Source organism: Durio zibethinus, chromosome 3, assembly GCF_047325235.1.
Source record: "Durio zibethinus cultivar Kanyao isolate XHJ-2024 chromosome 3, ASM4732523v1, whole genome shotgun sequence".
NCBI classification, from domain to species: domain Eukaryota; kingdom Viridiplantae; phylum Streptophyta; class Magnoliopsida; order Malvales; family Malvaceae; genus Durio; species Durio zibethinus.
Window position 1 is genome coordinate 30,022,003 of NC_143164.1, and position 72,089 is coordinate 30,094,091.

Genomic DNA, 72,089 nt, shown 5'->3' on the forward strand with positions numbered 1-72,089 from the left:
TAAAAACATATATTTTATTATTAATTTTATTATATATTATATTTGGTATATAAGATTATGATAGGATATGATAAGATGACATTATAAATAAAATTAGGTTAAATAATGTCATCTATTTTATGTTTGACATGTGCAAGAATTAAGATAATATAATTTATTTATTGGTTAAAATTATATTTTCTTAAAATTTATATAATTTAAATTATTGATGTAATTTTTAAGGGTATAATAAAATATTTAAGTTTAATCACATGGATTAAAAATAATTCTCTCTACTTTGGGAGAATTTAATCATGCTATATCAAAAGAATAATAATCTTCTTTATAATTCTATTCTTTTGAATTAGATATAAACTAAACATAATATAAAATAATTATTATTCTATATTATCTATTATCTTAAATATCAAACTTGACTTATATTAATAATGTTATTATTAGATACCTTAATTTAAGAAATTAATATTTTAAGTTCAATGGATATTCATGAGGCACCCTTTATGAGTTTTTTTTTTTAATTTTTTTCTTTTTTTTGTTTTATCTTTTTTTTATTTTTTTAAATTTTAATTAGATAAATTTTACGAGGAAACAATATAAATTAAGATATTCATGTGTAACATTCATTTGATTTTTTACCTTCCGCTTAAAAAATGATAAATATAGATGAAAAAATTTTTAAGCCGTTGCAATATATGGGTATCATGCTAGTAAATTATAAATAAGTTAAAATAAAATAAAATTGATTCCATCTTAATTTAATAAATAAAATTTTGAAATGAAAATTTTGATAAAATAAAAAAAAATAAAATCACCAATTTAGTTTACTTAACAGAGTTAGTATTTAATAGTTATTGAAATACTTTTATGAAAAGGGGTACAACTCAAACCATGTATTTGAAGTCAACAACCAGTCCGGTTATCACTAACAAAAAGTTTACTCCTCTCTTTTTTTCTCTTATATTTTATATTTCATTTTTAAAAAAATTGAAGTCTTATCTGTTTATATTTTCACTTTCTTCGTTCTCTGGTAAGTAATCTAATCTTAATTCTATTCCTTTTAATTCATATTTGTTGAGATTTTCATTATTTATTTATTTATTTATTTTTTTGCTGCTTGGGCTTTGAATATGTCGCTTGATTTTCCTCAATTTGCTTCGCAAAGTCTTTTCATGTCTGGTTGCTGGAATAAAGTAGGAAATAAATAAAAAAAACTGAAATTTTCAAAATTCTTATGGGTTATTGCAAAATTGTTAGAACTCGATCAATTAATGATCAAAAGAAAAATTTTATTTATTTTTATCATAAATTGCATTTTCATGGCTGGAGTGAAGCTAAGTCTTTGATGTTTGAGCCCCATATTTTTATTGCTTCATTATGATTTTCTTTTTTTATGTGGACTTTAAATTTTATCGTTAATACTCAGAAAATAATTAGTCATTCTGATGAGGTTTAAGCCAAGTAATAAGATTTGGGAAAATCGTTTAATCTGGTAGACTGTAGTTATCAATGGTAAAGTTGAAATTAGGTACTTTAATATGAGTGGGATTATCAAGTTAGTTCTATATTGCTAGAGCTTAATTAACTCGTTCTTTTGGAACTATAAATATCTATATATTTCATATTTGTTAATATTTTATTGGTTGGAGTTAAGTAGCTTTCCATGTTTGGTGAAGTGGTTGGATGGCAATTTAGGTTCATTTATTATTGTAAATGTTCTGAAAAACAAAGGAACATTGTTGACTGATGAGATGCGGTCTTGAGTAAAAGTGTTTTCCAATGTAGGAGGTAGTCTTGTACAATGGGCGGAAGTGCGATAGATGATGATTGGGAGTTTACTTCACCTTCCAATGGAGTCAGGACTGTGGTTTTAGTTGGACGTACAGGTAATGGGAAAAGTGCGACTGGCAATAGCATTCTTGGAAAAAAGGCCTTCAAATCAAGGGCTAGCTCATCTGGGATTACTAGTACTTGTGAATTGCAGAGAAGAGTGCTCAAAGATGGGCAAATTGTTAATGTTATTGATACGCCTGGTATGGTGTCTTACTCGTATCATTTTTCCAATCCTATTATATTTGGTTGTATCAATAACTTGGTCATGGAAAGGCTATTCTTTCCAAGGACTAATTTAACATGTCATTGCAGGGCTGTTTGATTTTTCAGCTGGATCTGAATTCATTGGAAAAGAAATTGTCAAATGTATTGATCTTGCCAAGGATGGTATCCATGCAGTTCTTCTGGTTTTCTCAGTTAGGACCCGCTTTACACAAGAAGAGGAAGCTGCACTGCATAGTTTGCAGACTTTGTTTGGAAGCAAAATTATTAACTACATGATTGTAGTGTTTACTGGTGGGGATGAGCTTGAAGAAAACGAGGAAACATTGGAAGATTATTTGGGTCGTGATTGTCCACGGCCATTAAAGGTTGCTTCGTAAACTAAATGCAACTTGATTTTTCAATTATGACCGACTTTATTGTTTTCCGTTCACTTATTTGTTGGGGATTGAAGAATTCAATCCTGATGAAGTGATTAGGTACAAAAAGATTGGGCTCCTAAATCTCTTAATAGTTTCCTATCATGTTTTATATTTTCTAATTATGAAGGTATAGTGATTTGCTTAGATGTAAAGTTCAAATTTTTTATTTTTTAAAAAGTTTTAATACATTTTCTGTGTGGACATATGATCTTATTAGCTTGTCCGTACATATCAATGTTATAGTTCTTTATAGACATATTCAATTTGACGAACCGTAAAAGTTCATAATTTGGTTGGTTTTGGTGTGAATTTTAGTTGGAACTAACATTTTGGGGCTTTCATGATTTTGAATTGGATATGGTTGGGGGATGCATGTTAGGATTAGAGATCAAGTTATTGGTGCTTGAGTTGGATGGCATAAACTTTATGATCAGTCTTTTATCTTAGTTCAAGGGCTGCTAGATGCCCGAGTGTTTGATTTAAGATTTGACTGCTTAGGTGCCTCCAAGTGGCTGTCTTTGTATGCATCACAGACAAAGAGGTTCTCATGAATGACAGGCCCATGACAAGGGCTTTTTCTATCATATGTAAAAGAAATAATGAGGAATCAATTGATCTCCATATATCATGTTGAATATTTGATGGATTCTATGGTATTTTTTTTAATTGCTTCTACAATACTTTATTGCCAAAATCTATTCACTAGGTGTATCTTATTCAAATGATAAATTGGTTGATGAAAAAAGCTTGAAGTCTGGTGTAATCTCCCCATAAGTATTGTTTAATGTATTTGGTTGGACGGAGGCAGACTCTTATTTGTAATTTTCTGTCCAAAATTTATGAATTTTCTTCTCTGCCTTTGTTTAAGCTTGTTTGGATATCTCTTGAATGTACTCTTTTTCTTGGGCATCAAGAAAGTGCTTATAGTGTAGATGGATGTAACAATAAGCTGTATTTTTCAATGCTCTGAAATTCGTTGGATAATGGGGGAATGCTTGGGTAGCATAGAATGCTAGTCTATAGGTGAAGTATAGCTCTCTTCATGAATTGATCAACCAAAAGAATATTTATCAATTTACATAGTGATTCAGATAATTCTGGTTTTAGGTTAAAGTTGTCAGAACTTTGTCTGTGAGCATTTTGGAACTTCTGGATAATTGATGTGCAATAGCAATGGATGCTTACTTTTTTGTTACTTTAAATTGATCAGGACATTCTAGTTCTTTGTGAAAATCGATGTGTACTTTTTGACAACAAGACTAAGGATGAAACCAAGAGAGTAAAACAAGTTCAGGATCTTCTTTCGCTTGTGAACATGGTCATAGAACAGAATGGTGGGAAACCATATTCTGATGAGTTGTTTGTGGAACTGAAGGTTAGTGACTTTACATTCTTTTTCAGTTTGTGATGATTGTAATATAAGAAGTGATGTGAGTGACTGTATTTATTGGACAGAGAGGGGCGATTAAACTCCATGATCAACATGAAAAGGTTGCTTCTCTAAAAGGCTACTCCAAGCAAAAAATATCTGAGTTTAAGGAGCAGATTGAAAGATCATATGAACAACAGCTTAGGCGAATTACCGAGATGGTAATCTGAATATTTTTCTTATTATATTTGATAGTGATGTGCATCTGTGTTTACATCTCAATTTTTATAGAATTCTTTTTGACCTTTTTTTTTAATAGATCTTTGTTAGTGTATATAGTTCAGTCAAAATAAGAATAAGCAATCGCTGCAACATAAACTATGAATAAAAACCAAGTAACACTAGGATCACCCAAAATATGAGCCTAGAATTAGAAATCTTCAATTTTGAGCTGCTCGGTAAATTATATCACTGCCCCTAACATTTAAAATTGAAGAAGAGTGAAAATAAAAAAAGAACCTGCATTATTAGCTTAAAGATAAAAAAAATTTATGACTCTAAACAACTAATAAGGCCTACTCAAATATGCCAATAAGCTTCTCATCTTTGAACATGTGCCAAATCAAGGCTTTGGCTCTAGAACCAGTCTTAGCATGCCTTCTAAACAGCTTTGCAGGTTGCTGCCATTGTACTCTATCAGGCTGTCCCCACCACAGTCAGGTGTTATTTCTTGTGTATAGTTTTTTTTTGTTATTATTATTTATTTGAATTTTAGCTGTACAGTTTTCCTTATAGTCAAAAGGAGGGCAGTTGTGGTACATACCTGTTGCTTACTCATCTCAAGTTGTTTCTGTAGGTTTCTCATGGTGAAAATGCCTATATTGCATTGCATTTACTCAGATTTATTTTGTTAGAAGAAATTATGCTTTTTTCTCATTCTGACATCATCTCCCAGCTCAGCTCATCTCAACCAGTTGAGGTTGGCTAGATGAATGTTTATGTCTGTCTTCCTTGCGTTAGGTCCAAACATTGTGGAATGTGTGGAGATACCAAGTTCTTTACTAGTTTATCCCATTTGACTTTTCTTTTACAGCTAGTCCACTTCTTCCATTCTTTATGTATCAATCAACTCCTTTATAGCCCATCTTTAGTTCTTTGCTGTACGTGTGCAACTCCAACTATCTATGCTGTCCTCTAAACTTGTTTTCCATTGTTGCTACTTCCACTGTTTTACCGACAACTTGATTTCTTTCTCTACTAGATGTTTGGCTGCCCTAGAAGGGTGATAAACCTAGAAAAGAAATTGTAAAAGAAATATTTCTCGAGGAGATAATTTGAAGAAAGTGGAAAGATACATTTTCTTGACATACATAGTGAAGGGAGGGAGAGAATAAATAATTGTAGTGTAGTTTGAGTCAGATGAAAAAATGCCAACTCAGGTGCCTCACCCTCACCAACCTACTCAGCGTCTATAAATATCATCTACTTCTCTTTTTAAACCATTACCTTGCATTCATTTTTTTTATTCAGCTACAACTATCAGTTGTGTGTCATTTTTTTTTTTACTGCTGAATAATCTGTTCCTTGGAAGTAGGGTGAGTTTTAAATTAAAAAAGAGAAATCTTTTTATCTTGGCTGATATCCTACTATCACTGCTGGTATAACTTACCAAACGTCCCTTTCAGCTTGTCTGGTATTTTATCACTGCTTGTGTAAGATGAAAAGTTAGGACGAAACCTATTTGACAAGTAATCTATCCAGTTTTATTAATTTTACTCTGTTCCAAATTGAATTTTAATCTTTCATTTTTGGCCGTTCTAAAACTATGTCCTTTTTCCTTTTTCGAGCACTTGTAACTCTTACATTTTCTTTGTTCCATTTAAATTTTTAATATATATATTTACTTCATGGCATTAAAAACTGTTTATCAATATTACATTTTTTTAAAATAAAAAAAAAAAGTCAAAAGCAATTTTCTTAATCTTCGTGCTAAGTCAAAAGTGGACATGAAATTTGAAATAGAAGGAGTATTAAATTTAAGTCCTTTTGAAAGAATTATTAGTTGACACCAGGTATTGCATGCAATTGAAAACTTGAAATTTGTCTCTATCCTAATTTCTATCTCCAAAACCATAACTGTGTAACCTTTTGAATCCTATACCGTCTTTTCCCATATGCCCTTTCAAATTAACCATGATAATTATTCTTAGCTAGGAATCTCTAGTAGTCTATTCTTGTTTTCCGAATATGTTACATTTTGGCCTTGTCTAATCCAACTTGAGGAGCACAAGCATTGACATGCTGATATACCCAGAGCAATATAGTTTATACTAGCCATCTATGTAATTTAGGGGTGTAAATGATGCATTAGTACTCGTAAGTTACTTGAGTTCGACTTGAATAATACTTGAATTTGACTTGATTATTATCAAATCGAGTTCGAGCTCGAGTGGCTCGACTTATCGATCAAGTCAAGTTCGAGCATTCGAACACTCGGCTTGAGTAGCTCGTAAGCCTAATCGAGCTTTTATATTTTAATATATTTTAATTATTTTAATTAATAAAATATTTCGAATTTGAGCTTGAGTTCAAGCACAAATAATTGAATTTTTATCGAATATAAGAATCAAACTGATTTTTACATGTTAATCGAGCTTAATCGAGTGAGTTCAAATAGCTCGATTTCTATCTGAGTCAACTTGATAAAACTTGATCGAATTCAAGTCGAGTTTTGAATCTTGAATTTCGAATTGAGTTTGAGCTTAATACTGTATCAACTCGAATTCGATCGATTACACCTTTAATATAGTTCTTACTTTACATCTATACATTCCTTTCCATATACACTAAAGTTTACTATATCTATTACCAAGTTTCTTTGTTGCTTCACCTACTTTAAGTTTACATATGGCTGTTGATTGATGTGTGAGAGTCACTGCTTACTTCTTAGATCTAAGCATTGATCTGATGTGCTGCTATACCTGGGTCTAATGCATTATGTCATTAGAAGTAAATGTCTTAAATATTTCCTTTTTTACAATTCATGTTCATTGGGTGTCACTGATTTTATGCCAGCTATAACCCACCTCAAACCTTTCATCATTTTGGCTTAAGATCGACTATGTATGGTGATCACAATATAGTCTCAACCATTTTCACATCTCAGAAGGAACAATTTAAATCCATTAGTTTAGAAATAAGATGGCTATAGTTTAAATTATTACTAGATTTAAGCTTGTGTGATGTACAAGTGATAATTTTATTTTATAATAATTTTTTAAATAAAGTAAAATAAAAATTTTAAATACTAATAGTTAACTAACAATAACAATAGATTGGAAGTAATTACACAAAAAATATTTGAATTAGTAATAATGTTCATTTAATTTATAAACACCTTAAAATAAAAGGCAATAAAAATTTTTTTTGATTGAGAGATGATTATGTATAGAAATATTTGAATATATGGGTAGCAAATTTATTTTTTATTTGAATTTGTAATTGAATTTTGTTAATAATTAAAAATTTTTACCAAATTCAAGCTAAAATTTATAATATCATTTATAGTCAAATTTTATCAAGTAAATTAATTTGGATATGTGATAATCAAAAGACATGTGATATTAAATTAGATTATTACATGTAAAAAAGATAAATCAACCACAAAATTGTATAATTTTTTATTATATATATTACTATTTAAGAATTAGAGTATTATTTATCTAAAAAACATTAGCTTATCTTACTTTAAAAAACATTATATTTACACTTTCGACAAAAATGTTTTTTTAATGATAAAATATGTTATTAGTATTCTCATAAAAATTAAACCTATTAGCTTTAATATATATAATACTAATAATTTATTATGTACATTTCATCCTTTTTTTGTCAATTATATATTTCAATATATTAAAGGTAATAAAAGTTCATATTTAGATTTAACTCTTTTGAAATCTAAATGATATTATATGTATTTTTAAATTATAAGAAATTCAACTTATTTTAAATGTTTTAAAAAAATTTTCTAATCCTTAAAAATTTTGTAAAAAGAAAAAAAAAAAACGTAAAATGTTGAATAAAAAATTATCTTTTTGAATTATTTGGTGAAAATAATTATCATTTGCCGTAAACCTTATAATACTTATTATATGTATCAAAAAATTGAAACTAATAGCTACTTCTATCAATTTTCATTTAGTTGGATAATAGTTAACTCCATTTCAGGTTAAATCATGAAAGTAATAATATCAAAGCAACAAATATAATATCAAAATGATAAAAAAATTATATCACTAAAAAAAAAGGAAATAGATCAACTCACTTCATACAAAATGTAAAAAATAAAATGCATACTTGATACATATGATAAGATATATAAATTGATATTTATGCATTCTTGCTCTTTTATTTCATGATAAAGAATAATGAGAATTTGGTATATAAATCAATATCATAACAAAAAATATAAAAAATATATAAATATATATATATATATATATATATAATATGTATGTTTTAAACTATATAAAGAAGCTATTAACAATAGCCAAAACTTAAAAAGAAATTCAAAACATTAAATTCAAGAAATTTTGCTTAATTAAATTTTTTTTTCAAAATGATTTAAAAGAAAAATCATTATACAACTATGATGAAGCATTAATTTAAAGGATCTTAACACAAAAGAAAAAAGTAAAGCAGTACCAAAATAATGCAAAACCAAATATAAAATAATTTGAGCATCCAATCCATCTATATATAACATCACAAACAAAAAAAAAAGAAAACCTAAACTAAATTTATTGCATGGCAAAAGAATATTACGACAAAGGGAAAAAAAATATTGTAAGGATGTAATTTATTTCTTAAGCATCCCAAAACACTCTTATTTATAAAATGGATCTTGAAAATAATTATGAGATTATTTGTAACTTTTGAATGTCTAATTCATCAAAATAAATTTAAGAACTAAATCAAGGTCAGTAGTAGCATTTTAAATTAAGATTAATTTATGCTTGACAATTGAAAAAATCAAACATATTATTTATTTTACTTGTTTAGGAGAAATGGAAAAATAAGGGTTTTGAAAATAGTGTAATAATGGTAATGAAACTCATTTTATGTGATACATTTCAAAATTAATTTTAATTGATTTGATTATCTATTAATCATTTTAAAATTAATATATATATATATATATATACATATATATTAAACGTGCATATATAGTTTAAAAGGTGGAGTAAATAAATAGGTCATAGATTTCAAAATTAAAAAGTGATTTTTTTAAAAAAAATATAATTTAAGAGTTAAATATTATAATTGAAAAAAGAGAATGAAAAATTATCCTATGGCAATTAAAATTTTATTACTTTTAATATGAATTCAATTGAAAGTGATTTAAGGTAAATAATAATAAAAAATAAATGTAATTAATTTAATTTTTAAAAAATAATTCAATAAAATAAAATATAAAACACATGGCAATTTTTCAAAATCATCTATATATCAATAATATAGGTCATCTACATTGAAAATTTTTCTTTTTTGTCAAAAGTTTTAAATTTTATATATTTATATTAGATTACTTTTAGGAGAAAATCAATTGATTCCAAGGAAATAGCCAAAACTTGTGTAATTTTTATCTGTCCTTCGGCAGTTTGGGTGTGTGAACTGAAATGGATGACTGGTTTTATGCCAGCTATCAACCTACCTCAACCATTTTTGTTTGTGGCTCAAGATTGACCGTGTATGTTAATCACAAATATAGCCCAAGCCATTTTCATGTATCAGAAGGAACAATTTGAGGCATAAGTTTAGAAATAAATGCATACAATTGAAATTATTATTATATTTTTTGGGAGAAAACTAGTTGACTGCTAGTAAATGGCAAAACATTGTGTAGTTTTTTTCTCTAAAAATATGGGTTTTTGAATATAAATGTAGTCTGTTTTCCTCCCGCTTCACCCCCACTATAATCTCATAACGTTTAATTCCGTTTGAGTATCTAAGTCCTGGCTGGGACTTTTGGTCAACTGTACTATTGTATGCTTTGTTATTGGGAAGCTTCCTTGGAATTGGTTAATATGCATTCATATTGTGTGCTTAAATAGGAATATATATCAAATTGAAACATGATAACAGTTTGGTTAATTTGTGATGTTGAAAGAGTGAAAGGCGGTCCTTTCTTAACTTGAGCATAATTGCACTTAAATTGCTTGTCTATTCTGTTTCAAAAGATGCTTTTTGCTCTTTGGTTTATTGAGAAAATTTTTGTGCGATTCAGTGATCAAAGCTAAACATTTCGTAGACTTTCTGCTTAATGGATGATAGTGGTGTTCTATAGGTTGAGTCAAAGCTGAAGAAGGCAACCACCAGGCTGGAACAGCAGTTAGCGGAGGAGCAGGCAGCACGGCTGAAGGCTGAAGAGATGGCACAGTTTGCTCAAATGAAATCAAATGATGAAATTCGAGAGCTTAGAGAGAATTTAGAAAGAGCACAGAGAGAGACTGAGGAGCTCCGCAAGCAAGCTGCTCGGTGTGCCATCCTCTGACTTAGCTATGGATGCAACTGTGAAAATTGTCTCTTTTTCTTAACCTGCTAGCATGAAGTCTGTGACTGCAAATATTTTGAATCTTTTAAAAATGCTATAATATTTAAAGCCTGCGTAAATTGATCACAGTTCTCCTGATTGAGCTTGTCTTATTATCCAACCCAAGTTTATGTCTTTGTAAATGTTGAAGCGTTCAGAGATTTGAGCACTGTGGTTTTATGTATGTTTCTTATTAGATGAAGGAAAAGAAAATGAGCAGGAAAATAATTGGCAGTTATTTCACTTTATTGTGATTTTTTTAAAAATGTCTGGTTCAAAAAACTATTCTTTCTCGTTTTCTTTGTCTATATGTATATTTTTTAAGTTAAATTCTACATTAACTCTAGTACTACGTTACTTTTGTCTTATCTAAAGAATTAAAATTTGCAATTAAATATTTAAAATTTACATTCTCGTCGAGTATTTTATCTCGAAAGCTAAGTCTGTTATGACGTAGTTTCGTTGGTCAATCATAAAATATCAGTTATCAAGTAATTGCTCGATCATTGTTATGTTATCGACGAGTCTTTTGTTATTCAAGAGAAAATAGAAAACTTAAAAAATAATTTTTTTTAAAAAAAAATCTAAAACACGATGGAAAATGTTAAAAATCTTAATATATATATATATATATGAAAACTTTTTATGAAAAATTCCCGAAATATTCAAAATTAGACATAAAAAATCATTTTTCAAAAATTCAAAATTAAACATTATCCAAGTTTATAAATTTTTTGAAAAATTACAAAATATGAAAATTCTAAAAGATTTAAAATTTAGAAAAAAATTTAAAAAGGAGAAAAAAAAAAAAAAAAAAGAAAAAGATTAGGGAGATAACAGAATGGAAGAGAGAAGGGTGAGAGAGAGAAGGGAGAGCAAAAGAAAGACGAGGGGATGATTGGGTTAATGTTGATTGGTCAATTCAAGACGGATTGATGTCGATCTACCTCAGATTAAGTAGATCAACACCAATCAAGTTAGAGTTGATCTATCTGGAACTAGTTGATCGGTGACAATCAGCTGGTCACCCATCCCCATCCCTTCTCTTTTTCTCTTATTTTCCTCCCTTTCTTCAATTTCGTCTCCCTTGATTCTTATTTTTTGTTTTTCTTTTTTTTTAATAATTTTAAAATTGATTTTTTATTGTGCTTTTTAATTCAAATATATAAAATGATATGGTATTTTTATCGAATGTCATTATTTTATTGAACATTTTTGTCACATTTGTCAATTAATTTACATAGTTAGTAAAAAGATTATAGTATTTAACAAAAGTAAATTTCGAGTATTTAATTGTAAATTTTTATTCTTTAAATACCAATATGATAGAAGTGATATAGTTTTTAACCTTTTTTTTTTTTGAAAATTTTAAAATTATTTTTTATTTTTTAAAATACTTAAATCTTTACTTTTCTATATTCTAGAATTATTTTTCATAATTTTTTTTTATTTTTGAAGTTAAAAACTATAGACCATCAAATTTACAAAGAATTAAAAATTTGATATTAAATACAGAAAAGTCAGCATTTTTTTTAAATTCATGAAAATAAAAGGAACTAACAATTTGAGACGAAGGAATAATTAAAAATGAATATAAAATTTTGAAGTAAAATAACTAAATACCTTTTCTAACCAAATTTTTATTTTCTCTATTTCCTTTTCTTCCCATTTTACCCTTTATAGTATGAATATTTGAACAATGTTTTAAACTATAACGTGTAAAGGTCATATTTGGAGTGTAAGATAATGGATAAGATAGAGTGATAATTATTTTATATTATATTTATTTTGTATTTAAAGAAAGAGATAAAATTATAAGAATGATGGATTATTTTCTTAATATAAAATGGTTCAATCCTCTCAAAGTAAAAAAAAAAATATATTTTTAATCAATGTGATTAAATTTATATGTTCTATTATGCTCTTAAAAATTATATCAATAATTTAAATTGTATAACTTTAAAGAAAGATAATTTTAATTAATAAATAAATTATCATATTTTAATCTTTATACACATCAAACAAATGATATTATTCAATTTAATCTTATTCATAATATCATCTTATCCTATCTTATATACCAAATATATCTAAAATGTATAGTTATAGAGCTCTATACATTAACTACTAAATGTAACCAATAAATGAAAAAAAAAGTTTGAAAAATATCTATTTGTGGTAAATAAAGGTCAATGTACCTCTAAAATTATTTTACCCATTGTCAATGAAGTTTTCAAATCCCACGAGTAAGGTTAACAAGGTGTCATATATATTTAAAAAATAATTAAAAATAAAAATAAAAAGTACATTAATCTCTTAACTCCTCTTATGAAATTAGAAATTTACACTGTCAATGTATCAAACATTAACTTTATATAATACACAAAACAAATCAATCTATTGTCTTGCTACTTTTATGCTATAATTTTTTTTATTCAAAAAGTCAAATTTAAATTCAACCGGAATACATAGACTTACTATTATTTCTGTAAATCTTTTCAATACGGAATTACTTAACATATATAATAATGGTTTCTAGTCTAAGGCATGCATTCATAACATTAATTAATAAAACAGTTTCAGAGGCAAAATTAAACATGTCCATATATATCAGAATGATACTCCAAAAACAAGCACATAACAATTAACAGTTACATCTTCATAGTAGTTGTACAGTGCATATGGTTTAAATGCATGCTTATTTACTGTATTATCAAAACACCATTTTCAGATATCAGCTTCTCTTGGACTCTACCTGCATTGAATGTTGCAAAGACACGAGTTATTAATTAGTCCCATCCCCTAATTTTGTAATGTAAATTAAAGTTAAGTATAAGAATTATTAAAGTACAAAACAAAGAGTCACACATGCTGACATGCAAAAAAAAAGAGTCCATATATTGCTTTTTTTTTTTTGAGATTTTAAAATTTTATTTTGCAGCCGTCAGAGTTCAAATATTCTAGGAGAAATTGAAGATAGAAAATTATCTCACCGTGCCTAATGTAGAACAATATATAATTGACTCTTAGATGTACTAAGAATATCACTTCTTTCCGTAGAAGTCAAGAAAGGAACTCCAAAAAATAGTAAAATAGAGGATAAAATAATTCTAACAGTGCATGCATTGTATGCTTGATCATATGAATTTCACCCTATGGTTTTGAGTTGGCACTGGCAGTGTCTGAGATGGATTAGAATTTAAGATTTGATTGGTAGGAAGGATAAAAAAATTGTTAATCTAATAATTAGTTTCATAATCATTTTCCCACTTTGTAACATAATTATTTGACTAACAAATTTTTTATTTTTATATTTTTCCATTTTTCCTGCCACGCAAAGATATACGTATATATGGCCATCATTTCATTTGTAAAGAATTAACGTTACAAAAAACTACCTGGAAGCAAACAAATTAGTGGATAAAAATAAAATGCAATAGAGAATTACCCAAGATGGAGAATCTTCTTGTCAGGATGTGAGTAGGCAGTTCCAGGTCCCTCAATCACATTTGGACTGAAGAAATTGCGAGAAGCTAACGCTTGGATAACATTCAGCTCAGTTCCAGTAACGATGTTAGCTTGCTGAAGCCTCTCAATTTCTGCAATCTAACGTTTGAAATAAGTTGCACAAAATTAATTAGTGTCTGTTACAATATTACCTAAACTCCTCCTGATATTTAGGGTATACTGTGATCACTTCTTAAATTGTACACTTTTACATTAAAGATGAAATTCATTCCCCTCCCGTTTTAACATTTTCACTTCTTCATCATCACTCGCCAAGTTTTGTGATTGATAAATACGAGTGTGGGAGTGAAAAATGTATTCATCGATCAGAGAACTTGGCCAGTGATTCTTGCAAATGATGTGTTCATTCCCTTCCTCTATCCTCTAGGCCTCTCTTTTTACTTGAAAAAAAAATGTGAGTTTTGGAAGTGAAAAGTAGTATTAATTACCAATATTTAATTATACTAATACCTTCAGATAGTTCTATATACGTGTAATTAGTGTACTTCTGTTAGTAATTATATATCTACCTACATCAATATGATATGTAACCTCTATGCTTGGCTGCTGGTAGAGTGCAAAAGCTTTGTTGTTTTAATAACATTAGACTTTATGATCTAACGATATGAAATCAACTTACATGTGAAGAAAAGGAAAAAAAAAAGTATATTTTCTTGAAAGTAAGCAAAGCACATGCAATTGGTTAAGTCCTTCAAATGTCACATATGCAAATAAATATTTTTTATCCATTTTGTTTTTTGATTTGATGGAAGGAAAGATTCAAATTTAATTCTTTTATGAATTCATGTGCTTATCATTAAACAAAATTATGTTAGGATGTAGATTTTGTATTTTGTAAGTTTGTCATATATATAAAATGAGAGGCGCCCATGAGTCATGCTAGAATCAACATTTTTCAAATTGAAGTTTGAGCCACACCTAGTTCACCTATGTATATATTATTAAAATAACAAAAAATTTTATTATATTTAAATATTTTAAAATATATAATACACTTAAATTAAATATTTTATTTATAAATAAAACATAATATTTTGGGTCAGCTTCAACTATAATATTTATATCCAAATCCTATCCGAATTGAACTAGCTTAGCCTATGAGCCTAAATGAGTACCTTGACCTTTAGGTATCTCTAATTAATTTATATAAAACAAAGAAATATTTAAAAAAAATTAAAAAAGATTTGATTTGATAGCTTTTCAAGCCAAATATTAAAATACTTAAATTGTTACTCAAGTTACTCGAGTTTCGTTCAATAATAAACGAATAACACTTGAGTATTCACTTAGTTGAAACTCAAATAACTAGAAGATATTTTGAGACACTCATACCCATAGCTAGTCCATAGTAATAGTAAAACAATGCATTATAGACATACATCCTATCTATTCCAAAACAATTCGTTTATGTGTATATACATTTGTGAATGAGTGTATGTGTTGGGATATATAGCAGTGCACATATCCTTAGCAGAAAATTTCTCAAATATTAGGGAGGCTGTAACATTATGTGTTTACCTTGGTTCGGAGACAAACGCTCTCATTTTCCAACTCAATTTCCTATAAGATATAAAATCAAGGTAGACCGTAAGATATGCCAAATGTCATAATCAAGGTAGACCGTAAGATATACCAAATGTCATAAAATTTAGAATTAGCCGGGAAAGTCGTAAGAATGTTAGAATTAATTCACCCTTTTTTGCAAGTACTCTATTTCAGCTAGCAGCATCTCGTGCTGTTGCACCAAAACAAAAATAAACAAAACTTATATTAGAGATCTAAGAGAAGATATAGAAAAAGAAAAATGTATAGACATTAACTATAAGAGTAGTCCGTATAAAAGCATGCCATTAATTACATGTTAGATGAATCTACACTCAGAGATGAAAATTGGTTGGTCGAGTGAGATTTGAGTCGGATCACTCAAAGTTGGATCATTGGGTTGAAGAAAATTCAAGTGATTTCGAATTTGAATAATTTTAAGTTCGAATAATTTTGGCTTCAATTGTTTCCTATTTTATATTTAGATTATTTAGAATTAGATCACTCAAAGTCAAAATTATTAAGTTTTAAAGTTAAATTAATTTAATTTTATATTAGTTTTTTGAATTGTTTGAATTTGTGTGATTTTGAATTCAGGTTGGATGGGTTTAAGTTATTAATTTTTTTATCAAATTAAGTTGGGCTACTAAGGATACATTTGGTATACAACATTATAATATGATAAGATAAGATAATATTATGAATAAGATTATATTAGATAATATCATTCTATCTTATATTTCATGTGTGTAAAAATTAAGATAAGATTATTTATTTATTGATCAAAATTATTCTTTTTCAAAATTTATATAATTTAAATTATTGATGTAATTTTTAAAAGTATAATAAGATATATAAGCTAGATCCCATAGATTAAAAATAATTATCTCCATTTTGAGAGGATTAAATCATCTTATACCAAGCAGATAATTAATCCTCCATGTAATCTTATCCCTATCTTTAGACATAAATCAAATATAATATAAGATAATCATCATTCTATCCTATCTATCATCTTATACACTAAACATGATCTAAATGTATTGAATAAATTTTTTAGATTCGAGTAAATTTTGACAACTTTAATATACATGATTTATTGAAAAAATAAAGATATAATTTTAGTTAATGCAACTCTTTCCATTTTGAAAAGATTTGTTAGAATAAATTTCAGTTAGGGAGGTTGAATACTATAGATATAATTATAGTTTTATGTTTAGGGATGACAAAATAAGACATATTCAATGTAGTTCGACTTATCCTGATCTAATAAATGCGGTTTTTTTTAAAATTGGAGGTAGGGTAAGGTGGGGTAGGTTTTTTTTATTTTTTAAATTGAAGTTGGGTAGGAGGCGTGTGTTAGGATACTCCATCCTAACCCGTCTCGAGATATATATAAAAAATATATTTTATTATTTATTTAATTTTATATTAATATATATATATATATATATTAATAAAAGTATTACTCTCATTATCCCATTTTCTTTGTCTATCTTTCCTTTTTGGGATATTCTAAAATTATGTCTTATTTCATTTTTTGAAGATTTAAAACTTTTACATTTTTATATTTTAAAATTATATTTTATGAATTTTTTTTTTACTTTTTAACATTAAAAATAATGAAATTTTAATTTTGTAAAGAAATTAATTTTAATATTAAATACATTAAAGTCAAAATTTTTTTTTAATCTCGGTAAAAATCAATATAAGACAAATAAATTGGGATGGAGGAAGTGTTTAATATCTTAATTTAATGAAAATATTATATTTTTATATAATTAAAATGTAATTTATATTAAAAATAATATTTTTATAAATATTATACTAAATTAAAATTATTAAATTAGTTTCAGATCGAATGCGAATTGCATGTGAGTTATAAATATATATTGGGTTGGAGATAGATATAAAAAAATAGTAACCTGAAATCAATTAAATCGAAATTGAAATGAGCAAAAACTCACCCGACCTCAATTGTTGCGATGAATAATATTGATAATTGAGTGGATATCTTGAACATAAATTTCCGCAGCAATAATTTATGGGTTAGATGCATTTAAATGTCATATTTCCTTCTTGTTTTTGTTGGCAATGTATTTACCTTCTTTGACCTGATCCTAGTAATGCCTCGTTCGAGCCTATTCTCTATCTGCTTTAACTCCTTCACAGTTAAGGAATTCAAGGAATCTCCCATTAGGTGCCTTCAAACAAAGAAAAAACAAAATGGTATAAGCAAAATTGAATCAATGTAAACAAATACCAAACGTGTTTTTATCAAAATTTTATGTCCTTCAATTTATATATAGGAAAGTTGATTAATACATGATGTGCAATGCGCATATATATTAAATACATTTTTATCAGATCAAAACTTTTATTTTCTTTTTCCCTTTCTTTCTTTTTTTACCAACCAAAATGGATAAAGAGGAAATGGGGAAAAAGCCATTCTTGGAAAATAGAATTTAATTTCTAGAAGTTTTCTTTCTTGAAATTGGCACTGCTCCATTTTTTTTCTATGTTCATATGATCATCATTATTCAAGGATTTCAATTACCTGTTAGAATTCTGTAGCATTTGAATCTGCTGTCTCAACTTCGCTGATTCTTGTTGATAATACTGCATCCAATTGATAAATCAAAATATCAAGAAAAGATAAGATTCTTTCATTGAACAAGTTTGTGGAAATGCTTATACTTTTCATGCAAATTCATGCTATGATATGAGGGTCTACTACTCAGAAGAGGTTCCCTTGCATTGTGCCTATAGAGTTAGTCTACCATTTCAAGCAAAAATTTAGAAACATGCATGTTATAATTAACAACAAATAAGGCAATGAAAAACTTGAAATATATATATATATATATATATGCATATTATGTATCAAATATTATTGAACCCTTTAATTATAACCTCTGCCCTGACAAACTACAAATGTTCGGGATTGAGAAGGTAAATATTTTGCTTATTTTCTTGAAGAACATTGGGATCAAAGACTCAAATTTAGCTGAACTATTTGCTGTTCTTGAAGCCCTATCTGTATATAGTGGTTGAAGCAAACATCAATCCATTTCAGAGATAATTGTTGAGAGCGACTCAAAGTGGTCATTGCTAGGCTTAACAAGCTTAATGACAGCCCATGGAAGTATAATGACATTTTTAACAGGCTTCTCAACTTATATGTCAGTATCCGGAAAGTCACCTTTGTTCAAGTACTTCAGGAAGATAATTATTTTGCTGACTTTCTTGCTAAGATGGGAGTCAATCGAGATTGTTATCTAGTGGTACGGTTATAGTTTTGTAACTCATTGCTATTAATAATACTTCCTTTTAATTTTCAAAGAAAAATACTTTAATAACTAAAGGATCCAATCCAATCAATTCCATCTACTCAAATTATGACTGAAAATGTCATATTCACTAAAAGAATTGGGAAAGAATGATGGTCAAATTTGTATTTTTATTTTTATTTTTTACAAAGAAGGTCATAATCTAAGGATAAAAAATTGTAAGGGCTGATATTTAAATTCTAAACTTGTATACCACCTCTTAAAAGTAATTGTATAAACCAATTAAAACTTGGAGGTCAAAGCCAAAGTTTGTTTTTTTACTTTTAAAAGTTTGATGAAATAGTATATTGTATGCTATACCTCCGCATCCTTCTCTTAATCAAGCGTGCATGCAAATATTTAATTACCTGAGCATTGATTTCAGTAACCGTGTTTGTGTTTGAACTATCTGAACATGCCTTCTTGTACCTCTCTATTGTTGATCTTATGCTGCATCCAAGAAATAAAAAGTTCCTAAATTCATGAGGACCATACTTAAAAAAAAAAAAAAAAAAAAACCAAATTCATACGGACATAGATAATTAGGCATGTAAATAAACAGAAAATCTGCACATTGTACTTTCTTTCCTATTAATGAAATATTATTTACCATTAAAAAAATACAAAGAATGTGCATAGTGAGTGTGCTATCTGCTTTTTCAACTGAAATAATACAATTAGAAAGATAAATTTAAGTTCAAGCTCAAGTCGCTTCAATTTTTGAATCAATACATCCAGCTTGAGTTATATGAGATTTCGGACAATGATTTTATGGGTCAACAAGGAGTAAAATTCATGTGGATTTGAATCAAATTGTTTTGGTGATTCAAACAGTGGAAAATTATCACATTTTTCATTGGTGGAGTTTTTATATTACACAAGTAAAATAAACAAATATTCATATGTTATTTTTTAATAATATTGATTTTTTTTTATTTTTTAAACATATACCTTAAATGGACATATGTTAATTTTCTAATCTTTAAAAACTCGACAGTGTATAAAATAATTTTATACATAATTTTAATGTAAAAAATGCATTAGTAAATGCATAATTCATCCCTACTCAACTATACATTTTGTTACATGTTTCCCTAGGTTTAAAAAACAAAACAGAAAAAAAAGAAACGTCTTATTAAAAGAGTCATGCACTCTTAATTTATAACGAATAATTGTCTTGAAAATAATTAAATCAACACAATTAAAATTCTATATAATTAATCAACATTAATAAAATTCAATAAAAGTGTTATGTTGTTTACTCATTTTAGCTTGTGTTTTTATATTGAGTTGATTTTAAGATAGCAACAGAAAGTGCAAAGGAGGCTCTTCCCATGAGTTTTTTTTTTTTTTCTCCCTCTAGAGAGAGAATATGGGATGGAAATGATGATATTCTAATTTCCACCTTACATGTTTTCTTAGGAATCCGAACCTTCACACGATTTGAAATGGCTCTAATCTAAGGAAGCATAATGCTGACAATCACGTTAACTTTTCTGCTGCATGGGCACGTGTTCTCACGCGCTTTAGCCGCAGTGAAAAGTAACTTTCAGAAACCGAAGAAACGCTAGTAAAAACTAGAGATGGGCACTGCTTTATGTTAGGAATAAATGAGGGAAATGTCTAGCTAAGGACAAAAGAAAGCTCCAATATATCCTTTTGTAGTCAAATTCTAAGACAGAGGTAAAGATAGGGATCTAGAATTCTACATTGGTTCCTATGAGAGGAAAGGATAGAAAATCTTCAAAGCCATAAAATGGAAGAAGGAAAACTTTCGCTTTGGTTACAGAAGAAATGTTCGTTGCTCATCAAATCAGCTGTGACAACAGATTGCACATCCTAAAAGTGGAAAAGAACTATCAAGTTTCAAAGAAAGTATTATTGCAGAGTTCCAAGAACTTACTACTGAAGCAGAAAAAAAAATGGTAATGGTAGGTATAAATGTTGCATTTATCTTATATTTTGGATTAATATAGTAAATTAATCTAGATTAAAGTCAATTAATGTCAAGTTATGAATAATTATAATGGTAAAATATTGTGACATACCTAATCTTGTAATATGATTTCAGTTAAGTGTGATTTAAATATTAATTTCATAACGAGATGGGTAAATTTTGATTAACATGTTAAAAAAGGTTTATACTCTCATCATATATATGAGACCGGCATATTAGATTTCACAACTTTAGTTTTAAGTAGAAAGTAAGGTAGTGTTTGGTTTCAAAAAATAGAGAAAGTTTTTGTTTTTATTTTCCAAAAAACGAAAAAATATGAGTGAAAATATGTTTGGTAATTGAAAATGAAAATAAATTTTAGAAAACAAAAACGAAAATAAGTTAAAATATAAAAACAAAAAAAAACGATGTTTTCAATTGTGAAAAAAGGGATGTGCATTACTTTTTTCCTTAAGTTTTGCAAGTTACCATATTTAAACATATTTTAATATCATTAATTAATGGATATATATTATATTTATAATTAAATGACATTAAGAGTAATATTATTGAATATTTTATTTATTTTTTATTTTTGCATTTTAGAAAATAATTTTTATTTTCGTTTACCAAATATATTTTTTAAAAAACAAAAAATAGAAAATAAAAACTACTTTCAAGAAAATGAAAATAAAAAATAAAAGCAAAAAACTTTTTCTCAAACCAAATGGAGCCTAATTTTCTTTCTTGTTTTTTTCTGTATATGTCTCCGTTTGGACTTCCGAAAGAGGCATCGGAAAGCTTATGATGACGGTAACATTTTCATGAACCTTAATTAAATAAGATTGAGCTCTTGCACACATCCAGGTCAGTTTTAGTTTCAATTAAATTATATTAGTAATTTAGTGAGGTTTCAATCAAATCCAACAATTGGTATCAGAGTCAAACACTGTGGAGGTTACTAACCACTTCTGATAAAGTGAGTGCCGCCATTGAAGGTTGTTTTGAGCTTTCAAAATTTTAGGTTTTTTAAACCAATCTATTCTTTGCTTTTTTTGGCACCAAATTATTGTTTTATTTTTATGCAGCCTAAAAAGGGTTGAAATACAACTTTTACGGTCCAAAATGGTGTGAAAATGGCAAGTTTTAAACAAAAACAAGTTGGGTCGAAGCCAAAAACCTGAATGACAGGATAATATGTCAAGAAGAAGACCCGACGCGGTATGTGTGGTGTGTACAATCATTTATTGCATGCGTATGTAACATACAGGCCCATTCACCTAATAGGCACACGTCATAGTTTAATTATTAAATTTTGGAGCCATTAATTTAAGTGATTTTGACCATTTTGCCTAAGGTCATTTTGTTAATATTTTTGTAAAATATTTTGGACCAAAATTAATGGCTTCATTTAAATATTAGACCTAATTAAATGGAGAAAAATCAATTAATTGGGTATTTTGGTTGGTTCAATTTTAGGAATTTAAATTTACTCATTTTGTTAATAATTTATTTAATTCTATAAAAGTCCATTTAATTAATAAAATTATTTTATTATTTAAATAATCACTGAATGGAATTAGTTGATAATGTCTAACCTAGTTTTCTGTATATACTTCTAGTATTGCATATTTCTATTGTAATCAAATTTGGTTTCACAATTAAGTGAATATTCTTAAATTATACAAATCATTAATCAAATTGATTAAAGCCTAGGTGTCATGAGAATAATCATAAGATTTTTAAGATTTTACAGATAATCTATTTTGGAATAATAATATGGCAATTTTTTATGATAGTTGTAATATTTACTAAGGTCTCTTAAGATGATAATGCTTTCCCCATCAAATTGATTGGTGCTTTAAAGGATGTTTAGAAAGGAAAGGATTTTGGTTGGGATATAACATGATTTAGTTATCCCATTAGTAGCAAGTCATTCTAGGTTTATATTCAACCAATTTTGTATTATCTTTTATTGTATGTTTCAAGAAAATCTTGAGTTCTGAATTTAATAAAATAACTATTATGACATGATTCTATACACATGGCATGTCTAATACTATATTGAGTTATTATATAAAGCCTCTAATCCCCATTTTGTCTTTGCAACTATTACCTAACATTATCAACTTTGATAAATAATGTGATCACTCTCTACTATTATAGGTGTAATGAATTTTAAATGTTGTCTGAGAGTCGATCCACATTCCATATCCACTTTTAAGAGCTCAATTGAGAACAAAAGGACTATGTGCTTCTTAAAGACAATCTAATTAAAATTGTTTATGATGTATAGGTATACCACTAGTAAAAATATTAGAAATAGTGTTTGCCACACTGATAATTAAGGATGTCGTTAAAGCTAATTTCAAAAGGTTTTATAATATTGAAATATTGAACCACATAGATCGTTTACCATTACCATATTAGTGTGGTATGTGGTTTTCATTAGCACATTCTAAAAATGGCCAACGTTAAAATAGAGAACCAGTTCCTTGTGTGGTAGATTTTAAATCACATCTTTCTAGGGATAATAGTATGAAATGCAGTCATAAAGTACAAAAGTAGGCATACGATTTTAATATAATGTGTTATAACCATCTAAGAGAAAGAGATATTATAAGTGATAATCTCATTCTACCTTCTTGATGATATAGATAAGTACTAATGCCAAATGGAATACTATTCAAAAAGGTCTCATAAGAGGTTATTTAAGAAGAAAAAATTCATCAAGCTTACTTCCCATTTTGGTTGCACCAATGCCTCTGAATTCTAAAATCAGAGGAATTAGAAATGTGTGCCTTTCTAATAAATCAAGCATAAGAAGGCAAATTGTAAAAGTTTCTATATTGAAAAATGAAGGCATTCTAATAACTATATTTTGGTTGAATCCAATCTAGGGAATGTGCCTTCTAACCTTTTCGTGGTTAGGATATCGATGTTAGCTATGAACATGGGCAATCTTTTTTAGTTGTACATATATTGAAGAATATGGTTGTTGGCTTTAATCTTGGTAAAATAGATGAAAAGTCTATCATGTTGTGGCATTGGCATTAGGAACATTCTAAATTTCGCACATATAGATTGCATTAAGAGAAATCTCGTTATTAATATAAGGTCATCATTAATAGATGTAAAAGATGTTTCAAAACTAATTTACACTAACATTTGTGGATTGTTTCCACTTACTGCCTTTAATAGATATAAGCGTTTCATCACCTTCACTAAATACCATTCAAGTTTCGATCAGGTGGAGTGAAAAGTCTAACTCTATGAAAGCCTTAAGTTTTTAAATTTGTTGTTAAAGTTTTCGAAAACACAAAATTAAGGTAAAAAGATTAGATATAGTTGATAAATATTGTGGTCACTATGATAAAACTAGTTAGAATTTAGGACTATTTTATTAAATCTTTTGCAGGATTGTGATGTTGATGCTTCGTATGTTGTGCTTGGAATACCCAAAGAAAATAAGTTTGCAGCAAGAGTCAACCACACACTTTTGTATATAATGTGGTATATATTATGTCATTCAACATTTTTGAATTTCATGTGGAATGAAGCCTTAAAAATTGTAACATGTAATTTATATCAAGCTCTAAACGAAATCATTTCCTAAAGTCGTTATAAATTATGGTCAAATAAGAAGCCAAATTTTGAGTCACTTTCTGTGTTTAAGGTTGTAATACTAATAAAATCATCTATAATCCATAATCAAGGAAACTTCATTTAAAAGCTATTAGTGACATTTTATTGGCTGTTGTATTAGTATAAGAGATTCTAGATTCTGTTATCCATTGCATTATATTAAAATCATTGAGTTTGATAGTGTAATCTATTTAAACATTTACTTAGATAATGGGAGTATTGGGTTTAAACTCTGTAAAGTCATTCTCATTGAAAGATATATTGTGCTAGTCCTTTATGTGATTTTGTTATTGATGGAAAATGTCATAAGTGAATGAACCAACAATTGATCCCAGTAATATCAATTTTGGATCTACACCTGAACTTATAGAATAGCATGATTATGGTGTTCATATGTCTTCTAATTATGTTACTCTTCAAGAGGCAATTAGTGATTTTAACTCATTGAGTTGAATGTTTGCCAAGCAAGATGAGATTACATCTATGCCGTATAATGATGTGTGAGATCTATATAAATGACCACGTGATTGTAGTCCAATTGATTGTTTATGGACATTCAAGGTTAAAAACCATTCCATAGGTTAGGTAGAAATGTTTAAAGCCAATTCTATGATTAAAGGCTTTAAATGGAAAAAAAAAATTTATTGTAATGAGTCATTCTATCATATTTTTTCCATTGATTCTTTTAGAATTTTTAGGCATTAATGGTGTATTTAGTTTGAAGCTACATTAATTGGACATTAAGACGTTTAAATAGAGTAATGTGAAGGTTTTATGGTTTTCTGTGATGGAACATATAGTTTGTTAATTTGAGAAGTCCATTGGTGGACTTGAAAGACATTAATTTTATGCTATTTAAAGTCTGATGAGATTGTCATTGTAAAGAAAACATTCCTTATCAATATTTATGGTTGAAGGATAATGGAAGTAGCTACATATTTGGGGTGCTTTACATTGATAAAATTGTATTGGCAATCAAATGCACTAACATATTGTCTTGTCACTTCAGGTGAAGAATCTAAGTGAGGCTCCCATTCTAGGCTACAAACTGATGTTCTTAGTGATAGATTTAGAGGCATGTTTGGTTGGTCTCAAAATATACATTCAATGGATTAAGTAGTTTTTAAAATGCATTGTAATTTTCTATTATGGCGCCTATATAAAAGGGTGACATACTATTAATTCTCAAAGTTTTCATAATAATAGTGAAAAAGCAAATTTTGAATACTCAGTATGCCTCAACTATAGATAATCTAATGTATGCTTAGGTCTACACATTCTGATGTTGTGTATGCTATAGGGGTACTTCGAATACATTTGAGTGATCCTATGTTTAGATGTTGGAAATCTAACATTCTAGATCTAGTCAAAAATTTTGGCCTTGCTTTTGTATGCTATTGGAAGCCATTTTTAATAGTGTTGTCTAGATGAGTGTTTATTGAAAAGTGTAAAACGAACACTTACAGCGTCTCAATTATAGAAGCGAAGCATGTAGCATGTTGTGAAGCTATATGTGAGACTGTTGGTTTCAAAATTTCATCTTAAAGTTTGATTTTGCGATTCCTATTCCAAAATCATTGGAGATGTACTATGGTAACTCTGTAGCAGTTTACTTTCTCTCAAATATCAGGAGTTTTTTACATTTCAAATATATAATTATCATCATTCAGTTTATAAGAGAGAAAAAAATAGAATCCATTGTTGAAGTAAATTATAATGCACATAATCTATAGACTCATTTTAGTGTAAACACTAATCAATTTTGGTTGCTAAAGGGTTTTGATAATAAAACACTTATACAATGTTTGTAGAGCCTTTTATTGTATTGAGTTAGTGGGAGCTCTATATAATTAAATCAAATGCAATTGTGATGGGTGGATTCTTATTTGGTATATGTAGATTCTATTTGCGTCCATTCTATTGAATATGAAATTCAATTGAATGAGACATTATGGATTAGTCTCACATTATTTTTTTGTAGTAATACATTAGTCAGTTTAGATGTGAAAGACCTAATAAAAATGGATATTGATTTCATTTTCATATTATTTCCATTGCACACTATCATACTATATCTTCTGAAGTGTTTATGACTTTATGTATATCTTCTGAAGTGTTTATGACTTTATGTAAATGTATTATAATTGTACAATGCATTTTAGGCTCATAAATGATTGTTATTGTTGATGAAGTATTCATAAATCCATGTACATGTATCTTGTCGATATAATATATTTTGAGGCTTATAAATGTTGTTTGGTTATAGAGGGCATATAAGTCCACACATTCATACCTTGTCAATACAATGCATTTCAAGGTTTATAAATGCTCATCCTATTGTATGATGATTCAGGTATATACTCGTATTTGACATTTTTATGACCATTCTGTTAATCTGAATTTGATTTTTAAACGTATAAGTATATGTATATTACACTATATTATCAAAATATTCAGAATTGAATTGTGTTGTCCAAATAGGTGCTTGTTACATTTATCTCTTATTATAGACTAACATAGTCAATTAATTTGGACTTAGGTTTATTAATGTTAATTTACTTATAATTATAGTGGTACCATGTTATGACATATCTGATCATATAGTAGGCTTTTAGTTAAGTATGATCTCAATATTAATTTAGTAATTAGACCCATAATGGGATGGGTCAATTTTTACTAACGTGTTAAAGAAGGTTATTACTTTCATCTTATATGTATGAGGTCGGCTTATTAGGTTTCAAAACTTTAGTTTCAGGTAAAGTGTAGTTCTCTCTCTCATTCCTTTCTGTGTAGGTTTCCATTCGAACTCTCGAAGCAAACATAAAAAAATCTTGTGATTGTGTCAACATTTTCGTAGATTTTGATTAAGCAGGATTGAGCTTTCTCTCCCATCTATGTCAATTTTAGTTTTGATTAAAATTATATTAGTAACTTAGTGAGGTTTTGATCAAATCCAACAATAAATATATGATTAAATTATGAATATCAAAAGTTTGGCTAATAAAAGGTTTGTCCACAATATTAGATATTGTGGGAAGGGAATCAAATTGTTAAACCAATGCAGAAATATTCTAAGTAGAAAAATGAAAAATTTTGAAATAAAGAAATAAGTTGAATGATAGCAATATGTAGATATGTCCATGAGTTGGGTTAGGTCGAATCTAGATAGGATATTTATAAGTTTCAAGCTTGTCCAAGTCTAGCTTAGGTTGAAATATGGTCCTCATTTTACAATCTAGGCTTGATCCATATTTAGAAGAGGCTACCCAAGCCCATCCAAGTCATCCAAATTTCAAAATTTTAAATAAAAATAAAAATATAATAAAATTAACTATAACAAAATAAATATTCAATAAAATAAAGCCTAAAATACTTTGTTAATTTTTTTATTCAATGACAAGGGGTTCTTAGGCTTCATTTATTACTTCCCTTCTTCGAACTAGCCCAAACAAGCTTCTTTTTTTCCCATGATCTCTAGCGAATTCAAGCCTAGAAATGGCAACGAGTCGGGTCGGGGTGGGTTTTAGTTAACCCCGAATCCGACTTGATTTTATATTCATAAAACCCGAACCGGAACCAATCAAATGTTGTATAAATCGTACCTGATCTTATCGATCCGAAATTAATAAGATATTATTTTTTAAATATAAAATATTATTTATAAAATATAAAATATTATTTTTTTAATATAAATATAAAATTAAATAAATATATAAATAATTAAAAAAAATTTATATATATTGGATCGGGTCGAGTTTACCTAAAACCTGACCTTAATTTTTTTTTTTTATTATTACTCGATCTGAAGTGAAACCCGATTTTCAAAATGAAAAAATAATAATCCTATGAGATCGGGTCGGGTTGAAACCCATCGGAGACGGGTTGGGGCAACCCTATTCGAGCCCATGCATAAAATTAATACTTGAAGGAATATTATATTAGTGTATACACATAATTATTTAATCATTTATTTATTTTCTATGTAATGTAATTATAAATATAAAATATATAAAATTTATTTGGGCTAGATCGAGTATGTGCTTTAAATATCTTATCTAAGATGAACCTTTTCTAAACAAGCTTAAAATTCAAATCCAAACTCATTTAACGAACTTATAATTCACGTCCAAACTATTTCAAAATTTAGGTGAATTTTTGGACTCAAACAAGTAGTTCTACCCTGGACAGGTCTATACAAGTGATTGTACAAGTGTTATGGAGGATATAAGATATATAGCACCGCCCACAAACACAGGAAAAGAAATAATGGAAGGAGAGAGGAGGGGAGGGCTCACTGCTGAGTAATAATGTGACGTGAAAAATAAGAAGGATATTGAACTAAAAAGCGTTTTTACTTTGCTTGCTTGTGGAACTCAAGTCAGTTGATAATCCAAATTGGAATGGACTCTGCCAATATAACAGCAGAGTGGAGAAAATTCCACTTTCTTTTTTCTTCATGATTACATTCATATAGCAGTGGACATGAAAGCAGGAAGAGAAAGGACACATAGATTAAATGCCTTAATTTAGCAATGAAGAAAAAGCTAACAAAGAAGTGGTTGGTTTTTTTCAGTGAAGAGAAAGAGAAGCAAACAAAAGATTGGAAAGCTTGATGGTTAGCTAGAAATAGAAGCAGACAAACCGAAGAAACTAAGATCTCAAAAATAATGAAACAGGAAAGTATTGGAACTCTACCGCACATTGACATAAATGTTTGACATTAGGAAAAAAAAAAAAGTGAAAGTAAAATAGAAACCAAAATGAGGAAGACAATATTGTTAACAGTTCTTTATATTTCTTTATACCTGTAAGTAATTTGTCATTGGTGTGCATTCGAAGTTCAACGTAATATCTTGGTGTCCTCCACCATTTGATTTCTTGAATTAATTTTTTTTTAATATTTGAGGTAATTTAGGCTTTGATTATTGAAATTAAGAATATAATATTTTATTAATAAATCACGTAACTTTTGAGGATTGCTTGAAATATAATGATGATAGTTGTGTAAGAGGCAAGCCTGAGCCGGTAGAGATTAGAGGAGTCTTAAAAGATGAATTAAGTGTGGCCAAGGGTATATTTTCAAAAGCCTTTGGTGTTATGGAGTCAATTCAAGTTGAGTTGTTGGTAGTTTTGGAGGTATTGATGGTGTTTGTGGAGTTCAAAATTTTCAATTCTGTTTCTTTAATTCCTTGGACGACGGATGCTTCTAAGGTATTTTTACTGTTTCTATGTGGAGACGCATTTCATAAATTTTAAATTTTATTATTTTATTTAAATAAATTATATATTTTTATTATATTTAAACAAAAATATAATTTTTAATTTGTATCTAAATAAATTCTTTACATAAATTAATCTTTTGTGTGAAATAAAGATTTATTTAAATATAAATCAAAAGATAAAAGTTTATTTGATTATAATAAAAATATAAAAACTTATTTTAAAAAATGAAATAATTTACAAACATTTTTAGATTTTAATTGTTTGTAAACTAATTATTTCACCTGATTTATTGATAATATATAAAATTTGTACACTAATAATACATCAAATATAAATTCATTTAATTAATAAAAAATTAATCATGAGTGCAACCCTATAAATTAGTTATGCTTCTTTTGAACTTTCAACCTCTATCTTATCTGTTAGTTAATGGTTAAACCACCCAGCGAAAACACATGTTTTCAACTGGTTAATACATATATAGAATATGTTTTACTTAGAAAATAAAACACATATTACATATTCTGATATATATTTATTTTAAAATTTTAATAAAAAAATTTATTTGATACACTAATAATGAAATTTTTTAATTCCACAGACGAAATTAAGATAATGACACATGTTTCATTTTTTTTTTAAATTAATTTTTTTAAATATGTAAGAACATATATCATCATCTTAATTTCACTTATAAAATTAAAAAGCTATATGGTGTATTTAATAATTTCTTTAAAAAAAAAGTAAAAAACGTTTATCAAACATAATCTGATTTATTTTGAAATGCCTTTCCCTCCAATATATGACATCCAATATCCATCCTTTCACCCATTCACCTAGCTAATCGCTAGGTTCAAGTTTCTGTAATAGGTTTATTATTGATATTTAAAGTTTCTTTTTTCATGTAATTCAAGCAAAAACTGTATCTCTGATTTCCTAAATTTGCTGCTTATGACAGAGACTCCATAATTTTGGTGGAAACAAATTTTCAAGTGTGTAAAAGACAAGAGCCCAACGCACTTGGCACCAATGAAATCTTCAAACATGAAGGAAAAAGAAAAAAAAAAAAAAAAACAGATTTTCAAAGGAAAAGAAAAGAGCAGATTTAATTTAAACTTTTGGAGTTGATTTGCTATATAGCCAACCTCTATAACTGTGCTATCAATCTTAACCAAGAAACCTAAATGACCTTGAAAAATGTTTATTTTATATTACTACTCCATTAATTTTAGTATATATCGTTACTGCTAGTGTTACTTTTAAGTTATAGTTGGTGTAAAGTATGTAATGTTCCCCCAGTGAAGTAACAAGAAGAAGTGTTATAAATGTACCAAGACGTTAAATAAATCCTACTCTAATTTTCTTTCAGATTCAATCGTTGACATTTAATATAAGAACGAAATTTTGACCAATTCAAGATTTCTTATGTTAATTTAATTTTTTTAATATATTACTTTTCAAGATAAAGGATTGAAAAGTCCTAAAAGAAAAAAAAATATTGAAAATTTTTTTAATATATTAATAAAATATCACTTTTACAATTTTATTAAAAACCAAAAGATGAACATAATTATTGGAGTGAGGATAAAATTTTATTTTAGGTCTGAAAATTAAAAAGTAGAGAAGAAATTAAAAAACAATGATTTGCAGAAAATTATGTTGACCTTTATCCAAATGAATGGAAATATAAATAATGGTCTTCATTATCACTTTTACAATGTTTATTAAAAACCAAAAGATGAACATAATTATTGGAGTGAGAATAAAATTTTATTTTAGGTATGAAAATTACAAAGTAAAGAAGAAAAAACAATGATTTGTAGAAAATTATGTTGACCTTTGTCCAAATGAATGGAAATATAAATAATGGTCTTCATACTGCAGTACTACTTATAATCTCTTAGCCATATTAGGAAAATAGCCTCGGACACTCCCCAAAATCAGAGGCACTTAAACTTAAGATTCGGCTGACTTCGATTGTCGCTTACTTTCTGTATTCAGCTCAGAAAAAAACACATAACATAAATTGCTTCTTTCATTTTTTTTCAAAGCATCTTCTTAGTGAAAAAGTTCAAACCAAGAAAATGACAAGCCAGAAATTCATCCCAAGCAAAGCAGTCACAAATAGAATAAAAGAATAGCATGAGGTGGGATTGAGATTTGAGAAAGAAAAAGAGAAGTTAGTTACTTGTTGTTGGAGTACTCGTAGAGGCGGCCACGGCTGGAGAAGACAATTAGGGCTACTTCTGCATCACAAAGGATTGACAATTCGTAAGCTTTCTTGAGCAGCCCATTCCTGCGCTTGCAAAAGGTAACCTGACGATTGGTGGTGTTCTCAATCCTCTTGATCTCGATCTTTCCTCTTCCCATCTTCACCTATTAACCGCTCTTTCACTTCACAGATTCCTTCCTACACAACCTGCAACAATAATATCCCAGAATTTGTCTCGTAAGGCTTTTTTTTTTTCTTTTCTTTTCTTTTTTTATTTGGTGTTTGGGAAGATGAGAAGTACGAATTCCATAATGAAAGTAATGAAAAAGCTAAGAAGAAAATGATCTTTAGAAGAAGAAAATTGAGAGCAGAAGCAGATTCAGGACAGTGAATCGTTTCTGAAGTGCGTATAAGTAACTAAGGCTGCAACACCACTGAGAAAACATCAATTAATAGGAAGAAGTGCATGGAAAAAAAAGTTGAGTCATACCCATATCCCATCTTCTATGAAACTTTCAAAGTAAAGAATATCTATAGCTATTACCTAGTAAAATAATAAAAATTTGTGGGGTTTTATTTCATAGATATAGTACTTCACTTTATGGGTGCATAAACCCATTCTCTCTTACTCTCTCTCCAGTGTGAATGTGCCTGCGTATACGATTGCATACGATCGCACTAGTCCAGCGTATGCCCTGGTTTGTGCCCTCGCAGATGTAATATTTGTTTGGTTGCTAGATCATCAAAGAAAACGTATTATTTTTGGCTAAAAAAAGACATAAAAAGAAAAGGATATCAACTCTAAAGAAACTGAAGTTGAAGAGATCATTTGAAAAGATCTGTACATATTTCCAAAATTCAAAGCATAAAATATATCGAAAACCAGTTATGGTTATGGCAACAGTGTAAAAGTACTAACTATCAGGGAATAGAAGAAAAAGCATAATCTGAAGAAGTATAAGGATGAAAAATGAAGAAAACCCATCATATGTTTTGTTGGAAGGCAAGAGTTTTCGCGTGATTATGCTGAACAAAGAAGAGAAAGGAATGGAAAAGAGATCTTCTTCAAGGAAGTAGAAGATTCCCTTGTTCTCAGTGTCTGACAACAGATCTAAGAAGATATAAACCTCTTGAGAAAAGAAACTATGCATTTTGGTAAATAGATATTGTCATAAAAAGTAAGCATATACATATTTAACGAGATCTAACCGAGACCAATAGTTTATATATTTTTTTCTTCTTTAAAAGAAGATGAAAATAGCCCACAGACCTGTGCTTTGGCCACAGTTCCGGCCACTTCAGCTTTCGGAAAATTACGACGCTCAAAGAGGCCAAAGTGTTTGGACTTTTTTTTTTTTTTTGTGTGTGTCGATCGGCTGATAGCCCTTTGCTTTCTTTGTCAATTAATCTAAAGAGGCTAATATAAAAGGGAGAGAGATGGGGGAGTCTCAGTCTCTGACTTGGAAAAAGACATTGGAATTGTAATTTGCCGAAAATGCAGAAAGGACGTTGTAGTTTTAGCTAAATGAAAGAGCTTTACAGTTGCAAATTCGCACCATTTTTGGCAATAACGTTTCCATTTCCTAATCGTTATTTAAAGCCCCTGAACTAACTAACGTACCCTCCCAGCTCCTCCAGGATTCTTTTCTATTTAATGGGCGGTGTTAGATTGATATCATCCCTACTGATCTCTCTCTTTCTTCCAATTCCATGGGATTAGGGTTTGGTCTTTGGTGACACTGCCATCCACGTATTCCTGCACTACTTACCCTACTTTATAATCCCCCACTAACAAAAGCCATATATTTTTTGAATTTCTTAATCTACTTTGAAACCCCCCTAACCCTTCTACGCTCATCTTACTTAGCTAGGATGAGAGCATTATGTCTCGAACCTGACAACCTCCCAAATAGAACTGATGACATGTCATCTGAGCTATGGTTCAGTTATTATAGGTTTTCTTCTTAATCCTGACTTTTTATTATTATATTTTATATTTAGTTCAATAAATCTTTTTTTTTTTTTTGTCTTAAAATTATCGAGAGATACAAATGAAACATGGGTACTTATTGTAAGCTTTGTTTTCTAGTTTTCAATAACCTTTGTAACTTGTATATATGTTGCACAAACTTATAATCTAAGAATGGAATATAATATGAAATTTTTTTTATTTAGAATATGGTTTTAATTTTATTTTATTACAAAAAACTTGATAATTGGATATACTATCACTATAAGACAAATAGCTAACGTCAATGTTTGTAATCAATTAAACAATGGCGCCTTAAAATGCTTGCCCGTAATCTCAACGGCACAACAACAAAAAGCCGCAAGACGACCCAAACTGACCCCGTCGAGAGCATTGGCATGTAACCAAAAACTTTTTTCAAATCTTAAATTCATGCGCTTAATTGTTGATAATAGTACCTCATGTGCTTAAACTAAATTTATAAAAATAAAATAAAATAAAATACATTTTTTTATAGACGATGTGTTTTATAGAAATATCTTGTTACCAATAAAATATTGAACAAAATTATATATTTACTAATACAAATGTAAAATTAAGTAACTTGTGCAGTCAATTACAAACTCTTCAAATTGAACAAAAAGAAAGATTCTTAGCCCATACTTGCTTGGAAAGAGGAGAAGCCAAAAACCAAAAAAGATAGATCCTTTTTTTTTTTTGTTTGGTTTTAAAGGAGGGATAGTGCCCTTACAAGGGGGAAGGGGGGATGGTGGGGTAGAACTCACGTCTTACATGCTTTCAACTGGCCTTTTAATCACTAGGCTAAGAGGGGAAAGTCATAAAAAAAAAGATAGATCTCACCGCAAGAGAATAGGGTTTTAGAGGGTTTTTTTTTTTTTTTTTATGTTTAGCGACGTTTGTTAAAAACGTCATTAAGAGTGTTGGGTATATCTGCGACAAGGAGAGGCATTTTCAAATGTAAATACTACTAAATTTAATAGCGTTTGTGATTATAAATGCCGCTAAATAAGAAAATTTAGAAGCATTTACGTCACAAAACACCACTAAATTTAATGGTGTTTTTCTACACATACGTTATGAAATGAGAAAATTTAGCAACATTTTTTGACACAAATATCGCTAAATTTAACGATGTTTTTCACTACAAATACTGTTAAATTAGAAATTTTACTTTTTTTTCTTTCTTTCAATATTCACTATTATAATTAAATTAAAAAATAGATAAATATTTTTAAATTCATAAAAACGAATTTAAATTCATAAACTAAATATTATAAATATTTAAATATCTAAATACATAATTTGTTACAGCATGCATATAACACAAAGTTTAATACAATAACATTCAAATTATTTCAGTACATTAATCAAAATTTTAAAATATAAAAAATTGATAACTGCTTAAACTTGGAGCACTATCGAATTTTTTCAACCACGATCACTAGTGTGCTCAAGAGCTTGTTGAGTAAAGTAAAATAAGTTTTTACATTTAATAATAAATTATTTTTTATATTAAAAAAATATAAATACTTACTAAATGCAAAATGCAACTAAACTTGCAAAACCTAAAATACAAAGCTACTATAGACAAATCATGACTTTATGTATTAGAACTAAATCTAAATGGCAAAAAGTACATGAAATCAAACTTAAAAATGCAAAGACAAGTGAAAAACTAAAGTAAGAACAAGTTTGAATTTCAAATGTGAAGCAAAAAATCTAAAAACTCAAAGTGCAAGTTGAAACTGAAAGTGAAAAGAAAATCTGGAAATTGAATTTAAAGTTACTGATCTAGGTCTAAATAATGCAAAATAAATGGAGCATGAGCTAGAAATTAAAAAAACATGTAAAGAACTACAATAAAAACTAATTTGAAAGTTAGGAACTAAAGAGAAATAGCAAGAAAGTACTAAAACAAATCAAAACAAAAACTAAGTTGCATTAGAATTTTACTAATTCAAAGAGAGAAAAAGCCAAATCTAGAAACTTCTAAGGAGAATGAACTACAATTGAGCTAAGGTAAGATTTATCAATAAGTTTATCATAAAATTCAAAAAAGAAATTGCATCAAATAAGAAAAATCCAGCTCATTGAACTAACAACTTAAATAGTACATAAAATTGGAAAAACCAAATCATGTTCAAAGAAATCATCCAAATAGCAAGTAAATTCATGAAAACAAATGCAATCAATTGAAAACTAATAAGTAAACATGTGAATCTAAGAGTGTGAAGTAAAAAAGAAGCAAACCAAATGCCAAAAACGAGAGTAGATCTTTGCTATGCTGTCACTCATGCAAAGAACTAATCTATTAACTGAATTTAGGCCTGATTTTAGTGAATTTTTGGTACTTGTGTGGATGGAATTTGAAGTTCATTTTTTTTTTCAAAATTAAAAATTTGAGTTAGGAATCTAACAAAAAATTTGACTTAAAACAAGCTAAAATTCTGTTAGCTTTATAGGTGAGATGGTAATCCAAGAAGGGGGTGAATTGGATTTCTCCAAATTCTTTCCAAACAAATGATTTCAATATAATTGAATGGAAATTAAAAACAATAAGCACTTTTGATGAAAATATAATGCTAACAATAATAATTAATAAACCTAAAATGAAATATAAACAACAATAAATTGTAAGGAGATAAGAATAGAGAAATCAAACACAATAATTTATAGAGGTTCGGTCCTTCTCTACAAGGAACCTATGTCATCTCTCTTGGTTGTCCACACCAAGGCTTCAATCCACTAATTGAAGAAAAATTCTTATAAGATACAAGCCTATTTTCTACTAAATCTCTATCTTTTTCTCAAGGATTAGATAGCAACCTCTACCCTTACAATATCAAGAGGATACCTTATCTCTTGTTCTCTTCCACTCTTGTATATCAAAGGTAATTTTGCAAATAATTGAACAACCTCTCTAAGGCTAAGTGTTTGCTAAGTTTAAGTACAAGAAAATGATGAATGAATAACAAATATAATTTAAATACAATAAATACAAAGATATGGACTTTGAAGTTCTAAAAACTCTTGATTCTTTGAGAGAATAAAAATATGACTTATTGGCTCTTGCTCTCTTCATTCATCAATCTTTTTGGTTTGTTAGAATGCCTAATTTATAAAGAAATTGAAGAAATAGCCATTGTGGAAGCTTAGAAAGTGAAAGTAGCCATTGAATGCATGAAAACAAATAGCTATTAGTGTGATTCTGCCTAGAACTGATCGATCCCTTTCTTGAGGGGATCGATCCCTTGCCTGGGTGATCGATCCCTTTTCTAGAAATTCAGTCATAGGAGCATTCTGTTTGAAACCAATCGATCCCTTCTAGAGGGGATCGATCCTGTCTATACTAGATGGTAGTTTCCCGTTTTACACTCTACGTACTAATTTGATCATAACTTGAGTTATATAAATTCAAATTCTATCCAAGTTCATCACCTAATTCACTGTGTACGAATTATAGTGAATTTTCAAAGTTACCCATTGTGCAGTTTTTTTGATAACTACAGAGTGTTTAGTAAAAATTCAAAATCTTTTCTTAGAAAATTTGGATTTTGATTTTGATTTTGTTTGATCCATTAGAAAGTAGACTCAAAGAGCTTTCCAACCATATAAAATTCAAATATTAAAACTTTGTGAATTAATACAAAAATATGAAAGAAGTTCAATGTTGGAAAATTTTATTCTTGTAAAACAACTTTCTTAAGTTAATCTATTTCTCAAAACCAATATTATCAAAATTGTATTAAGTCCAAAATACTTTAAAAAACAACAATTGGACTTTATTTAAGCTCAAATACATAATCTTTAAAGATAGATTTGGTTTCAAAAATATAAAACCAAGAAAGGTTTATTTAAACTTTGAAAATCATATTATTTATTTAGTACCAAAATATAAAACTTACAAACATGTACTAAATAAATATTTTTCAAAATCTTGATCAAGCTTAGCTTAATGTTTTGTCATTTCAAAATAAAGATCAATTTAAGGTTAACAATCTTCTTTTTTGTGATATGACAAAACTTAAAGATAAATTTGCTTAATGAAAAACTTTCTTTTAAACATTTAAGATTTTGAAAGACATTTTGAATAACTCCCCCTTCATTTATGCATCCTAATCCTACACATCTCATAAATCCCCCTTAATTTATGCATGCTAATCCAACACATCTCAACAAACATATGTTAGTCAAATATATCACATAAGTGCAATCAAACATATGCATATCAAGCACAAGCAAATTTGTCCATATGATATTTCTCCCTTTTTTTGTCATAGCACAAAGGCATGAGCAAATTAATAGGCAAATAAACACAAAGAGACATCATTAACAAATATATTCATAAAACATTTTTCTTCATTTTGTTTATGCTCTTTATACCAAATGTTTAAGCTCTTATATAAATTGTTATAAGCATACAAGAAGAGATATCTCTAAACTCTCTCCTCTTTTTTGTCATTTCAAAAGAAAGAGAAATCAATTCAAGGCATGGGACAAAGTGCTTGATACCAATAATATCAAGAGTATTTTGAATGCATGTAATCAAATGTAATATGCACAATGAAGTTCACATACATGAATGAAGTTCACATACATGTATTCAAGCACAAAAGCATAAGTGTATCTAATTTTATCATTTTAGCACAAGTCATCAAATTTACTACATGAAATTTATGAGCAAAGCATAATGAATGATATGCAATCTATTCATAAATCATGTTATCATAAGATGTGCTTAGAATCTAAAAAATCAATAGCAATTAAGCATAAATTCAACCACATGCATAGAAGCTCATACCAATTGTTATGGATACCAACTATTAAAGATATGTGTCATAACGTCTAGATCCAGGGATCTATCACTAGACATTGACTAACGAGTCACCACCAATCTTTTTTATTTAGGTGCGATTAGTCACTTAACTGAATCTGTCTCTTCTTAAAGAAAAATATTAAGTTTGACTTAGATATCCTTTAAAAGATAATTCAATATCTACGAAACCAAAACTAGGTTCGGGAGCACGGTTACGTGTGAGGAATGTTATAGCACCCTCACAATACCCATCGAAAGATGGTACCAACTCAATTTTACGTTATCTAATAAACCTTAAAAATTACCAAGTAATTAATTATTGAAAATTATCCTTAATTGACTTCAATACTTTTGGTAGTAAATTAAGAACATTCCCTTACCTCAAGAGTATGCAAGAAAACTATTGTTTCTCTTGCAGATGCTTCATCGTCAGATTATTTAACATTTAAAAATTTTTCAAAGAAAGAAAGAAAAAAATAATGATTCTACTTTTGATATAAATCTTTTTTTTTGGTTTTACAAAAAAAAAAATCATTGCTTTTATACAAGGAAAATTGATACTTTCAACTTTTCCTAAAAAATGTTTTTTCTTGATAATTTTTATTTTTAAGAAAAATCGGTACTTCCAACTTTTCCTCAAAATGCTCTTTTCTAAAATTTTAATTTCAAAAAAAATTAATACTTTCAACTTTTCCTCAAAATGCTTTCGAAAATTTTTATTTTAGAAATTTTATTTTTAAGAAAAATTAATACTTTCAACTTTTCTTCAAAATATTTTTTAAAAATTTTATTTTCGAAAAAAATTGATACTTTCAACTTTTCCTCAAAATATATTTTTTGAAAATTTATTTTATATTTTTTCTATTCTTTTTTAAATTTATTCATGCAAAAATACTCTTAAAAATATAAACAAACACATAAATAAAATAAACAAAATACAAAAATACAAAAAAAAAATGAAACGGCTCAGCTGGGAATTTGAAACGACTCGGCTCGAGGCACAGACAATTACTTGGATGATGCAGCTTGGTGATTCAGCTCGGCTGGAAAGATTGGCTAAGGCGCGGGTCAAACCCGGGTCAAAAGCGGGTTGGGCTGCGGGTGGGGTTGCCCGAATGGAAACACATGAATCCTAGGTAGTCACTTAACTCCAAAACGACGTCATTTTAGGGCCCTATAAAATGTCAAATTCTTTCTTTCTGCTTCAGATCTTCCCTTCCCCTTCTCTCTCTTCCCTCTTCTTTTTTCCCCCTTCTCTCTCTACCCGGATGAACACCTGTTGAAAATCAATCGGATTTTGGAAATTATCATCGAAATTTGGGTTGGGTCACGGAAGTTCATCAGTAAATTTAGCTTTCATTGAAATCTTCACCAAATTTTGGAATTCCCTGTCGAAAAATTCAAACGGTGCCAAAAAATTCACCAAAAAATTCAACAAAAACTGGAAATTTTTCTGAAAATTTCCAAAAAGAACACTCCAAAAATTCTATAAAAAATCCTAAAATTGCCTCTGACACCTTCCAAAATTTTTTTGAATTCTATCTTCTGTTTTATGCTTTCTGTTTTTATGTTTTTCTTCCCCGTATCCCCTGTGTTGTGTCTAAGGCTATAGTTATAGAACCAGATCAAAAGAGCTTCTGATTATTAGGAATCCCCTTTCAATTAGGTTTTCACCTTATCAAAAAATCTAAGAATTATCTAAGGACATTGAAACCAATTGCAATTCTGCCAGTACCTATGCATAGTAAAATTTATAAATTTTCCATTTTTCCTTTTCTTTTAAAAAAAAAAAACTAAAATCCTATATCTTAAAATAATAATAAAATCAAAAAAATCAAAATAAAAACAAGAATAAAAAAATAAAATAAAATAACCAACAGTTAGGCCTATTTACTTGGGCCCCATTGAGATGAGCCCAAATAGGTTTAGGCTCAAATCCTATTGGACTAGGCCCAATAGGCTTGGGCCCGAACCAATTAGAGTATCTATAACTGCCCCTATTTGCACATTTTCTGTGAAACAGAAAGTGTGCAAAGACGTAAACACCTAATCAAGACTCAAGTTAACATTTTTGTGTTTTTATTTTTTTTTAGAAAAAAAAATAAAGCTCCTCTAAATAGATGCTCAATGACTTTGAGAAAAATAAACAAAGCTCTTCTAATCAGAGGCTTAACGACTTTTAAAAAATAAACAAGGCTCATCAAATCAGAGGCTTAATGACTTTGGAAAAATAAATAAAGCTCTTTTAATTAGAGGCCCAACGACTTTAAAAAAATAAATTGCTCTTCGACAATCATGTCTAGAGGAATCGTAGATCAGATCTGATAAAATTTGTAATGGATACTCAAAGATTCATAATTTGAGTTTGAAAATCAAAGGTTCAGATTCATAAAACCCTCTCAGCTTCACAAGAGCACACTGAAATTGGATTCTCAAAATTCAATTTCATAAGGATTCAAATTTGCAAGATCTCAAGATTCGCATTTGCAAATTGCAAGACTCGCATGCAATGTTTAAAGATTCTCATTTGAATTTTAGAGATTCACATCCAAAAGTTCAAAGTTTCTTATTCGAGTTCAAAAGTTTACATTCAAGAAATCTTTGAGTTCAACATCTAAATTCAAAGGTTTTCACTCAAAAATTTAGAGATTCGCATCCAAAAGTTGAGTTCAAAGCTTTTCGTTTAAACTTGGAGATTCACATCGAAAAGTTCAAAGCTTCTCATTCTAGTTCAAAGATTCACATCCTAACAAACTTTAAGGTTTCACATCTCAAAGATTCTTATTTGAAATTCAAATATTCTCATTTGAATTCAAAGATTCACTTCGACAAATTTTGGGTTTCACACCTCAAACATTCTCATTTAAAATTCAAAAATTCTCATTTAAATTCGAAGATTCACATTCGATAAATTTTTGGTTTCATACCTCAAAGATTCTCATTTAACACTCAAAGATTCTCATTTTAGGGTTTAAAAATTCTCATTTAAAGATTTCTTAAAGATTCTCATTTAAGAAATCAAGATTCTTATCAAAAGATTCATAATTTTTTTTCAGGTGACTCAAAATTTTATATGTCATGATTAAGGATGCAAGTGCAACAATCTGGATTTACACAATAATGTAGATGCCATATCCTAAATCATGATTTCAATGTTTGCTGGCTGATGCATGTCCAAACAAAACTTTAAATATTCATCGAATCATGGACATGTACTGTTCAAATGACAAAGCAAACATAATGTATGTAATGCAAATAAATGTCATGAAATTCTAATTATTTATGGCAATATGGTTCTTAAGACCCCACCATCTCACATTTCATGAGTTTCATCAACTAATCTCTATTATTTTCATCACTTGACTACCATTAATAGGCTTCTCAATAGTAACTGCTTTAGAACAAATTCTATCTATTGATCCATACTATTTTCATCGTTAGATTCATAAGTTTCTCAGCACTAGCCATTCTAGAATGAATTTTGTCCATTGATCCTCATCGTTTGATCACAATACACAAGTTATATCGATCAATCTATCACTATATTCATTTTTTGATCACGTCATTTTTCTATATTTTTGCCCTCTATTCATCTTTTTGAGCAATCCATCACCATGTTCATCATTTGGCCATTTCAAGTTTCTGCCATTTATTCATCATTTTTGCCTTCGATCATCTTGGATTTTTTTTCAAAAGAATGCAAGAACCTTTTAAGCATATATTCATTCATTTATTATCATTTCAATTCTTAACAAACACAATGCAATCATACATTTCCTCGATTCATTGTAGGGATGTGAGAATAAAAGAGCACAAGGTGCACTGGTAGAAAAGCAATCAATAATGAGTTTTGGTACAAAAACAAATGGAGAAAGAAATAAGTTAGATGTATGTCATTGGGAAGAATGAATATTCAAATAATTTTGAACATTAATCCAAGATTCTTTTTTGAAAAATCATTCCATCTAAATCATTTTTAGCTCATCAAACTTTGTCCCAACTTTTTAGATGACTTGATCTTTCATATATTTGAATTGTTCGTCCAATTTTTAGCTCAGAGATTTGTCTACCCAAATTACCCTTTCGGGTTTTCAATTTAAGTCTTCTTTTTTCTTTTAATCTTTTTTTGATTTTTTGATTTTCTCTTTTTTCATTTTTTCTCTTATTTTTTCATTTTTTTCATTTTCTCATTTTTTTCATCCATTTTTCCTTTTTTTTCTCTTTTCCTTTTCATCTTTTTCATCCATTATTGATATCTCTCACACATTAATCTTTAAAGCAATATAGCATGATTCCATTATTCTATCATGAGCATGTCTTTGTCTAACATATGATCATTTAATTCGAGCACTCACACTTGATCCAAATGGACTTTTCAAGGTTGTAATATAGGCCATGGTGAGGGATCATAAGAAAAGATAAAATAGGCTTAAAACATGTGTTTAAAGGTTTCAGAACCAAATGATCATTTATTATTTGATGCAACTTGGCATTTTGCCCCATTCCACATCATTTCACTACTTTTTCTTTTTTCATCGATCTTATTCTTCACAAAATGATTCCCCTTATTTTGCCCCAAATCATGTGTGGCATTTATTTTATTTTTTTCTCTTTTTTTTTGTTTTGCTTTTCTTTCTTTCTTTTCTTTCTATCTCTGAGACCTTTTACAATTTTTTTTTTACTTTTGTTTTTAAAAAAATACCCCTTAGTGTGGAAGGTGATCCTTGGTCAGGATTTTTTAAAAAAGAGATCATAATAGGCTCAAAAGGGTAGTAATGAATGGTTTTTCGAATGATAAAAGAAAGATGGCCATTTTTCATCTCAAATGTGAATGCTTTCTTTGAAGATCATTTATTGAACAAAAATAAACTCCTTGGATCTTCATAAAAGATTGCATCTCCAAGATATATCCATCTTATATCTGTCAGTAACTTTTTTCAAATAATCACCTCAAATCAATGTGAATGAATTCTCAAAAGTAAATCCCAAAATTATTGTTAGCATCATTATCTAAACATTCATCGTTTGGAGTTCAAAAATGGAAATGAAAAGTTATGAAAGGTGACAAAGAATGGAATAGTGATTGAATGAAAGAGAAAATGTAATGAAATGCATTATCTTTGCCTTTTATTAAAATGATAACAAATGAAATCCTATTGCATAAATGAAATCCTAACATTACTTTAAAAGAAATCCTAAAATGACATGTAGCTTCCAACCATCTTTGACATCCTTATCTAAAATCATGCCCTTGTGCAATCAGGTGAAGGACTTTTATTGACATCTTACCCTCCTGATTCATCGAAACTCATTAAGCCTTTCTAGATCAAACTTTGCAGTTTATGTTTAAAAGTAAGGCAAGTTTCAATAGAATGACCCATATTCTCATTATGATAATTGCACGTAGCATTAGCATCATATCACTTTAGATAAGGTGGCTTCAATTGTTCTAACATAACTGGAGATATCAAATTTTTCTTGATCAGTTTTGAGAATAACTCAGTGTAAGTCATGGGGATGGGGTCAATATATGCCCTTTCTCGATTATCTTGAGATCTCTTTGAACCACTTGCTTGGTTGGTAGGCTTTGAAACTGTTGTAGTGATATGACTAGAATCATATGTAGGTACTTGAAAGGCTAATTAGTAAGTTAGTAAGTAAACTAGTTGTGGATATGGCTGGTAAGGTAAGGTGAAATATTATTTACAGTAGGATAGTACAGAGAGTAACCTTATGGTGGATAAGGTAGATAACCCTTGAACTGTCTATCAAAGCTCACGACTTGAGTTTTAGCCTCTTTTTTTTCTGGTGCCTTTCTCGTTTCTACTCCTTTCAACTTGTCATTTTTAATGGCATTTTCAATAATTTCACCTAAGATCACTATATTAGTGAAGTTTTTTGTTGCATTCCCTATCATTTTTTCATAATAGGGAAATTTTAAAATGCTGACAAGCAATACCATGGTCTCTTTTTCAGTTAAAAAAGGCTACACTTGAGAGGCTATGTCTTTTCATCTCTGGACATATTCTTTGAATGATTCAATTGCTTTCTTCTCCATATTCTACAAAAAAATATGATCAGGGGTCAAATCTATAATATGTCAATACTGATTAATGAAGGCATGGGCCATATCGCTTCAAAAATGAATGTAAGTCTTGTCCAACTGGACATACCACCTAGTAGTAGAGCCCGTGAGGCTGTCTTACAATACATGCATCAATAGCTTTTTATTATTAGCATGGGCAGCCATTTTCTAACAGTACATGGTAATATGGGTATTCGAACATTTTGTACCATCATATTTTTCAAACTCTGACCCTTAAAATTTTGAAGGAATTACCACATTTAGGACTAAACAGAGTCCAGTAGCATCTATTGAACTATAAAAACCAACTCCTTCCACTGCTCGTAACCTTTTTTCTAATAAGTTCATATTCTATTCAGCTTTTGAGGCTTCTAAAGTCTCTTTCTCCTTGGACCTTAGCTTCTCTTTCTCTTTTGGATCATCCAAGATAGGATTCACATAATTTTGATACTACCCCAGGTTTGAAGCTGATGGCATTCCAGGATATATGTACCCTATAGGATAGGTGAACTGCTATGATGGTGGATCTTGTACGGGTTGGGCTTGATGTGGCCAAAATTGAAAGGGTACAGTGGGTCATCCAACTCTTGTGATGGATGGTATTGTTGATTAGTATTTTTTTTCTATACCTTTCCCCTTGTTTAATTTGTTCAAAGCCTCCAAAATCCTATTCAACTCCCCTTCTAGCTTCTTTTGGGCTTTCTTTATCATCTCAAGATGATTAAAATTTTCTTGTTCCATCTGTCTAGCTTGAGCCCTTGTATTGTATTGGTGAATGAGGTTGCTTGATGGAGCTATCTTTGAACCTTTAACACCATAATTATGATTAGAAATGATATGCTATGCTTTATGTATGATATGTTGATGCATGAATGAAATGTGGATCTTCATAGATGAAATAAGAATGATGCAAATGATAATATTAAAACATGATCATGAAAATGATGCATAGAATGAGATGATGCAGATGCACAAAATCAGACAAATAACATGGTTAGTTTCACGGATGAAATGAAAGTGATGCAGATGCATAATGTTACATATGATAATGAAAATGATGCACAAAGTCAGACAATCAAAATGGTTAGATAAACACAACTTGTTCCTTCTTGTGTCCTAGTTTCAGGGTATATCTATCATGGGTAGGAAGGGCTCTATCTTACGATTGGCTTTTTAAGTGTACGCTATATGCTGGGTTAGGCAATTTTGACCACTAACGGTTCCTAAATTGTTCTTTACATCATTGTCCATTATAGACTAGTAAGGCAATCCAAACCTCACCCGTCACAGGTTACCAACGAAAAGGATTCAATTTGAGTGAGAGTATTTCACTAGCCACTACGGAGGCATTAGAACCTCACGAAAGCATAGGTACTTTATTCCCTCATAAAGGGACGAAACTCAGGTATAGAGCTCATATTATGCATATGCATATGAATGACATAGTATGCAAAGTAAATAAATAAAATGACTGAATAAAAAATCTATACAAAAAAGTTCAATTTTATTAGGCTTTTGGATAACATAAATTTATTTGTTGGCCTGACTCTCGGATGTCCCCAGTGGAGTCGTCAAGCTGTCATAACATCTAGATTTAGGGATCTATTACTAGACATTGACTTAAGGAGTCGGCACCAATCTTTTTTATTTAGGTGTGATTAGCCACTTGATTGAATCTGTCCTTTCTTAAAAAGAAATCCTAAGTTTGACTTAGATATCTTTTAAAAGATAGTTCAATATCTACGAAACCAGAACTAGGTTTGAGAGTACAGTTACGTGTGAGGAAGGTTATAGCACCCTCACAATGCCTATCGAAAGATGGTACCGGTTCAATTTCGCGTTATCTAGTAAGCTTTAAAAATTACCAAGTAATTAATTATTGAAAATTATCCTTAATTGACTCCAATACTTTTGGCAGCAAATTAAAAAAATTCTCTCACCTTAAGAGTATGCAAGAAAACTACTGTTTCTTTTACAGAGGCTTCATTGTCGGATTATTTAACATTTAAAAATTTTTCAAAGAAAAAAAGAAAAAAAAATAATGATTCGACTTTTGATATAAATTTTTTTCTTTTTCTTTTATATATCTATAAAAAAAAACTTATTGCTTTTATACAAGGAAAATTGATACTTTCAACTTTTCCTAAAAATGTTTTTTCTTAATAATTTTTATTTTTAAAGAAAATCAGTATTTCAAACTTTTCCTCAAAATGCTCTTTTTTGAAATGTTACTTTCAAGAAAAATTGATACTTTCAACTTTTCCTCAAAATGCTTTTGAAAATTTTTATTTTAGAAATTTTATTTTTAAGGAAAATTGATACTTTCAATTTTTCCTTAAAAATATTTTTTAAAAAATTTTATTTTCAAGAAAAATTGATACTTTCAATTTTTTCTCAAAATATATTTTTTTGAAAATTTTATTTTCAAGGAAAATTGATACTTTCAATTTTTTCTCAAAATATATTTTTTTGAAAATTTTATTTTATATTTTTTTCTATTCTTTTTTAAATTTATTTATGCAAAAATACTCTTAAAAAAATAAACAAACACATAAATAAAAAATAAAAAAATACTAAAAAAAAATCAAAATAGCTTGGCTGGTAATTCGACGCGGCTCGGCTCGAGGACAGACAACGGCTTGGATGATGCGGCTTGGCAGCTCAGCTCGACTGAAAAGATTGGCTGAGGCACGGGTCAAACTCAGGTCAAAAACGAGTTGCGATCCAGGGCGGGTCACTCGAATGAAAATGCGCGGATCCTGGGTAGTCACTTAACTCCAAAATGACGTTTTTTTAGAGCCCTATAAAACAGCAAATTCTTTCTTTCTGCTTCAGATCTTCCCTTCCCCTTCTCTTTCTTCCCTCATCTTTTCTTCTCTTTCTCTTTCTACCTGGATGAACACCGGTTGAATATCAATCGGATTCTAAAAATTATCATCAAAATCTGGGTTGAGTCACCAGAAGTTTATCAAGAAATTTAACTTTCACCGGATTCTAAAAATCCTTGCCTAAAAATTCAAACGACGCTAGAAAATTTACCTGAAAATTCAATGGAAACTGGAAATTTTCAAAAAAAATTTCTGAAAAAAACTCCAAAAATTCTATAAAAAATCTTAAAAAGTCCTAAAATTGCCTTTGATGCCCTCTAAAAATTTTTTGAATTTTGCCTTTTATTTTTTGCTTTTTCTTTTTGTGTTTTTCTCCTTCATATCCCCAGTGTTATGTCTAAGGCTGTATTTATAAAACCAGATCAGAAGAGTTTCTGATCAATTAGGAATCCCCCTTCAATTGAGTTTTCACATTATTAGAAAATCTAGGAATTATCCTAGGGAGATTGAAACTAATTGCAATTCTGCCAATGTCTATGCACGGCAAAATTTGCAAATTTTTCTTTTTTTCCTTTTAAAAAAAAAAACTAAAATCCTATTATCTTAAAATAATAATAAAATAAAAAAAACAAAATAAAAACAATAATAAAAAAATAAAATAAAATAACTAACAGTTGGGCCTATCTACTTAGGCCCCATTGAGACGAGCCCCAATGGGCTTAGGCTCAAACCCTGTTGGACCAGGCCCGATAGGCTTGAGCCCAGACCAATTAGGGTATCTACAATATGTTATGATAAAGCATACCAATTGTTATCACAAAACAAATCAAGCAAAATTGTATTCTAATATTACTCTTCATTTCAAAATAAAGATTAATCAATTTAAGGCACACACAATTTTGACTAAAAAGTACAAGCTATATCAAGGATAAGCACATACATAAATAAGTGTCCATGAAAGTTAAAAAATTTTTTAGCAATTTTGATACCAATTTTTAGCAATTTTATTCAGTAATTTTCATAGAGCACACATACTTCAAACATATGAAAGATTTATTTAATACATGCATAAATGATAATAGTAATCTTTCATAAGCTATCCTATCCAAACAAGAACCAAAAGCTCATATGTATTTAATAAAGCATGAATACTAATGAGCAATAAGATTCAATTATCACATGTCATAACAAAGATTATTCAAGCATTTTTCAAACATGATGAGCACATATGTTATAGCAAAGAAATAATGAAAGTATAATTATTCAATTATAATCTAAATTATTTCAATGCAAAGCAAAGTACTTAACTCAAACATATGCAAGTTTTCAATCATGTATTTCAATCATAATCATACAAGTATATGCAAAATACATAGGCAATATACCTAATTAAAAAAAATATACAAGCATTTAGGCACAATTTGGTACATGCCATCTCAATCTCAATCAATGAACATGTATATAAATTTCAAATTGTAAGTTCATAGTTCATAGCCCATGAGTCAAGGCAATTGAAAGATCAAGAAATCAATATATTCAACTCATATTCATGTTTAAAGATTCAAACAAATATTCATGCAATAAAAAATAGTAATCAAAGCATTCAAGAACTAGGCATGAATATCAATGAAGGTGAGTTAATCAATCCAAGCTTTCAAACATATTAGAACAATATCTACCAAGTGGCTTGATGATTAATTTGTGCAATATGTTCATATGTTCTAGGACAATATCTCATTTTTACACACAATCAAAGCAAGCATTTATCAAATCATGCATTAAACATTATAAATCATAGGCATATAGCATAGATTCAATACAATTACCTCCCTCCTTACCAAGCTATATTGTTGTGCTCATTGTAGTTGAGTAAGGCTTTGAATCCTTCATTCCACATCATTTGAACTAGTCTTTGATGTACTTGGGCTTGATTGATGAGGATGACATGCTTTGTTTGCTATACTTGAAATTTCAAAAATGTAGGCTCATTTATGCTCATTTCAAGTTCTCCTGGCATAGACTTAGAAAATATTCTTAACAAAGGATTTTCATTAGAAGCATTAAGAAAATCAATTAATAAAAATTATACCAATTGTTAGAAAATAATTCCAAATTCTAAGTCATTATAGGCAAAAGAAAATTTATTCACTAAGCACAAGTTGCCAATTGCAAGGGAGATATATACTTAAGCTAGAGGCCATATATCAATTTAAACATCAAATAGCACAAGAATGACACTAAAGCAAAAGTTCTCATGTAATGTGCAAAAATCAAACCTTTTAGATCATTCATAAACACAAAATAGACATATTCAATATTCATATATATATTCAATAAGTCACCAAAGAATATGCCAAAATAAGTTTTAGGTAATGTAAAAACTAAAAACTCAAGGAAGACATATTTATCAAAAAAAATATTCAAGAAAATTTTAGCACAAAAGCATAAATATGTCTACACAAATTATAGGCCATAATCAACAATAACTTAAGCTAAAAATAAGCATCATAGGAAATTCATTTACTTAAGTCATGTTGCAACCATGTCAAGTCAAGAAAAACCACATTTATCATATATACACATACTTGACAAGAACAATAGATGAACGAATAACACATATCATTTACAAGCAAGTAGTTTATCATATTCAAAATCACAAATCAAGAGATATATCAATTGAGCATAAGATCCAAAATATTTCACAAAATTAATAAAACATTTAAGCACAAAAATAAGCATATTTCACAAATTAAAAATAGACAATTTAAGCACTTTCAAATCACTAGTATTAAGGTCAAGTTGAACCAATCATCATATGAGCACATACCTTGACCAAAAACATATATGAACAAAGAATCAATATGTATTACTTAAGCACATAAAGTTCATCAATTCATCAACACAAGAGAAGAAATAAATCTTGAATTAATAAGGATAATAAATTAAATCATACTTCAAGATTATTTCATAAGAAGTCAAGAGATGAACAATCAAACATCAATATATATTATTTAAGTACAAGATGATCATCAATTTCTAAAATCACAAATCAAGAGTTAAAACACTTATGTATAACACAATCAAGTTTAAAAAATTCACAAGATCCTAACATTATAAAAAAGTTTGAGCAATTTTAAACATCATGGTCATATAAGCATGTTTAACAATCACAAATCAATAAAAAATTATCAACAAAAGTATGCTCAAGCAATTTAACACTACAAACAATTTCAACAAGCATCTCAAACATACTTAAAAGCAAAATAAATGCATATTGAATGCAAGCTCACATTTTCTCAAGATTATGCAACATATGTCTTGTAATCAATGTTAACCAAATTTTGCATAATCAATCACGCATTCAAATTTCATCAAAAATAGGTAACCAAATTCAAATACTCTTTAAATAAAAGTTTAAAGGTTACCCATCTCCATTGTGTGTCTATAGATTCAATCTTCAATCTTACATTGTAGCTCCTTACTCTAGCACACCTACAAGAGACAATCTCATTTGATTTTTGGTACCCAAATTACTTTAGATCTTTGAGAGTTAGTCACAAAGTCTCTTATTCCTTTTGGAACCCATACTTGCCTAATTCTAAATGGGACTTTCCTTCTAATAGGATAAGTATGTATGACCATGAAAATTATAAAAATTAAATCATTTTAGCACTTAAACTCTTATCTAAAAGCTTTTGTTTTTCGTTCATCAAAACATCAAATTTTTTTTCAAATTAAAATTTTTTTTTTCTAAAATTTCATACCTAATTTGAGAGGTTTTTAAATTTATTTTCAACTTCTCATTTTGTTTTTCCAAATCATTCTTTGTACTCATTAAAAATTCATTTTCAACTTTTAATTTTGAAATCATTTTCTTATGTTTCACATGCATATTTTCAAATTCAATTACTAAATCATTGTAAGCATCTTGTAACTCACCAAAAGTATAAGAGTTTGAATCATAAGAGTTAAAGGTTACCTTTGGTTCCTCAATAGCCATGAGACATGATGCATGTTGGTTGGAAATCTATCTTTCGTATAGCTCATCCAACTTTCTTCATATCTCATTTGAGGTTTAGCATTTTGAGACCAAGTTGAAGTTGTAATCATCTAAAGCCCATAGAGAATGCACTTAGCCTTTGCATCATCTATTATTTGCTTCATATATTTTACATCTTTGAAAGGAGTATTAAACCCTTTTTCCATCAGATTCCATGCTCCAAAATCTTGGGCCATTATGAACATCTTCATCTTCCTTCTCCATTCACAAAATTTAAATTTATCAACTATGGGAGCTTTGAAATACACTTCAACTAAGTTGTATTCTCAATTTTTAATGGCTTATATAATAAATGATGCGAAACGTAGATAAATTTTAATAGTAGTGCCATTTTATGCAACGAAAACTATAACATTTTCAAGGTTAAATATTAGTAGCAATGTTTAAAATGTGGGAACTACATGCAAACCCTAAAAATTCTTGTAAAATGCCAGATATGTCTTTTTATTGTTTTTCTATTACGTTAGTGTCATTTTAATCGCCAAAAAAATCTAATATTTAAAATTAGACTTAGTATTTGGCTAAAATACTAAAGGCCCTTAAAATATTCCAATTTGTTAAATAAATCCATATATTTTTAGCACACTCAAATGAATTCTTAGGTAGTATTTGGTATAAGATGATTACTCTAAAAACTATGGTGATCTACATATGGTGATTAGATCACCATTTTTTATAAACACTTGGTGATCTTATGTGATAATATTTTTAGATCACTAAAAGGGATTAAATCATTGTCTTGGAGGATGATCTAATTCTCATCCAAAAATGTGAAAAACTTTTATCACCGAGATGAAGTGATATGTAAATTTAACAATAGTCAATATTATCCATTTAATTAATATGTGAATTAAAATATTGTTTCTTCTTTAAATTGTAATTATTTTACATTACCTATTTAATATGTGAATTAAAAACTTGCTTCTTTTTAAAATTGTAATTGTTTTATATTTTCAAATTAATGTTCGTAACAAGTATAAAAAAATTTGTGTATTTTTGTTTACTTTTTTTAGTGTTTTATATATAATGTAATATTTTTATTTTTATTATGTTTTTAATAAATTATTTTTATTTTTTAATTCAAAAATTTTATATAATTTATATTATAAAATCGATTTACCTAATAAATAAATATATTTATTAATTAATAATTTAGTCATACTTTATTATAAAATAAATAAAATATTATTATATTTTATAAATTATTATTTTTATTGATACTAAAAACATTAACTTGTATAACTATTAAAATATGCACAGTTATTTTAGTACTTTTAAATAAAATAATATTTTATTTTTTGTAATGCCAAATATAGTAATATTTAAATCTAATGAATTAATAATTATTAAATAAATAAAGTGATTTCAAATCATGAATGATAACTATCTTTCAAAATGACCATGTTAATGTAATCTCCGAAGTGATTTTATCACAAGTGATTTCAATCTTTTATTTGTATCTAAATAAACTTTTATTACAAATAAAAGATTGATTTATATTAATGGTATAGACACTATTTTATTCGAGGTCATTTAGAATGTTCTCAAATGTCAAGTTAATATTAAGCTATTGATTCATAATGGTCTAAACTTTAATGTTCTAATTGGGCTTTAAGCTAACCTATTTGGTTTTAAGTTTATCATTGGAATTTGGGGCTTGGCTCGGATTTTGAACCTAAACCAATTCCATTCACTCTTTTGTAACTAATTATGTATTTTTCTTTTATTATTATTTTTTTGAAAGATAATAACAATAAAAGAGGGATAAATGAAATGATAAGCTATGGTTGTTAAATTTGGATTTTTCGATTGAAATTGCTTTGAAGATAAAATTGTTAGGATTAAATTTGAAATTAAAAAAGATAATGCAAGAAAAATCCAAGTAATGGAATCCCATTTTTTATCTTGAATTCTATTGAGACTCAGGGTTATTTATTCAGTAGAGTCAAGCACATTAAGAGTGGAAAAACAATTAGAATAAGCAATCAAGTGCAACCATCAAACCACCACCAACTTCGATCCAAGCCAATGTAGCCACTACCCTCAATAGCCAAATCTTGTTCCACTATACTACCATCATCAGCTTCCTACTAAACGGCCATCTCTTATCAATAACCAAAAAACAAGGCAGAATAAAAACAAAATGAATATGAGCTTTAATTTCTATTCGGCCAACAGAAATTCAATAGCCCAACAGCCATCATTATTCACTCGATTTCAACTATTACCCAGTCCACTTCAAAGCACATTCCACCAACAACATCATCGCTACTAACATCTCTATATCACTGATAAAATAGCCATTGCCAACACTACCATTGCCACCATTAGCCAACCAATCTCTCATACTCCACAACAACTAATTGACACTTGCAAAACTACCATCCTAGGACCAAGACAATACACAATAAACACACAGACAAAACCTAGCAATCCAGAGGCCCAGCATTCAATAACGCAGCAATATTCAAACAAAGGGGTCTTGATTCAATTCAACAATATCTAGGTTAATAATGTCAGTAACCTAATAAGCCCAGTGGTGAAAATCAGAAGCAAAATAGCAGAAAACCAAGGTTTATTGATCACAAGATGGTCATCTTCGCACTGCTACAACCTATCACTATCGAAACTTGCCAGGCTATGGATAACAAATCATTAGATCCTCATGAAACAGCTACTCATAAACCACACCAGCGCAAATCCAAGAAAAAAAAAAACGAAATCAGACACCAGCAGAAATCAAAGAAAGAAAGACGAAATCAAAAAAAAAAAAAAAAGGAAAAACAAAAGGAAAAACTAAAGAAAAGTTTTCACAAGTTTCATTTAGCCTTCTTCAAGGAGATTTAGGTCTTAAAAACTCGTAAGGAGATAACCAAGAAGAAAGGGAGCAACATAGCTTGAGGTAGTGGCCATTAGAATAGTGGAGAAGAAAGAGAAAATCACAAATTTGATTTTAGATGTATGCAAATCCTGCGAGTTTTGGGAAATTCCAACTAGAACACGTGAAAAATGAGGCCCATACAAGTTCGGGGACAAATTTCGAAGCAAAATGGTGGTTGGATGGTGATCGACGATGGAGATTGTGGCGTTGGTGGTGACCCTCACAGATTTTTGGGTTTTTGGTTGTCAGTGTTCATACTATTTTAGAGAGAGGCAAAAAAAATTGATTTTTAGAGAGAAAAATAAAAATGATAATGAGGAAAATAGTTCTAAAATAGAGTTTTATAGTAGTCTTAAAATGGTATCGATTTAAGGATTCAAAATTTGACCCACTTTTAGAGACCTACATGTCAACCCATGGGAAACCCGACAAGATTATGATTCGCTCCAGCCCTCGAGTTGATTGTAAGCCGTTTTTGAGCTGAAAGCCAACTGCCAAGTCAATTTTTATCTATAAAGCTGAGCTGAGACATTTTTAGTAATTTTTTCCTTTTTTATTATTTTACTTATTTAGCTAGTATTTTTTAGTTTTTTAAACAAAAATACTTCAAATTTTGAGGAAAAAATTGAAATATCAAATTTTCCTTGAACAAAAGTAATTTCAAAATTTTGAGGAAAAAATAGAAATATAGTTTTCCTTAAATAATAATAATTTCAAAAAATTAAGGAGAAAGTTCAAATATCATTTTTTTAAATGAAAGTAATTTTAAAATTTTGGAGAAAAATTGAAATATCAATCTTTTCTTAAAATTAATTTTTTTTTAAATTTTATTAAACAAAAAAATAATTTTAAATGATTTGATGATAGAGTCTCTTTAAGATAAACAATTATTTTTTTGTATACTTTTCAGATAAAATAATACTTTTAAATTTTTTTCAAAATATTAGATTTAGTTAAGACTAATTCTCAATATGTGTAATTTTTTAGGGCTTAATAGCTAACAGAAAAATAATCGGTACCTTCTTTTAATAAGTGTTATAAAGATGTTATAATTTTTTTCATACGCAATCGTACTTTTAGATTTAACTTAATTTCGTTGATTAGAATATATTTTTTAAAATACTAAATTAAGTTTGAAATCTCTCTTTAAAATGAGACATATTCAATTAGGTAGCTAATCGTATTTAAACAAAAAATATTGATGTCGATTTCATGTCTAATGTTAGATTTATGGACTTATACATTATGACAAATGGTTTTTTTGGATACACAATTAAAATTAAGATTTTATTTGAATTCAAATTAAAGGTTAAAACTTTAGTCTTGTTAAGTAAAGTGCATTGACATTTTATTATTTTAATTTTTTTATTTTCACATCCATGGCATTAAAGGCATCGAGAGACATTTTTACCATTTCATAGTTAAAACTTAATTTGCAATTATAAATAACAACATATAAATGGCATTTAAATATGTTTTTTTGTAGTTTCTTTCTTGAAAATAAATATATCATGTGCAAATCTACTTATCCATATAAAATTATAAAATTAAAATTGTAGTAACTCCATCTGTATAAACTAAGAGCAATAATAATAAATGTAATTATAAAATGGCAAATTATAATAATTAAGTCTTTATCCTATGCTTTGTGCAGTTATTTTTTATTTTTTAAAAAGTATTTAAATAATATATATAGACACCATTAGTTTATGTATATTATTTAAAAATAATATATATATATACACAAATAATATAGAGACAACACAAATATTTAAAAAATATTTAAATGATATATATACACCTAAAAAATAAATAAAATGAAAAATAGTTTGCAGGCTTGCACTATGTTGCTGGCTGCATAATAATGAAATATGTAGATACCGATTTTGTCCGGGTCTACCATTTTTAATAAAAAAATTATTAATAAACAAAACAAAAAAAATAATAAACAAACAAAAGAAACAGAATAAGATAGAAGTCAGGGAGTTGGTACGGCGCCGCTGTCGCCAGCCCCCGACCAACTACCTTACCAGCCCCCCGACCAGCCTCCCGACCAGTCACCCTACAGCCACCAACCAACTACCTTACAGAAACCTAGATTCCCCTAATTGAAGCCTTTAAAAATCTCCAACCATTTCCCCTTCAAAGAAAAAGAAAAGAAGCTGGCTGAAATCCCCTTCAATCTCCCTCTGGAATCCCCTTTCAACCCCAGACAGACCCCCATTCCTACGCGTAAAAAAACTCAGTTTCACGCAACCCCCCAAAGCACCCAAACCGAAAACAGATCTACACAAAACAGAAAAAAAAAAACAACACAGTCCTCCCCGCAAGGAGGAACCCAGCGCCGAAGCTACCTGCAAAAGCAAAAAAAAAAATTGCATCAATCTTATTTCAACAAAACAAACAAAAAAAAAATTTGAAAACAGAAACTTTAAGCCCCGATCTACGCTGATCGGGGCTGTTTCCGGTGAAAGGAGACTGGATCTGAAAAGAAGGCGTCTCGAGGAGTCTTCGTGACCTTTTGACCATTTTTCGATCACCCGCGACCACCGCCGACGGTGGACCAGGCGACGACTGACAAGGCGATCCGAAGGCCGGACGGCGACCGGTCGAATCCCTCCTCAGAGCCCTCTCCTCTCTCTCGATTTTTTTTTTTCTGAAAACAGGACCAAATGAACAAAAAAAAATTTTTCAAGTTATTTATAGAAAAAATTAAAAGCAAAACGACGTCGTTTTGGGCATAGGGCCAAAACGACGTCGTTTTGGGCGTAGGGCCAAAACGACGCCGTTTCAGCCAAGGAGGATCCGCGCGTCAACCCACGACCCGTTTCCTTCATCAGCCTCTGACCGGTCTGACTGGACGGGAACCAAACCGCCCAGACCGAACCGAACCGGTACTGGACCGTCCAGACCGAACTGAACCGCCGAACCAAACCGGGCGTTGACCGGACCGTTGACCGGTCAGGTTTAGGTAAAATTTTTATTTATTTTTTTATTTTTTATATATTATTTTATTAATATTTATGTATGTTAAAATGTTTATATTTGTTAGACTAATTGATGAAATTGTGGTTAAATTTTTTTATTTTTAAGATAAACTTTAAAAATAATTATATAAAAATAAATTTAATAATAATACTAAAGTGATAAAAAATGAAAGAAAAGAAAATTTTTATCCGACGATGAGATTCGAAGGTATTCCGAGTAGTGATGCCTAAGAAATCTCTAGGTGAGAAGATTTTTTTTAAAATACTACCAGCGTATTGGAGTATTTATAAAAAAATTTTCAATACAGTAAAGATTTTTTTTTAATAATAAATAAAAATTGGTTAATAAATTAAAAATATATGTAATAAAAATATGAAGGAAAGAAATTTAATCCAATGATGAGATTCTAAAAGTATTCCGAGTAGAGATGCTTTAAGAAATCTCTAGGTAAGAAGATTTTTTGTAAAATATTACCAACGTATTGGAATATTTATAAAAAAATCTTCAATATAATTAAATTCCTTTTTTTCAAAAACAAAATTTTAATTAAAAAATTAATAAAATAATTAATAAAATTTCTGACAAAGGAAAATAAAATGTGTGCATGAACATGGTAATATTTTGCATTGCATACATGATATTTTCTTACGAAAAATAAATTCGAGCCTCCGAGGATGAGATTCTAAGGTATTCCGAGTAGAGATGCTTTAAGAAATCTCTAGGTGAGAGAGAGTTCTTTTAATGTTACCAACGTACTGGAACATTTTAAGAATTATTTCAAAAAAAAGGTTTTGATTTATTTTTTTCGAGAATAATTTTAAAAAATAAATAAATAAAAAATCAAGAAAATTATTTTTCAAATACTGAAAATAAAACTGTTTTTATCAAAATCAAAGGATAACACGTTGTTAATTGGTACCGTTTTTAACGGGCGCTGTGGGGGTGCTAATCCTTCCCCACACGTAACCGACTCCCAAACCCAGACTGTTTCGCAGACCGTAAAATTATCTTTTTAATAAATTTTAATTAATTTTAAGATTTCATTAAAAAGGTATGTTTTAATAGGTGGCCAATCGCACCTAGCCAAAAAAGATTGGTGGCGACTCCGTTTTTTTATTTCGTTTCCAAATTCGTCGGGCGGACGCAAAACCGTTACGACAGCTTGGCGACTCCACTGGGGACTGCTTTTTGTTTTCGAGAGTCAGGCCAAAATTAACTACTTGTTATCCTTAAATTTTGATTTAAAACAGTCTTAATCAATTTCTTAAATCTTTATTTTTCATTTTTAGTAAAAAAAAAACAAAAAAATAAAAAATAAAAACAAATAAAAAAATAAAAAGCAAAAAAATTCACACATTTCTCTTACTATGCCTCTTATGTTTTATTTTTTTATATATATTACTATCAATAAATTAGGATATATTTGCACACAATGGCACGATGCATCTCATACATGAGCTTTATACCCGGGCTCCGTCCTTTATAGGAGGAAGTAAAGTACCTATGCTATCGTGAGGTGATAACCTCCGCAATGGCAAGCGAAATACTTTCACTCGAATTGAACCCTTTCCGTTCGTAGCCTGTAATGGGTGAGGATCGGGGTGCTTTACAAGTCCATCATGGACGACAGTAAGGAACAATTTGGGAACCTTTAGACCCTGTCAATCCAAACCCAGCATATAATAAGCCTAAGAAACCAACCTTATGTAGAGCTCCGCCCACCTTGTAGAAAATATCCAAGAACAAAAGTTGTGTATAATACGAAACAAAACAAAACAAAAAAAAAATCTCAAAACACAAGAACAAAACAAAAAAAAAATGTTTTTTTCTTAAACCACATCCTCACACTAACTCAATTTTGTTACATTAATCATATCATACAGTTTTGTATTGAGATATTTGCTCTAGGACAATTCTCTCAAGAAGTTTTCATGGATCCCATAGAACTACAAATTTGCTCATCTTCAGTCAGTGTGCCATATGAGTCGTATAATGAAGTACATGTTTAGTCGAAAGAGGCTCAACAAAAGAACGGAGATTGTTTGCCTACCAGTTATGTGTCTGAGTTACCCGAGAAAGTGCATTTAGATCTCACACAGAATGATTTAAAAGAGTTAGCTGCTGTCTAGGGTCAGTTAAGTGAGGGAAGAAAAGAAAGCTTTTGCAAAAAGTATGGGCAGATTGCATCCCTCATTTCAGTAGTGGTTGATGAACAGCTGGTCAAAGCAGCTATACAGTTTTGGGATCCATCCTATAGATGCTTCACTTTTAATCAGGAAGATTTGGTGCCAACCATCGAGGAGTATTCGATTTTGCTCGGGATAGAACTACAATGTCCAGATAAAGTATTTACCCGAAAGCCAAAATCAGGTTATCGTAAAAAGTTAGCCAAGCTTATGGAGGTTAAAGTAGAAACCATTGATTCATTTGTGAAGTTTAAAGGTGAACATCTCGGCATTCGTTGGGACTTTCTTTGAAATTTCATTCAGGAGCATTTGGATAATGATCAAGGTATGGATGTGTTTGCTCTAGCATTGTATGGCATGATAATCTTTCCGAAGACTTTGGGTTACATTGAGATAACTGTGGTAGACTTTTTCGAGCAAATTAAAACCCAAACAATTAATCTCGCTCCAGCAGTCCTAGCTGAAACCATCAGGTCATTGAATTTCTGTTGACGAAATGGGAAAGGTCGATTCATAGGATGTGCATCTCTATTATACGTATGGGTCAGAAGTCATTTCAAATGTGGGAAGAGTGCATTCTTGAAACCATATCTTCGAAATAAAGCACCACTCGAAGAATTTTGCAAAAGCCAATGGCCGACATTAAAGACTAAGGAAGAATGGGTCCTTTTCTTGCGAAGGATTACTGGGGATGAAATCGAATGGATGGCGCCTTGGATGCCTCGTGTGCCCTTGTTGTATCGTGGAGGAAATGAGCCATGGATTCCATTATTAGGGCTATGGGGCGTTGTAAGTTACGCTCCATTGATGGCACTTAGGCAATTTGGTGCAAAACAGTTTGTTCCTGCTACTTATGGCCTGGTCCAAGTAGAATTCATTTATGGGAAATCGAATCCATTAAGAACTTCGGAGCAGTTGATCCAAGCATGGAAGAGAACACAAAGAATGAGGTTAGGGCCTCTCATCGACAAAGTCACTTTTGACTACCAAATTTGGAAAGTAATGCGGCCCAGAGACATAATACTCCCTCCTGATGATAGCTCATATCAATTGGTTAATCTTTCAGAAGAGGTGCAATTATCAGAAGTTGAGCTTATCAAGAAAGAATTAGAAGCTGAAAAAGAAGAAATAAGAAGAGAAAATTTGAGACTTCGCGAGAAAGTAGGGCAATTAAAATATGAAGCAGAGATACAAGAGAGCAAATTAGAAAAAGTCATAAAAGAGCGAGATTTGGCTAATAGTGACTTGAAAGATCTACACCAAGAAAATAAGAGGTTACGAGTTCAATTCAAAACTGAAAAAGTTACCAAGTCTTACCTTGGCCGACAACGTGAAATGGATGAGCTCCAAGAGGGAATAAACCAATGGAAGGGCAAAGCTCAAGAAAAGCAAGAGGAGACCACCAAAATTTCTCAAGAATGTCAGAATTGGAAGGGATTATACTCTACAACCTCAGCAAGATTGGTGGAATGCCAAAATGAAAAGGAAAGATTAAAAGTCATGCTCGCAAAAGAGAGAAGAAAGCACTTCGAAGTACTGAACGAAAAAGAATCACTTCATCAAGTGATCCAAAGGTTAGAGCTACAACTGCAAGACCACAAAAGCCATATTTCAGCAATGATAGATGAGTGGCATAGAAGGGAAAAAGATTGGATCTTCACATGTGATTCAGAAAGGGATGCTCACATGAGATGGAAGGCAGAAAGCTTAGGGAGGCAACAATACATAGAGCACTTGACTAATCAAGTTTGCAAGGTAGTAAGGAAAGCATGGGAGATGGTTGAAAAGGTAGAAGCATTAAAAAGAGAAGTCAATCTCATAGGAGAATATGGACAGCACCTAGTGAACTTTCTAGATGAGGCGAAGGACCATTATGAGCAAGTCAAACGCTTCTATGGATATAACTCTAGGGTGTTGAATCCAATGTAATAAAAGTCGTATGGGATCAATAAAAATTTTTTATGTTGAAATTCGTCCAAGAACAAATATCTCTCACTTGTATTCATGCATCATATACATCATTTTTCATAAAACAAATTTTTAACACATAGCATTCTAATTTTTTTTTTTAAATAAAAACTTTGTGGTAATAAAGGTTCAAGAATAGCTCGCCCATCAAAAATTTTAGCTCAACCCACTCGTCATTCATACAATACCAGGACACAGACAAGAATCATGGAGCAAGAACAGGCCAGTCGATTTGAGAGAATTGAGAAAGCTCAAGAAGAACTAAAAGGGGATCTTAGTACAATAATGGATATGCTCAGGAAACTTGACAAAGGAAAAGCAGTGGAAGAAAATCCTAGCTTTCAAGAACAATCGCCAGATATGGTAGATCCTGTCTATCCTCTAGGGTTTGAGCCACGACTGAACCAATATTCACAAGGAACTAGAGTACCAATTCCTACTTTCGGTGGATATCCTAATCTTTATCCAGGAATGACATCCACACCTGTTCCAGGACAATTTCAAAATTTTGTTAATCCCATTATGATGGAAAAATCACCTGAGCTAATCTTAGTTCCTGATTTGGATGATCCCAAGGAAAGAGAAAAACTAGGGATGAAGACACCTGAAAAGGTAGAAGATACCAGTGCCCGGGAGAAGATGAAGTTATTGGAAGAAAGGCTTAGGGCTGTAGAGGGAATGAATTTTTATGGCTCCACAGATGCGGCTTACCTTTGTTTAGTTCCAGATGTGGTAATTTCGCCTAAATTCAAGATCCCTGAATTTGAAAAATATGATGGCACAAAATGCCTTATGACCCACATCACCATGTATTGTCGAAAGATGGCAGCATATGCTCGAGATGAAAAGTTGTTAATGCACATATTTCAAGATAGTCTTATGGGTTCTGCAGCTAGATGGTATGTCCAGTTAGATAGGACTCATATTCGTTCTTGGCAAGAGCTTACAAAGGCATTTCTTACACAATATCGGCATGTTATGGATATGGTTTCAGATCGTCTGTCTCTTCAAAGCATGGAAAAGAAAGTAACTGAAAACTTCAAAGAGTATGCACAAAGATGGAGTGATGTGGCTGCACAAGTTCAACCTTCTCTCACTGAGAAAGAAACAATTGTTTTATTTGTGAACACCTTGAAAGTACCGTATTATGAAAGATTGATAGGCAATGCAACCAAAAATTTTGCAGATATGGTGATATCAGGTGAAATCATTGAAAATGCCATAAAGAATGGTAAGCTCGATGCAGGAGAGACAAGTGGAGCAAGAAAAGCTGGAGCTCCCAAAAAGAAAGAGAATGAGGCTCAAGTAGTGAACTATATGGGCCAACAATTCAGAGGTTTCACACCTTATCCTACACCAGTATACCAGACCCATTACCCTTCTGTAAACCATGTTACATCCATCCCTCATTCATATCAACCATACCAGTCATTATCACAACCAGTTTATCCACCTCGTTTTCAGCCATCCTTTTAGACACCCACCTACAATCGTCATGCTGCACCTATCAGACCAGGATGGAAACCTAGTCCTAATATTGGTTTGAGAGCCCCGAGAAATACCCAAGAAAAAACCACTTTTGATCCCATTCCCATGACATACACAGATTTGTATCCCAGACTTGTTGAGAAACATCTGCTTGCTCCTGTTATCATTGAACTTATAAAACCTCCGTTTCCCAAATGGTATGACCCCAATGCACATTGTGATTATCATTATGGGAATCCAAGTCATTCCACTGAGAACTGTACTGCTTTGAAGCGTAAAGTGCAGGGGTTAATCAATAAAGGAGTATTAAATTTTGATACCAGCCAACAAGGGACTCCAAATGTCAATGGGAACCCTCTACCAAATCATACCAGACCATCAATAAATACTTTGGTTGATGGGAAAACAAGCTATGTGAAAAGAAGAATAAAATAGGTCAAAACTCCTATGGCTAAAGTGTTCGAAGTATTGGTCAAAGCTGACATGTTAAAGCCAATAGAACCTCAAAATTACTCTGAAATAATTAACTCAACTGAAAGTTGTAATTATCACAGAGGTGTTCTGGGGCATTCTATCGAGAATTGTCACCAATTCCGTCAGGAGGTGCAAAAATTGATGAATGAAGGTCGAATGGAGTTTTACCAAGAGAGAAAAGAATTGGTGAAAGCTGAAGTGTCTACCATTGATTCAAAGAATAAGTTTATACATAGATCGATAACTATTTATTATGATGAGAAGCCAACATCAAAGCTAGAAAAGCCCTTCTCTCGACTAGTGGTGAAAATTAAAGTTTCTGGCCCTTTTTCATATCAGAATGATAAAGTAGTACCTTGGAAGTATGATTATGATATCGTAGTCAACCCAGATACTGCCAACATAACGGGTGTAGGAGGCATAACTCGAAGTGGGAGGTGTTATACCCCAGAAGCTCTAGAAAAAGCTAGAAAAGAGAAAGCCAAGGTAGGAGAAGAAAATTAAAGTCAGAGTGGTCTTGACACAACCCTAGAAAAAGAATGGCAGAAGCCAGTATCTGAAAGTAAAGCAGGAGAATTTTTAAAGTTAATAAAACATAGCGAGTATAGCGTGGTTGAACAGCTTAACAAGATGCCAGCTAGAATTTCGTTATTGTCATTATTGCTCAGTTCAGAGTCACACCGTAATGCTTTGCTGAAAGTGTTAAATCAAGCATATGTGTCTCACAATGCTTCTGTTGAATATGTGGAACAGCTTGTTGGCAATTTGACGATTTCAAACTATATCTCTTTCAGTGATGAAGAGATTCCTCCTGAAGGTAGAGGAAGTACCAAGGCTCTTCACATTACTGTGAAATGTAAAAGTCATATAATGGCTAAGGTATTGATTGATAATGGTTCATCCATCAATGTTATGCCTGCGACTACTCTGGCAAAACTTTCAGTTGATGGATCTTATATGAAACCTAGTCATATGATAGTGAGAGCCTTTGATGGAACCAGAAGAGAAGTGCTAGGAGATATAAAAGTGCCATTGTAAATTGGCCCATGCATTTTTAATGTGAAATTTCAAGTTATGGACATCTCTCCTTCATACAGTTGTTTATTGGGTAGGCCGTGGATCCATATGGCGGGTGCTGTTCCATCCTCATTACATCAAAAAGTCAAATTCATTGTTGAAGGGAAGCTAACATGTGTGGCAGGAGAAGAAAATTTTTTAGTAACTCAACCGATAAATACTCCTTATGTGGAATCGACAGATGAAGCTCTAGAATGTTCTTATAGATCTTTCGAGATTGCCAATGCAACATATATAGCTGAAGGAGCTAAATTATATTCGCCACACTTATCTACGACTACTAAAATGGTAGTCAAACAGCTTACCAAGATAGGATGGCAACCTGAAGCCGAACTTGGGAAGAACTTGCAAGGAATCAGAAGCCATCAACCATATATGAAAAGAGAGACAGATTTGGCTTGGGATATAAACCAACAAGAGGGGACAGAGTAAGAATGGTGAATGAGAAAAGAGATAAGAGGATAGCTAATCTTAAGGGATATGAGCCGGAGTCAAAGCCCATAGTCATTCCATACCTTTATGATTCTTTTCACTCGGGAGGATACATTTATTCAGATTTACCAAGATCCTTAAGTGCAGAATTCATGGAAAAATTTTCAGAGCTGACCATTCAAATGGTGGATGATGAAGAAAAGAAGAGTCGAAGTGAAGAGCTGTTCGTGTACCCTTGTCCTTCAGATTTTGAGCTGGATAATTGGAAAGTTACAGAGCTGCCTGTTGCCTTTAAAACTTTGGAAAAGTAATGTGAAACTTAAAATCTCTAATTACTTTCTACGAGTATTAGGAGATCTTTTATGGTGTGTTTATGTTTGTCATTTTAATAAAAGACTTAGAAGATGCATCCGTATTTTTTCTGCCATTTTTATCTTCATTTTACCTTTCATCCTTTTCTTTCTTACATTTTCTTGCCATTCCATTTTTGTGTGCCAATATTTTCTCTATATTACCCTTTGTAGGGTCTCAAACAATGAACATGAGGATAATCATGGCATTAATCTCGGATTTGATTTTAAAAACTTAATTCATGTTGATAAACTTGATAATGAGGAAGATTCAGATAACTACACACTGTCTCCTGATTTGTTAAAATTAATAGAACATGAAGATAAGCCAATTGAACCCCATCAAGAAATTACTGAATCGGTAAATTTGGGAGATGGTGAGAACAAAAGAGAGGTCAAAGTTGGTACATCTCTTTTACCAACTGAAAGAAAGAAGCTAGAAGAGCTGCTCTGAGAATATGTAGATGTGTTCGCATGAACTTACCAGGATATGCCAAGACTCAGCACTATATTGTAGAGCACAAGTTACCTTTAAAACCAGGATGTAAGCCGATGCAGTAAAAGCTAAGACGCATGAAACCAGAGATGCTGCTGAAAATTAAAAAAGAAGTGAAGAAACAATTCGATGCTGGATTCTTAGAAGTGGCAAAATATCCTGAATGGGTAGCCAATATAGTGCCAGTTCTTAAGAAGGATGGAAAAGTGAGAATGTGTGTTGATTATCGAGATTTGAATAGAGCAAGCCCTAAGGATAACTTTTCTTTACCTCACATCGATACTCTAGTGGATAATACTGCTAGGCACTCCACATTTTCCTTTATGGATGGTTTCTCAGGCTATAATCAGATCAAGATGGCTCGAGATGATATGGAGAAAACTACATTTGTGACCATGTGGGGGACATTTGTTACAAAGTTATGCCTTTTGGGTTGAAAAATGCTGGTGCTACTTATCAAAGAGCAATGGTGACTTTTTTTCATGACATGATGCATAAAGAGATAGAAGTGTATGTAGATGATATGATTGTAAAATCTCATGAAGGAGAGGATCATATAGTCAGTCTCAAAAAGCTGTTCGACAGGTTGAGAAGATTTCAGTTGAAGTTGAATCCTGCCAAATGTACATTTGGAGCCAAATCAGGAAAACTATTGGGCTTTGTAGTCAGTGAAAAAGGAATTGAAATGGGCCCGGATAAGATACAAGCCATCAAAAACTTATCTCCTCCTCATACCTCAAAAGAAGTGCGAGGTTTCCTAGGGAGACTGAATTATATTGCTTGCTTCATCTCTCAACTCACTTATAAGTGTGATCCTATTTTCAAGCTTCTCAGAAAACATGATCCTGGAGAATGGAATGATGAATGCTAAGAAGCTTTTGATAAGATCAAAGAATACTTGTCAAATCCACCTGTGTTGGTGCCACCAATGCCAGGAAAACCTTTGATTTTATACTTGACAGTGCATGAAAACTCAATGGGATGTGTGCTGGGGCAAAGAGATGAAACTGATAAGAAAGAACGAGCAATTTACTACTTGAGCAAGAAGTTCACTGATTATGAGTCAAAGTATTCACCATTAGAGAAGATGTGTTGTGCATTAACCTGGACAGCTCGAAGGCTTAGACAATACATGCTTTATCACACTACTTGGCTCATAGCAAAGCTGGATCCTATTAAGTATATCTTCGAAAAGCCCTCATTGACAGGAAGAATAGCACGGTGGCAAGTTATGCTTTCAGAATATGATATCATTTACATGACTCAAAAAGTTATTAAAAGGAGTGCAATAGCTGAATTCCTTGTTGATCGTGCAGTTGAAGATTATGAGCCAATGAAATTAGATTTTCTTGATGAGGATGTGATGGCCATTGAAGAAAATGAACCTGTTGAAAAATCATGGAGGATGTATTTTGATGGAGCTACTAATGCTTTGGGTCATGGTATTGGGGTAATTTTGATATCTCCTGATGGACATTATTACCCCATCACAACCAGATTAAATTTTAATTGCACAAATAATGTGGTTGAATATGAGGCCTGTGTTATGGGTCTACAAGCAGCAATTGAAAAGAAGATCAAAGTGTTAGATGTGTTTGGAGATTCAGTTTTAGTCATCTATCAGTTACAAGGTGAATGGGAAACAAGAGACTCTAAGTTGATTCGGTACCATAAATACATCTCTGAGTTGGTTAAGCAATTTAAAGAAGTTCAGTTTGAGCATCTACCTAGAGAGGAAAACCAAATTGCTGATGCACTAGCTACTCTAGCTGCAATGATCAAAATAGATGCAAATATTGAAATCCAACCTATCAAGCTGGATATGAAAGATGTACCAGCACATTGCTCAGGTGTTGAAAAAGAAATTGATGGAAGGCCATGGTATCATGATATCATGTAATACATTAAAAGCCAGCAGTACCCAAAACATGCAACAGAAAATGATAAGAGGACTATTAGAAGATTGGCTATGAATTTTTTCATTGATGGAGATATCCTTTACAAAAGAGGTCGAGATCAAGTGCTCTTAAGATGTGTAAATGCAGTTGAAGCAAAGAAGATTATTGAAAAAATGCATGATGAAGTTTGTGGGGCACATGCAAATGGTCATATGATGGCTAGACAAATTGTGAGGGTTGGCTATTATTGGTTGACAATAGAGAGAGACTGTATTGATTATGCTAGGAGATGTCATAAATGTCAGATTTATGCTAACAAGATTCATGCTCCGCCATCAACATTACACGTTCTAGCTCCTCCCTGGCCATTCTCTATGTGGGGATGGATGTCATTGGTCCCATCACTCCAAAAGCTTCGAATGGGCATAGATTCATTTTTGTAATGATTGATTACTTCACCAAATGGGTAGAAGCTGCATCATATGCTAGTGTGACCCGATCTGTGGTATGTAAGTTCATGAAAAGAGAGATAATATGCAGATATGGACTTCCGGAGACAATTATTTCTAATAATGCCAAAAACTTGAACAACAAAATGATGAATGAAGTATGCACTTAGTTCAAGATCCGTCATCATAATTTGGCACCATATCGTCCGAAGATGAATGGGGCAGTGGAGGCTGCGAATAAGAATATCAAGAGAATCCTGGAGAAAATGACTGAAAATTACAAAGATTGGCATGAGAAGTTGCCTTTTGCCTTGCATGCTTATAGAACATCAGTCAGAACGTCTACTGGAGCCACAACATTCTCTTTGGTATATGGAATGGAAGCTGTGCTACCGGTCGAAGTGGAAATTCCCTCACTTAGAGTCTTGATTGAGGTAGAGTTAGAGGAAGCAGAATTGGTTCGAAATCGCTACGAGCAGTTAAACCTTATTGAAGAGAAAAGACTGTCAGCATTTTGTCACGGTCAATTATATCAAAAGAGGATGATGAGAGCACATGACAAGAAAATTCATCCCCGTTGCTTTAGGGAAGGAGACTTAGTGCTAAAAAGAATCCTTCCAAATCAACATGATAATCGAGGGAAATGGACACCAAATTTGGAAGGCCCGTATGTGGTGAAAAAGGCATTTTTTGTGGGGCATTGATTTTGGCAGAAATGGACGGAGGTGATTTGCCTACCCCAATAAATTCAGATGTTGTGAAGAAATATTTTGCTTAAAAAAAAAAAAGAGAAAAAAATATGACTTATCTAAGTTGAAAACCTGAAAAGGCGGCTTAGATGTGAAGCAAAAGCATCATCAAGAAAAGATCCCACAATGCAGGGGCAAGTGTAGTTTGACGAACTCTGAATAATCAAGGAAGTCATCTGATTTAGTTTTAGAGAAAGAATCTGAGAATATTTTATCCATGATTATCTTGTAATCATTATCTGGGTACCTTTGTTTCAACTCAAACACTTTGACATATACTTGTTATCAGCCATATCCTTCCTTTGAAAATAATGCCTATCCTTTCTTTTATCCTTATATGATATTTTTTCATCGTACAAGTGAATAAGAGAAATGTGTGGTTGCATTTTATTTGTCTTGAACTTAAAATGATGAAAAGAAAAACAAACATGAAAGATCTCAGCATTACTTTTAAAGTTGACAAAGGTAAATGAAAAAGAATGAGAAAAGCATGACAAGACATTGATGTTGCAGACTTTTGAAGAAAAAATATTATAGTCAGATGTTGAAGACAGATTGGTCATATAAGAATTCGGATAAAAGAAGCCGAAAGCGAGAGATTTCGAGAACCTTTTTACTACAATGAATGATTTTGATTGCATTACATACATTGCATCATGAGCACTCAGTACATGCATCCATGAGAAGTTGTAACAAAGATAGAAATTTTCCATTTCTTAATGAAAAAACAAGATTTTGGCAAAGATAATGATCAAACAAAGGAATTCAAAAGAAAAAAATTTACTTGTTCAAAGATGAGAACTTAAATTTGAAAAAGATGAGAATTTTAAAGTTGTGGAGCCTCTGTTGAGAGGAGCTTTTTCAGAAGAAATTTTAAAGTTGTTGAGCCTCTGCTGAGAGGAGCTTTTTCAAGATGAGAAATTTTAAAGTTGTTGAGCCTCTGCTGAGAGGAGCTTTTTCAATATGAGAATTTTTAAAGTTATGGAGCCTCTGTTGAGAGGAGCTTTTTCAGAAGAAATTTTAAAGTTGTTGAGCCTCTGCTGAGAGGAGCTTTTCCAAGATGAGAATTTTTAAAGTTGTGGAGCCTCTGTTGAGAGAAGCTTTTTCAGATGAGAATTTTAAAGTTGTTGAGTCTCTGCTAAGAGGAGCTTTTTCAAGATGAGAATTTTAAAGTTGTGGAGCCTCTGTTGAGAGGAGCTTTTTCAGATAAGATTTTCAGATGAGATTTTAAAGTTGTGGAGCCTCTGCTGAGAGGAGCTTTTTCAAGATGAGAATTTTAAAGTTGTTGAGCCTCTGCTGAGAGCAGAGAAGCTTTTCCAAGATGACAATTTTTAAAGTTGTGGAGCCTCCGCTGAGAGGAGCTTTTCAAGATGAGAATTTTAAAGTTGTGGAGCCTTTGTGGAAAATAGAGGAGCTTTTCCAAAATGAGAATTTTAAAGTTGTTGAGCCTCTGCTGAAAACAGAGGAGCTTTTTCAAGATGAGAATTTTAAAGTTGTTGAGCCTTTGCTAAGAGCAGAGGAGCTTTTCCAAAAAAAAAATTTCACGATCTATTTTCGGACAAAATCATTATCTTTGTCTTTGCCTTATTATTGATTTTCAGTAATGTGCAAAGAGGGGCAGCTGTAGATACCGATTTTGTCCGGGTCTACCATTTTTAATAAAAAAATTATTAATAAACAAAACAAAAAAAATAATAAACAAACAAAAGAAACAGAATAAGATAGAAGTCAGGGAGTTGGTACGGCGCCGCTGTCGCCAGCCCCCGACCAACTACCCTACCAGCCCCCCGACCAGCCTCCCAACCAGTCACCCTATAACCACCAACCAACTACCTTACAGAAACCTAGATTCCCCTAACTGAAGCCTTCAAAAATCTCCAGCCATTTTCCCTTCAAAGAAAAAGAAAAGAAGCTGGCTGAAATCCCCTTCAATCTCCCTCTGGAATCCCCATTCAACCCTAGACAGACCCTCATTCCTACGCGTAAAAAAACTCAGTTTCACGCAACCCCCCAAAGCACCCAAACCGAAAACAGATCTACACAAAACAGAAAAAAAAACAACACAGTCCTCCCCGCAAGGAGGAACCCAGCGCCGAAGCTACCAGCAAAAGCAAAAAAAAAAATTCAATCAATCTTATTTCAACAAAACAAACAAAAAAAAAATTTGAAAACAGAAACTTTGAGCCCCGATCTACGCTGATCGGGGTTGTTTCCGGTGAAAGGAGATCGGATCTGAAAAGAAGGCGTCTCGAGGAGTCTTCGCGACCTTTTGACCATTTTCCGATCACCCGCGACCACCGCCTACGGTGGACCAGGCGGCGACCGACAAGGCGATCCGAAGGCCGGACGGCGACCGGCCAAATCCCTCCCCAGAGCCCTCTCCTCTCTCTCGATTTTTTTTTCTGAAAACAGGACCAAATGAACAAAAAAAAATTTTTCAAGTTATTTATAGAAAAAATTAAAAGCAAAACGACGTCGTTTTGGGCATAGGGCCAAAACGACGCTGTTTCAGCCAAGGAGGATCCGCGCGTCAACCCGCGACCCGACCCGGGGTCCGCGCACCCGACCCACGACCCGTTTCCTTCATCAGCCTCTGACCGGTCTGACTGGACCGGAACCGAACCACCCAGATCGAACCGAACCAGTACTGGACCGTCCAGACCGAACCGAACCGCCGAACCAAACCAGGCGTTGACCGGTCCGGTTCAGGTAAAATTTTTATTTATTTTTTTATTTTTTATATATTATTTTATTAATATTTATGTATGTTAAAATGTTTATATTTGTTAGACTAATTGATGAAATTGTGGTTAAATTTTTTTATTTTTAAGATAAACTTTAAAAACAATTATATAAAAATAAATTTAATAATAATACTAAAGTGATAAAAAATGAAAGAAAAGAAAATTTTTATCCGATGATGAGATTCGAAGGTATTCCGAGTAGTGATGCCTAAGAAATCTCTAGGTGATAAGATTTTTTTTAAAATACTACCAGCGTATTGAAGTATTTATAAAAAAAAAT

At 30.5% G+C, this 72,089-nt stretch overlaps 2 protein-coding genes across 8 annotated transcripts; one reads left to right on the forward strand and one right to left on the reverse strand.

Moving 5' to 3' along the window:
• The first annotated feature begins 889 nt into the window (after positions 1-889).
• On the forward strand, positions 890-10,678 carry LOC111283722 (immune-associated nucleotide-binding protein 9-like). Of its 3 annotated transcripts, none has more exons than XM_022872318.2 (6): positions 890-1,027; positions 1,783-2,030; positions 2,143-2,420; positions 3,685-3,849; positions 3,930-4,064; positions 10,190-10,678. In XM_022872318.2, the coding sequence occupies exons 2-6, from the start codon at positions 1,799-1,801 to the stop codon at positions 10,394-10,396; spliced, it is 1,017 nt and encodes a 338-aa protein (XP_022728053.2). In that variant the 5' UTR covers positions 890-1,027; positions 1,783-1,798; the 3' UTR covers positions 10,397-10,678. The 3 variants fall into 3 exon arrangements, with proteins under 3 accessions (XP_022728053.2, XP_022728054.2, XP_089614590.1); XM_022872319.2 differs by having other exon boundaries at positions 895-1,027; positions 1,786-2,030; XM_089758464.1 differs by lacking the exon at positions 890-1,027 and having other exon boundaries at positions 1,030-2,030.
• A 2,334-nt stretch (positions 10,679-13,012) lies between these two features.
• LOC111283703 (agamous-like MADS-box protein AGL11) lies at positions 13,013-33,270 on the reverse strand. 5 transcript variants are annotated; one of them, XM_089758466.1, is made up of 10 exons: positions 33,121-33,243; positions 32,480-32,584; positions 31,827-32,057; positions 19,203-19,284; positions 18,063-18,124; positions 17,610-17,709; positions 15,657-15,698; positions 15,482-15,523; positions 13,884-14,041; positions 13,013-13,190 (listed from the first exon to the last, which is right to left on the reverse strand). In XM_089758466.1, exons 3-10 carry the CDS (start codon positions 32,006-32,008, stop codon positions 13,187-13,189), a joined length of 672 nt encoding a protein of 223 aa, XP_089614592.1. In that variant the 5' UTR covers positions 32,009-32,057; positions 32,480-32,584; positions 33,121-33,243; the 3' UTR covers positions 13,013-13,186. The 5 variants fall into 5 exon arrangements, with proteins under 5 accessions (XP_089614592.1, XP_089614591.1, XP_022728026.1 ...); XM_089758465.1 differs by lacking the exon at positions 32,480-32,584 and having other exon boundaries at positions 33,121-33,270; XM_022872291.2 differs by lacking the exons at positions 15,657-15,698; positions 32,480-32,584 and having other exon boundaries at positions 33,121-33,270.
• Between the last annotated feature and the right edge of the window lie 38,819 nt (positions 33,271-72,089).

What these genes read in the sequence shown, in the direction of transcription:
- LOC111283703 (XM_089758465.1), bottom strand. Translation starts at nt 32,008, where the DNA reads ATGGGAAGAGGAAAGATCGAGATCAAGAGGATTGAGAACACCACCAAT. An exon ending in TACGAGTACTCCAACAACAA is followed by an intron (nt 19,285 to 31,826) that starts GTAACTAACTTC and finishes TCTTGGATGCAG; the next exon opens with CATAAGATCAACAATAGAGA. An exon ending in GCGTTTGTCTCCGAACCAAG is followed by an intron (nt 14,042 to 15,481) that starts GTAAACACATAA and finishes TTCAAACGTTAG; the next exon opens with ATTGCAGAAATTGAGAGGCT.
- LOC111283722 (XM_022872318.2), top strand. Translation starts at nt 1,799, where the DNA reads ATGGGCGGAAGTGCGATAGATGATGATTGGGAGTTTACTTCACCTTCC. An exon ending in TAATGTTATTGATACGCCTG is followed by an intron (nt 2,031 to 2,142) that starts GTATGGTGTCTT and finishes ATGTCATTGCAG; the next exon opens with GGCTGTTTGATTTTTCAGCT. An exon ending in AGTTGTTTGTGGAACTGAAG is followed by an intron (nt 3,850 to 3,929) that starts GTTAGTGACTTT and finishes TTTATTGGACAG; the next exon opens with AGAGGGGCGATTAAACTCCA.